This window comes from Cupressus sempervirens, chromosome 5 (assembly GCF_028749045.1).
Source record: "Cupressus sempervirens isolate cs-2001-9-10 chromosome 5, ASM2874904v1, whole genome shotgun sequence".
Classification (NCBI taxonomy): Eukaryota; Viridiplantae; Streptophyta; class Pinopsida; order Cupressales; family Cupressaceae; genus Cupressus; species Cupressus sempervirens.
In genome coordinates, this window is record NC_143122.1 from 253,338,975 (window position 1) to 253,411,063 (window position 72,089).

At 34.9% G+C, this 72,089-nt stretch overlaps 1 protein-coding gene and 1 pseudogene across 1 annotated transcript; both read right to left on the reverse strand.

Moving 5' to 3' along the window:
• Positions 1-5,639: 5,639 nt before the first annotated feature.
• On the reverse strand, positions 5,640-8,794 carry LOC149555486 (endoglucanase 16-like; annotated as a pseudogene).
• Positions 8,795-15,003: 6,209 nt separating this feature from the next.
• Positions 15,004-17,907, reverse strand: LOC149555487 (subtilisin-like protease SBT1.2). Its single transcript, XM_089833649.1, has one exon. The coding sequence runs from the start codon at positions 17,546-17,548 to the stop codon at positions 15,032-15,034; it is 2,517 nt and encodes an 838-aa protein (XP_089689775.1). The 5' UTR covers positions 17,549-17,907; the 3' UTR covers positions 15,004-15,031.
• Positions 17,908-72,089: the final 54,182 nt, after the last annotated feature.

A 72,089-nucleotide genomic window follows, 5' to 3' on the forward strand; every position in this document is an offset into this window, starting at 1 on the left:
TGACTCATCTAGAAGGTTGGAAAACACACATGCTTAGTTGGTGACACTTTCTAGCTGTTTCTAGAGACATTCTAAGTGCTTCCTGAGAGCTCCTTATATTCAGGCATTCCTAAAAGCTTAAACATAGCGTTGGGAGAGCATTTGGAGCATTGGAGGACTCGGGAACTCTGGAGAAGGGAGGAGCTTGCTCTGCGAATTTTTTGAGGAAGAGGGATTTAGCATCAGAATCTGGGTAGATTCTTGTGATTTTTGTTTATGCTATTTCCGCATCTTGCACTTCCTGTCTTCTTCGTGTCTTCCATATGTCGTCTGAGGATTTTTCTTTTTTTAAAATTATATGCATTCTCAATATGGGTAGTTAAAATTGATTATATGCATAGATCTGAGAAGAACACGGGGCTAGGGTTTAAATTGTAGCCAAATCTATTAGCAAACTTATTGAGTAAATTTGGAGAAGAAAATATTTCATGGTTTCATTTAAATTAAAAACCTTTAGAAAATTGCATTGTTATGAACATGCTAATTCAGATCTGCAAATATGTGTGTGTGTGTAACATATATATATATATATATATATATATATATATATATATATATATATATATATATATATATATATATATATATATATATATATATATATATATATATATATATATATATAATGCTTAATTATGTTATATATATATATATATATAATGCTTAATTTTTGCATATATATATATATGTATGTATGTATGTATGTATGTATGTATGTATGTATAAATATGCAGAAATTAAGCATTATATATATATATATATATATATATATATATATATATATGTGTGTGTGTGTGTATGTATGTATATATATACATATATTTTATTGGAGAATCATATGTCATATCGCTTTGCGATTTGCATTTTTTGCAAAACATTTTAATTAAAATCGAATGTTAATTGTATCGCGATTTACGTTTTTAAAGAAAACATTATAAAATTTTATAAAGAACGAATCGCATATTATAGGTGGGCAAGGAGGGCCGAGCCCGTACCCCCACCTCTATACCTACGGCAGTGGCCGGCGACACTACTGCCGCAGGCTCTGCGACCACTGTCACAGGCCTGTGTCAGCAGGCCTGCATGGCACCCCATTTCCTTTGATGTGTATTGTCATATGTATATGACATTGATATGATATTGTGGGTTAAAAAAATGTGACGCGGTTTGTAATTTGATTTTTATATGATATCAAATCGAAATTGTTATAATTCGATTTTATATTTCATTTTTTTATAAAATGTTAATAATTATTTATATATTTATATTTATATATGTGTGTGTGTGTGTGTGTGTGTGTGTGTGTGTGTGTGTGTGTGTGTGTGTGTGTGTGTGTGTGTGTGTGTGTGTGTGTAAATATGTTATTAATAAATTTGAATTATTATAGATAAATGATTTATATCAAAGGTTCATTTTTATAATGGTGAACTCTTTAATAATTTTCAACTATTAAGATTTAATTTTTTTAAATTATTAAATAAAGTATATGAAATTTAATTGGTAGTTCATGGGGGACATTTTTAAACAAATATTATAATTGGAAGATGGATTTTAGACCTATCAAGGAAAACTTTTATCCATCCAAAACAATATATGTGTTAGGAAAAACGTACAAAATGTTCTTCCATTCATTTTTCAAACTTGGAAACATAAACTGAGACCTCTACATTTAAATTCAAGTTTGTAAATTTAGCAAAACCAAAACATGTGTTTGCATTGTGTATTCTTTATGCTATTGTTTTGAGTTTTGGGTTGACTAGTGTTGACCAGTTATAGGACGTCTACTAGAGGCTTGGGGGTTATGTGATTGTGATGTCATGATGATGTTTTAATCTCAAACTTTATAAACCCAACCATGGTTATGTGATGGAATGCTCTATGTAATGGTTGTAATTAATGATTGTTATAGTTGAGATATGAGACACTTGACTTAACCATTTTTGGTTCATCGATCAGTTATCCTTGGTTTATTTTCTAGTCACCATGATGGGACTGAGATGTTATTTTATGATGTCATGTTGTGACATGTTTTGACTCAACCATTTTGGAGTCTTCGATCAGTATGATTGAGATATATTTTGGTTATTGAGAACCAATGGATACTTTTGATTATCAGTGATACTTCAATTGCCAATAGAGAGTTGTTGTGGTCATGATTTTCTATGGATGCTTACTCATGGAGATTTGATACTTTTATGCATATTTGATGATTTTATTATGGATTATCTTTTGTGATTTTGAGATTTATGATTCCATGAGCTTAGGGTAGGATATCTGCATGTAGTGTCGGGAAGTGGCTTGCAATGGAGATCGGGGCCCTAAGAGGCTGCCAGGGTAACTCATTGTAAGTTGGATTAATAAGTGAAAATATTCACACCTAATTACTAACTAAATGAACCTAAAAAGATAAGTGTTTTGTTCTCACCCATGCCTTGAGTGCTTGTATAGACTAGAATGGGAGTAGAGAGAACGCATGGTTGTGACCTTGCATTCCATAGTATGCCTTGTCAGTATGAGAGGATACTAGTGGCCGCATGAGATCAGTATGGACCCGTGGAGTTTAGCTAACTGCCCGAGTAACTTGTATGTGATATATGTGATGACACTTTCCCGCTTGCATAGTAGGTTCCTACATGTCTTTGTGTGCCTCTAGGAATTAAATGTCGATTTTGTGTTTGGAACCTTTGAGTTAGTATACTTTTAGGATTCCTGGACTTGTAGAGATTTATGCTATGTGTTTTGGATAGCCTGTTTGGGAATTGAGATTATCTCCTCAGCACAGTGGGAGTGGACCACTTAGGTACCACGTGGTCGAGTGGTAGTGTTTTTCCACTCTTATCATTTGAGATTTATTGAGACATCGTGACTGATGCGTCCTTCATGATGGTGGATATGTATCCTTTCATTGATGATTAGCATATGTTAGATGATGTTATCTTATGCTTTTATTTACATGTTAGATTACTTTCTACGTATGATATAGTATATCTTAGGAGTGACATTCCTACTATGTTAATACCAATGATCTCTTCGGTGATTTTGGAATGTTACGCATGGAGGGATGGCTAGGGCCCACGATGGTCTAATGATGCTATTAACAGTTGGGAGGAACCGTGCACTTAGTTTATTATGTTTGATCTTTTATGATGGATGTATATGTCTTCTATGATGATGTATCATGTATATCATGTGATTATCTTTACTTTGATGTATCATGGATTAGAATAGGATGATGTACCATATTTCACATATGTATATTCTTTTAAGCTTTTCATACCCTGTGACATGTACAGTGGATGATTGAGCATTTGGAAATGTAATGTATGAACATTGGACTTATCATTATTATCTCATGTGGTTGTTATATTAAATGGATTCAATAATGTTAGTTGACTTAGATGTAATTCAACATTAAGGGATCTTTAAAGAATGTAATCTGTTATGGACGTTATGTTTACTTTCAGATGGACATTGCTATTGCTTCCGTTATTGAATAAGTTATTTGTGGTATTTACTTTCATGTTTTGAAAAAAAAATGCTACCAAACTTAGTGAAATACTAGGTTAATTCTTTGGATCCCTTGGCGGGGCATTACATCAAACATGACAAAGAGAAAGATACAACATCATGCATACCATACATATGCAAGTATGGGGTAAGTACCATAATAATTATAAGTCAAACATCAAATGCTCAGATAAAATAATGCATCATTATGAATATGAAGTAATCATCATTAAAGCATCATCTCTCATTGCTATGAAAGAAATTACATTTATTAACTACAAATTATTAAAGCATCATTAATCCACCAGTAACCATAATCATTAAACAACACATGAAATATAGTCAACTAAGTAATCATCGTTGATAAATCTCTAGTCCAAGTTATGAAATAATATCATAATTTTATAAATCTAATGCCCTAGAAACTAACACATAAAGAGTTTGATAAATATAATGGAAAAATAAACTATGGGTGGGCATTACAATTAAAGTCCATAACTCCTTCAAGAAGTGGTATATATGAAAAATCAACATTTTTAAAGAGTGATGATTTTTTTGATTAACATAAATTTTTGAAGAAATATGATAATGATAAAATTCTTTAAGGCTAGAATGGTAACATCAATACCTAGCAACTTTAGTCATTTTCATTTAATTTCATTAAAAAATGTAGATCCTATTCAATAGTAAAGTGGTGATAAATTAGACATAGGTTGATTTTGATCAATATAATTTATTTTATATAAATTTAAATGAACTTTTTCTTGATTTTATACAAAGGTAACACACATACCTTTGTAGGACACTTTTTTAAAATTATTTTCTCTCATTTTCTATTTTTCTCAAAGCTTCAAACAGAGACTCAAAATGGCCAAACAACCTATATTTATTAAAATTACAAATAAAACATCACAATAAACACAATATATATTAAAAGTGTAGTCATTTGAAATATTATTCAAAGTAAAACAATCTGGTATAATTAGTTGTAAAAAATAGACCTACTTTGCCCTTGTTTGAGCCCTCGTAAGGGAAAATTTTGATAGACAATTTAAGAAATTTGTAAAAATTGGTATTTTGGGGGCTTTGAATGAAGCCCTTGGAGATGCTTCACTGAAGACCCCTTAATTTGAAGCCCCTAGTTGTAGAATGTGTGGCACCAAGGGAGCTTCAAAGGAAGGCCCCTGCACATTTTTTGACAACTTTTAGGCTTCTAATGAAGCAAGGGGCTTCATTTGAGGCCTCTTAAAAATGGAATTCACACTTTCCATCTGATTTCTTCTTGATGGAAAGTGAGAACCATTATTGTGGCCTCATCGTCATCCTTTTCCCTAATTCCCCTTGAAAATATCACATCAAGGCCTCAAACCAAATTTAAGCCCAAACATGCAAGAACATAATGGTAGAAGTAACATTTTAAATGTGACTAAGATGATGCAATGTTAACATTTTGATTATGAACTCTCTACATATATGCATCATGAATGCTCTTTGATGTAGACAAATGATTTTAAGATAGGGTGCATATTTAAATAGGCCATCATAACACACTTGATTAAAATAATTTATGTTTTAGTTGTATTACATTATGGATAGTAGAAAAGACAAAGTACAAACCAAAATTGAAATTTAAAATTTGTGTAAGTTTAGGTCCAAATTTGAGCTTCTTGATTTATCATTGTCAATTCCATATTAGAAATTTCAAATCATGATGATGAATAGTGGAGATTATGTATTGGGTCTAGACCCTCTCTATGTTTTATAATATGTTGACTTATACATTAATGAGTATATTAATTAAAATTTTATCAAAATAGATTTTTTAAAAACATAATTTTAATTATCTTAATTAGTTTATGCATGATAGCCCGATATACTTTATTATCTAAATCCTACCAAATAATGTATAATTATATATATTATTCATAGAGATTGAAAATAAAATAATAAATTTCGCATATCAAATAAAAGTTTTTAAAGTACAAATTTATTTCCAACAAATGACATGGTACGTTAAAATATTATTATTAATAATTTAATTATTATTTACATGTTTAGTAATCTAATATATTAGTTCATAACCATTTCTTCTTTCAAGTAATAGATTGAAGTTTTGCAAGAACTCCAATGAGAGGAGTATTTATGTATGTTGTAGGTTCAAGCATGGTATATTGAGACCTAAGATTAGTAAAGTTATCATTTCTATTTGGTCCTCCTACAACTGCTCCTGTCAAAAAATTTGGATTGGAGGTATTTTTGTTGACCCAGTCACTAAAACCATCCCTACACGAGATCTTTTGTGGGTGTTCATGAATAGAAACTATAGATGATCCTCTATGATGTGCATGTTGTGGATTTTTTTACTATATCCTACCATGTATGAAATATTCAAAGGATTCCTTCCTCGTAAATAATCAACCTACATTTAAATAGCATACTAACATTAGATATGATTTTTTTATATATAACTAAGCTATCCATATTTTATAAAATATTTTGACCATAAATTACCTATATCTTTACAAAATTCATAACATGTGCTTCTTTGAATTCAATGTTACCACAAGAAATTGTTTGGTTATGGGTGTGTAGTAAGTCACTATAAATTATTAGTAAAAGAGAGGCACTAGTGACATATTGGGTGTTTGAACCATCTCTAATGAACATCAACGCTCCTGTAACAAGTTGCAAGTTAATTGTAATATTATGTTAGTTTTAGGATATAATTAATGTATGATCAAAACTTGTATACTAATTTAGAAATAAGTCAAACTAACTTGGTGTTCTATGAATTGTTTAAATTGGACTTTGTGGAAGAAGTGAACAAATGAAACTTTCGACATGGCCTTTGTAGCCTAAGAATTGAGAATCACCTTGGAAATAAAGCTATTTTATTTAAATATTTAGTGAATTCCATTAATTAGAAAAAATATTTTACAAAATGGAGAGTACTTAAAATGGAAAATAATTATAATAAATGGGATAAATTTTATGCTTATATATTTGCACCATCAAATACACTAGTAATCACTTACAGAGGTGAGAAGTACTTGAGCTCCAGCATATTTTTTATCCCAACTAAATTTAGTAACATATGCATTTAAAGAATTATGTGTTGTATATAGTTATTGCATTGTTTAGATCTGGGAGCTTTGTAAAGCCAAGAAGCAGCACAAAGAAGCTCATCCTGTTAAATTAAACAACTTTATTAACAATGAAAATAATATTTTTTTACAAATGAAATAAAGCAATACAATTTTAAGTTTTTACTTACCATATACCCAGAGTAAGAACAATAGAAAGGGCACTCTCCCTGATAGGAGCCTTGATATTGGTTGGCAAAAGAGAAAAGCTAAAATCAAAATGGTAAAGTTTTAGTAGATTATATCAAAGCAATTTACTATGTAAATTTATTGCATTAAATCAAAAAAAACACCAATTATCATATCAAAAAGTAAAGAATGGAAAAATTATGGCAGACAAAAGGAATATCCTTAGAATGTTTCATGAGAAAATTTAGAAGTCTCCTAGTTTTCCCTATCGACTTGTTTGGTTTGAACTCTTTCACTGTTAGTAAATGGATGTATGCTTTATCTACAACATCTCAAGATTACATACCGATTTTGAACGTTGGAGAAGAAGATGTGAATAATGAGGGTCTGTTCCTCTGAAAACAACAGATGAGGCAGCCAATGCTGCAGCAGTTTCAGCGGCAATTTCTGTCCCAGGGATGTCTTTATCAATCTTGTAAAGAGTACGAGGAGTTTCCATGTCTTCTGGACGCTCCCAACAACTATGGTCTGCCTGGGGATCTCCAACCTATCGTTTTACTTTGCATCAACCACACTAGTAGTTAAGATAAATAATATCTGTTATAACTGAACTGACTTGAATGATGTAAAAAAATTATGTTCATAACATTTAATATAAGAGTTAAACAATATATAGATATCTAATTTGATTTGTAGATTTCAGCTTATTTATTTCTTTAATGTGTGGTGTTTACCTGTACCCATAATTGATTTGGAGTTGTACTGGCTTTGAGAAAATAGTCAGTGCCCCACTTAATAGCATCTCTTACATTTTCAATCTCGCCTGCAGCTTTCAACTTTTTAGCATAATTCAAAACACCCCAAGCCAATGTTGTGATAGTGAATGCCATGGGAAGCCCATATTTTACATTATCTCCTGCATCATAGTAGCCTCCAACTAGATCAACCTGCATGCACATTATAGAAAATAATTCTGTAGTTACGAAGTTATGAAGTTCAATCTTTTTCAACTTTATGATATTAAGGATGTGTCACATCGGATCATTGATAACACTATGATATTTAGGGGACAGGCTAATTTTCATCCAAAATGCATTAAAGACAAAACAAAGTCAAATTTCTTTTTTTGTCCAGATTCACGAATATGTAGTGATTTATTTCCAAATTTTTTGTTGCTTTTGACTACAAACTATGAAGATCATGAAGATCAAACACTAAAATTTTCAAAAAAATTCATGATGTTTTAGATCTTTTGAAAATTGGTCAACTGTACAATTTGGATGGAGGATAGCCATGTCCGATATTTACTTCGATGCAGCTAAGCTGTAGACAAAATGTACCATGACCAAAATTCAAAAAATAAAAAACACAAAGAGATTTTTCTGAAATTTTTAACATATGTTCTTCGTGATATCAAATTATCCAAAACAACAACAAAATTTAGAAAAAAATCACTTCATTTTATGAATCTAGAAAAATAAAAAGTTCGACTTTTTTTTTTGTCTTGGGTACAATTTGTCTCGAGCTTAACCAATGACGCCTATTCACTCCACACGCACTACAACTTATACATGGTAGTTTATAAGAACCATCTGCTTTTTCTCAATTGTAAACACTACACACTAATGAATGACTACTAATCTAAAAGTATTAGAGAATAAAAATTAACTTTTTTTTAAAGATTATTTAATGGTGGCCCTCCATTTCTAAAGCCTTAAAAAATTGCATGCATCTTCTATCAGTATTATAAATTGCAATAATGGACTTACCCCATTCAAGTGTCCATCTGTGAGGCCAGAATCTCCTCTCCACTTTACTTTTTGAGATTGTGGGAGTTTACCTGATCGTTGGGCCTCTAGAAAGAGAATAGACTTCGTTAAAGCCTCTTTGTAATCAAATTCACCATTATGCATCTTGCTCTGGCCATGAACCAGCAATAAAGCCAGTGATAGAAACGCCACTAAGTTCTTACACATGTTTGTATTCTTCGCTACCATATAAAAATGTTTTTTTAATAAGTATATTAAAAACTATAGGTTAATATTATTATTATTCTTTTATCATGGGAGGTTCATAGAGCTTATTAAGATTTTAAAGATTTTTAAATTTGTCTTTTAAATTCAAAAGTATTTCAATTTGAATAGTTTATTGTTTTATAGGATTGTCTTTATGGTATTCAGTGTGAATATAGGTTGCTATTCTAAAACTTTGTGCTTTGTCACTCATTCTCAAGGATATTCACTCTTCACATATTCAAATGTTTAGTGATAAAGCTCTTAGCCTTGGTTCTCTTCCTTGTGAATTATAGACCCTGTCACATGTTAGCTAAATGATCCTCACCTTTCAAATATATATAGAATCACTTTGAAACAAGTGTTGACACAAGGTGTACATCATCTTATTGAAATGCCGATTTCAATATTATATTAGAAGTGATGTTCCTTAATTAGTCTTAGTTTTTCTTATGCTTGTGAGCATGGAGCAAACAAAATTTAGCAGACTTTAATGCATTTTTTCACGGTGTCAAATCAATCTCATAACTTATCGAATGAGTTTATCACTACTAATGTATTCTATTTCTTAATTTTGATTATGAGTTATTTATTGATGATATTGAATAGTCCTACAGACCATATGTTTTTTTCTTCTTTCATTTATGTTTTTTTCTATGGAGGATTTGATTAGATCTAATTTCCTAAAAAGTTGCAAGTTTGAGTAAAAGTGGCATCCCTTTTCAATTTCAATAGCTAAGTAATGTGAATTTACAAATTATTTATTTAATTAAGTTCAAGAATGTGATGGAACAAGACATAATAATGTAAATATAACAATTTTATCGATTATGTTTTCTTGAGAAAATATAAATATAAATTTGGTTAAGGGGGGAATTCACATTCTCATTTCTAAATTTAGTTTTTTCTTTAAAATTTCAATTTTGATATGTGGCAACAATTTTTTCTTTAGGGAGGGGAAATTTTATCACTTATAATATACCTCTTTGTTTGGGTACTAAGTTTAATAGATGTAATAAACAATTGTTGTAACATTTTTATCATAAAATGTGTAGATGTATAAATTATTTATATTAGAGATGTCAAATCAATTGCAATGCAATAGAAATTAGAATATTGTAATTTATAAGATATGAACAACATAAAGATTCAAGAAACATTGTTAAATAGGTCTATATTCAGTCTCTTTGTGTTTTCTTCACCCTTAAATATCTTCCTTATGGAGGGTTTGTATGTTCATATAGATTTATTCTTGTGGGTGAACATATTCTTCATCCATGCATTCTTATATCTTTTAAAACTTCAAGATAGAGTAGTATGTTGTTTGTTTCTATTAGAATAATACTTCAATGACTATTAGTTTATTCCATTTCTAGTTATCAAGATACAAACATCATCACTTGATTTATTTGTTTATTTTCTTCAATATTTTAATCAAAATAATCTTGTCTCTCACATTTAATTTCACAAATAATCTCCAATATAAGTGACATATATCTCTTATCTATTGACTTCAAATTTCATGTGTTATTTTTCACTTAATTCTAACTACCATGCAATCAATCAAGGGTTCCTCATTCATGGACATTCTACCTTTTCTAAATTAGTCATATACTATTATAACTTCTTAAAATATTAAAATTTAGAACTCCATTGCATTTGTCCAAGTTATGTGTTAAATTAAAAGTTGTGGCCAAGTGTTAATAGTACTATTATATGGCTAAGATATTACATATCTAAATGAATAGATTAAAATATGTCATAAAAAATACCATGCATAGGTTTTTAATACAAAATGAAAAAACTAGTGAAAAATAGTTAAATATTGAAACATTAGTATATTCAAAATATAGAAAACAAAGATGTGGTTAGAAAGGTAGAATACATTATGACTATATTACATTTTTTATATCAACATTAAAAAAAAAGTATCTCTAATGGAGAGAATGTTCGATATTTTTGTCTACATAAAACACATTTGAAGTTGATATGAAGTTCAACCCTAGTTCAACTAGTAGTTTTCAAATCAACTTAAAATTTAGGTGTCTTATTGGCCTTGTTTTTCACGAAATATTTTCTTCTATGTAGGAAATGACATGTTCTTGATCAAAGGGTAAAAAGAGTTTTGAATGAACACAAAAATCATATTAGAAAATATTGTCAAAAGAAAAGATCCAACCAATAGGCAACCATCTTTTTTGTACACTTAAATTCATAAAATGTTGACTCTATATATGTGTTATATGCCAAAAAGAAAATTTCTCCTCCGAAACAAACAAACAAAAAGGTAGGTTAGGCATCTAATTTCTTTAGGGTAGCTGGCTAGTGATACATGTTAGCAAATGTTGAGTCATTTCAAGGAAGAGTGTTGACAATACAACTTAAAGTGATGGTGCAGGTACAATTCAAAAGCATATAAATCCCTCTGATTTTCACGAGCAAGGGTGGGTAGTAAAGCATGGAATCAAAAATTAACAAAATTGTCATTGTACTAATAATTGATTATGGGTTTTGACCAATTGAAAATAAAACATATAGAGGTCTCAATTATCTAATGAACAATATGAAAACCATTTAGATCTTTGATCATTTGTATTTTAGAAATAACATAAAAATTAATGTGTAGAGTGGAGAGCCAAAGCACACAATACAATGGTGGTACAACACACAAAATCCCTATAAATGTATAGATCCATGCTATATATGGAAATCCACATAACTCAAAATTAAAGCTCCTATGTAAATAAGATAATTTGTATTCTCTAATTTCATCATTTGAGTAGACAATTGTAAGGTTTTGACACTTTTTAGACTTACATGTGAACTTTATTATTATGTACTATAATGGACTAGTTATAACCTATTTTCTAAAGCCTTTAGAAATTGAAGTAGAAAAATACAAATCTAATGCTTGCCATCGTGTTAACAGTATTAAACTTATATTTAAACTCTATATTTGTATTTTTCTCACTCATTTTCATACTTATAAACTAACACATGAATTACTCATTTTCATACTTATAAACTAACATGAATTAATAATTAAGTCGAGATATTTTTAAAAAAAATTGACGTTCATTTTAATGTCATCAGTTGAAAAAATGAAATTGATAATAACAAAAATGTCTGGGGGTACTGTCGGACTATTGATGTTGCCACCAAGGCAACCGCCGGTAGCCGATCATCATCTTCACCTTCTTTGCTGCCAGCCAAACAAAAACTGGGCTCCTGTTCTTTGGTAAAATCATTCTTATTTTATCAGGAGAAGTTTTCGAAGCTGCTAGAAGCTACGAATTCAGGGACTCACTGGAACTTGCCAGAATTTTTGTAAGGTATATGTGATTATTTATGTTTACACGCATTTGCAGAGCAGATTAATATTTGCAGTTCTTCTTATTGTCTTTTGGAAAGAAATTTACTAGCAATTTACTAGCGTTTTTGCATTGAAGATCCACGGTTCGAATCTATAAATTTATGTTGATGTGGAGGTCTTTTTGGATGAACCTGTTGTTGTGGTTTTTCTATTGATTTTTTTGCAGGCTTGAAGCCGGTTAAGTAATTATTTGTAGCTTTTAGCTACTATGTACTACGTTCGAATCTCGTTTTCCGGTCGTCGGAGAAGGCAAATTTCAAGAAAAAAACACAATTCGGATTTTTCCTTAAAATGTTTAGTACTTGTGTTCTGTTTTCTTAATTATTTAATGAGATACGAAACCGTCACTGCCATATATTCGTTTAGGGTCCATTTGGCTGTGAGAATAGGAATAGCTATTCTGGAATACGTATTCAGTAATAGCTATTCTGGAATAGAAAATGGGGCTACGTATTCCTGTTCTCTGTTTGGTTCAGCCAATATTTGATGGGAATTCACAAAACCCAAAATTTATGTCTTCTAAAATAAATAAAAGTGGAATAGAAATACATATTCCAATAACACGTATTTTGGTGAAATTGCAAAACTTCATTTTTGGGCCAAAATTGGAATATGTATTCCTATTTTGCTTCGTATTTCAATTCCAATTTGGTGCATCCAAATGAAAAATTCAAAATTTTAAGAATTTACGTATGCTTATTCTGCTTGTATTCCCGTTGCCAACGAGCCCTTAAAGGTTTCTTCATCAAATCAATCTATTTTATTCCCTAAGTACTCTCTTTTGTCTCCACCTCATCTCTCTCTCCCACTATGTTGTCTCTTTCTACCTCATTTGTTCCCCCTCTTTTGTCTTTCTCTTTTTTCTCTTACCATTTCGTCCCCCAATCACTATTTATCTCAACATCATGTCTTTCATCCTCTCCCTCTTCTCTCCCTCTCTCTTTCTCCCTAATTACACTCTTTAACTCTCTCCCCTTGCTCCTCTCACAATGTCATCCCCCTAAACCTATTCACCCTCTATATATACCGCATGTTTCTCACCCTCTCTCACTCACATAGTTCTTTACCTCTCACAATTTATCTATTTATGTCAACCTCATGTCTCCTACCCTATATCCTCTTTTCTCACTCTCTCACACATATGTTCCCTCCTCTCTCTCTCTCTCTCTCACACACACACACACACACACACACACACACACACATCCCCTCGTGTTATTATTGTCTACTGTCTACTCTATCTACTTCATGTTTCTTTATTTCTCACCCTCTCTCACAATGTTTAATTCATGTCTCACCCACATCCCCCCTCTCTCTCCTTATCACATCTAAATCTATTTTTTGGACTCTAGTTACCTCATGTTTCCCCACCCCCTTTTCCATCTTCCCCCTCCCCCTAATTGTGATATCTCTCTCTCTCTCTCTCTCTCACACACACACAAATTCCTCACCATCATCATTCCTATCCATTTGATGCCCTAATTATTCTCTTTCTCTCTATCTCATCTATCTCCCCTTTGACGTTGTCTCTTTCTACCTTATACCTTCCCACGTTTCTCCCTTTTTCCTATTTCCACCCCTACTTACCACATCCTATCCTTTATTACAATTTATCTCTATATCATCTCTCTCCCTCCCTGCCTCCTTAATCTCTTTAAGTCTCTCCTCTCCCTCCTCTCACAATCTCTTCCTCCTATTTACCCTCTATATCTACCCCATATCTCTCACTCATGTATCTTTATCTCTCACAATCTCTCTTGCACATGTCTATCACCATATTTCCTCTTATCTCACTCTCATGTCCCCTTCTCATATCTCTTTATCTAGATCACATTCTTTCTATGTCTACCTCGGGTCTCTCATGCGGCCGCCCCTGCTCACCCCCCCCCCCCCCCCCCCCCCCTAACACACATCCTCTATTGTGTCCCCTCTTAATATTACTATCTTCTCTCTTTGTTTTGTGCATCTTTATCTCTTGCTCTCTCACATAGTGTTTACTTCATGCCTCACCTTCCATATATACCACATAACTCAAAATTAAAGCTCCTATGTAAATAAGATCATTTGTGTTCTCTAATTTCATCATTTGAATAGACAATTGTAAGGTTTTGACACGTTTTTAGACTTACATATGAGCTTTATTATTATGCACTATAATGCACTAGTTATAACATATTTTCTAAAGCCCTTAGAAATTGAAGTAGAAACATACAAACGTAATGCTTGCTATGATATCGTGTTAACAGTATTAAACTTATATTTAAAATCTATATTTATATTTTCCTCACTCATTTTCATACTTATAAACTAACATGAATTAATAATAATACATTAATGAATTTAATCCCTCTTTGAAAAAGAAAACATTTTTAAAGATAAAATCATATGAAGGAAGCAATCAACACGTTTACGAATCCTTTATTTGGGATTTGATATTGTAAAACAGCAAAATATATTCCTCGTCGCGGCGAATCTCCATTTGATCGCTTGAAATTGACTGTAGTAATAATTGCTGCTACAGATCCCCAACAGACCTCGCCGTCAGCCAACACTCATTTGCATGTCTGCTGTTCAGGCAAAAAGCAGCATTTTATTAATCGTACTCCGAGTTTTTATATAAATGACGAGTCTAAATGAATTAATCGAGAAGGTAAGGTTCTACAAATCGAAATTCATAGAAGGAAATCAATGTAGGAATTAATTGAACGTATACGATGACATTTGATCTCTTACATTGCTTGTTCTCATGAGCTTCATACAAATTCTTTGATCTGACTTGATTTCATTCCAGAATCTTTGTGGCAAGCGAAATATTATGTATACATTGACTATGTAGACCAAATGACAGTTACTGGGCTTCTGACAGTGTATGACACAGAACTGTTATGAGAACTCCCTGTATGAGTCCATGTAAGAGAGCCCTGAGAGAAGGAATAGAAAGAAGAAACAGTACTTTCCCTTCTACTTATGTCCACAAATCTCACACTATAACTTTTCTTCTGATTAAGTCTACTGAATCTCAGTTCGGTCGGCTTCACTATAACACGAACTCCTTTTGGCGGCGTCACATGAAGAGAATATCTGGATTTAGCGAGACCAACGTTTGTCACGGTTCTCTTCAACTTCACCCATCTCTGACCGGCGGAGGTCACATTGAAGACCACCGACAGAGAAGGGTAATTGAGGCCGGTGTAGTCTTTGGTGAGGTTCGAACACCTGACGTTTTTGTCGGTGATGGTCTGGACCTGAGCTCGGGTGTACCCTAGGGCACACAGGTGGCGGATGTAGTCGTCGGTTTCGGTGTCGTAGATGAGCCCTGGGTCTGCCGCTTGCTCAGGGCTCACGTGGCCGGCACCGGTGGCGAAGACGTCTGCAGGTTGTCGACTCTGGGCGTTGTCGAGGATGGGCCCGCCTCGATTATTGACCACATCAGCGGTGGTCATGAGAGCAGACTTGATTGCCGCGGGGCTCCAATCTGGGTGCACGCTTTTGATCAAGGCCGCAATCCCAGACACATGTGGGCAAGCCATCGAGGTCCCAGAGATGACATTAAACATGACCCGACGCTTATCCTCGGCCAACCCGGACGGCGCGAGGTTGAGTGGCCACGCGGCAAGAATATTCACACCAGGCGCAATCAAGTCCGGCTTAAGAACCCCAGGGTTAACCGAACTCGGACCTCGCGACGAGAACGAGGCCACTGCTGGAGCCCATGACCGACCATACACAGTCCCACGAAACCGAACCGCAACAGCGGCCCCAGCAACCGTCCTTATGTACTCCTTCATGCTCTCCGCCTCCGCATAACCGACTTGCGTCGCAGGCAAAACATGCACATCTGCTGCAGTCTCCTCCCCGTTGATCTCCGAGTCAGCCAAAATCATCCCAACCCCACCTGCTTGCCTCACAACCTCCCCCTTCTCTGCGCGAGCACTCGTCCCACGATCGCAAACCACAAACTTCCCCTGCACAACCGTCGGGTCCAATGATCCGACCCCACAAAAGCTCGAGTTCCCTAAACTCCCGAGCCCGTTCCTCTGGACTCCGGCCGTCGCCGCATACACGAGAGGAACAAACCGAGGCCGCATCTTCATCCCCGGAAAAAGCGACTCACCATAGAACCTCCTCCCATCACCCAACCTCACAACCGCCGGGAAATCCCTATCCAAAGTCCCGGCCCCGACCGTCATAATCCACGGGGCCTCATTGGAAACGGAAAACTCGTAAGGCCCACTATTCCCCGCTGCACAGCTCACAAAAACCCCCCTTTCAGCAGCCCTGAAAGCCCCAACAGCCACACTATCCTCATAAAACGGAACAGAAAAACCCCCAATAGACAGCGAAATAACATCAACGCCATCCTCAATAGCACTCTCAATCCCAGCCAAAATATCCGAACTATAACACCCACCGTCCCAGCAAACCTTATACATCGCCAAATGTGCCGCCGGCGCCATCCCGCTTGCCTTTCCGACTGCATTCCCAAACAATCCGGCGTCTAAAACCATATTTCCGGCAGCTGTAGAAGCTGTATGTGTTCCATGTCCCTGAGAGTCCCGCGGGGATTCGTACTCGGGACGTGTCCCAAACACGGCGTTCGCCTGGTGGCCGGAATTGAAAAACCGGGCGCCAATCAGCTTCCGATTACAGTGCGTCTGGTTGAAATCTGCCCCAATTTGACATTCCCCCTTCCATTTTGCAGGCACCGGCGGCATTTTCCGGTCGCTGAAGCTCGGACTTTCCGGCCAGATTCCTGTGTCCAGAACGCCGATTATGGTCCCCCGCCCGAATTTTGCAGCCCGCCATAGTTTTGATCGAGGGGAATCGCTGAGGCCGAGAAATTTGTGGGAATATGTCGTTTGCAGCTTGTGGAGCCGATCTGGGTAAAGGGCAATGAATCCTTTAAGGTTCTGCAGCTCGGAAATTTCTGATCTTGTGAGCTTTGCTGAGAAGCCATTAATGGCGGTCTTGTAGGAGTAGATTATCCGGCTCGTTTTGGGTGGGTTGGGGGTTTTTGTGATCTGGGTGAGGATGGATTTGTGCCAGTGCTTTGTAGTGGAGAATTCTCCGGCCGCCATTTTTGCCGGATCGAAGTGGATTATGTATGGCATCAGCTGTTCTTCTTCTTCGGTGGCCATTGCTGTGCATATGAGGAACAGTGAGATCATTAGGTGAAAGATTGGGTTTTGGGAAATTTTCGGGGCCATTTTTGCAGTTGGATGTGTTTCTGGGATTGGAATGTTATATTGGGGAGAATTTGCGCCATTGGAATTTGAAATTTGTGAGGGAGCATTTATCGTTGGGTGAGTAAGCTCGTGAGTGTAAATAGTGAGACTGGCGGACATTCTCTGGTGTGTTCTGCCATTTATTTGTGGCACGAGGATGTTTTTCTTGTACAGAGGTGATTTTGTGTGTTTCGAGCTTTTCCCCGTGCCTGCGTTTCGAGCTTTGAAATGGCATTTAATGGGGCGGGATTTCTGTGTTGTTTTACAGAGGGCGGGATTTCTGTGTTGCGCGCTCCTTTGCACGGGCTGGGTAGCTCTTGCTTATGTTGGGTATTGTGACAGTAAATGACAACACGTCTTTCTGCAGTTCATAGTATCGAAATGTAGCTCTTTCAAAATTAAATTTTTGTGTCAGGGAGATGATCTAGTAGTCTCCATGTTCCTATTTCTATAATACATCCCTGGCTCATTAAAAGTTTTAAAAAGTGATAGCCCATGTATTAATAGTCATCATTTTTTAACTTTCTTAATTTGCTGATTGTTCCATTTATAAAGAAAGTACTAATGAGTTTGGGCAAACGTTTTAAAATGACACTTTTAGACCACCTCGCACTCTACGAGTTCTACAAAGAGCTTCATAAATGCAAAATAGTCGAAAGGTTAGCTTTAAGCTCTTCACTCACTTACGGAGGTTCACCAAAAAAATCAACAAATTTTGACATACGGATTAAGAGTTCAAAGTGCCCAAAGTTAGTTTCCCCTAGTTTTTCAAATGTTTGGAAAACATTTGTAAAAATAAATACTAGAAATTGTTACATCTCAATTGTGATATAGCGCTTAGCATATCTATTTTAATAAAAACTAACTTACAACTTAATCCATAAATGGATACATTTTTATTGTGGCATTATTTGAAGTTTATCTTATTAAATCTATCAGATTTACAGAATGCATAATATTGATTGTTTCAGTATTTTTTGATTGATCAATTTTCCATTGAAGAAGTTTAGGATCTATAATTCAATTGTTGACCATCATAATTTAGAGCTCTCAAAATCTTATATGAAAATTTCAAATCATTCTAAACTTTTAATAGCAACTTATTCACCATGTTCCTTGTTTCTAACTAAGGTTTAATGTCTATATCGCTAAATATGATATCACGTGAATATGTTTTTTCACCAAGATGTTCAAAAAGATCGAAAAAAGTGAGACTCGTTTTTGTGCAATAAGAAAAGATAGCCAATAGTGAATCGGAGTTCAATAGTGGGGTATGTGCAAGATCATGGTCAAGAAAACTATGCCCTTAAGTGGCAATGAAAAATCAGCTACTTGGGTTTATGTCAACTTGACGTGCAATTTTAAACATATTATGAACTTCCAATCAAAAATTTGTGAGAAAAAAATCTATAGGAAATTGGATTTAGTTTCTGAACTACTAGGCCTTATCTAAAGAAAAATAAATTTGGTTGGTCAAAATTTTGAATTTTAATACAATAGTACACAAATTTCACGACAAAAATAAGAAGTAGGCGTATGTCTGACCACCTTAATCAAAATCAAATGACAATATATTTTAATCAAATTTTAGATATGAGAAATAGACTCATGCCCGAATGTGACACACATTTATGGGTATTTTTAATCCAAATAAATAATTAATTATTAATTTTCTAGTATAGTATTTTCAGAATTAAAAAACTCTAGTGTTTCACCACCTTAACTAATTCAAAACTTTACAAAATTTATTTTTTCTTTTATTTTCCTTATAGTAGAAGAAGTATATAATGTGATACATTTTTTGGATTTCAAAAATGTTATACCATTTGAAAGTTATATTTGTTTTTCAGTCAGTGTGTCAATCAACACTTTATGTGTAACTCCATTAGAAAATGAATAATGATTACTTATTGAACTCGTAATTTGACAAACAATACATTTATGGATAAGAACATTGTTAAGAAACCCTTTTCATTTCATCAAATTTGGGTGAAAAAAAAGTCATTAGACACATGTTTGAAGTAAAAAAACACACAAGAACATACAAAAACATGTTTTTGGGGCATTTTTAAAGTTCACCATGTAGGGCTAGTATCCAAAGAATTAGTAGGCCTTATAAAGGTATTAATATTTTGGTTTGGTATTACGATGGGTGGGAAAATAATTAGAATAGATTTTGAAATGCTTTGTGGTGCTTTGTGGTATTTTAGAAATATATATTTTTTAGATCGCCATTTTTTGGCACACCATGATCTTGCACATACCTAGTGCTTCATTCAATTTTAATCTTTGAATATACCAGTAGTGGATCATTTATGTATCAATGGTTGGTCATTTTTTCTTGGCTTCCTTTTGTTTTTTTTGATCCATGGTTGGTTCATTTGTGCACCACTATTGTTGATTAATGAGCCATTATTGGATATTTGTAAACCACCAGTAGAGATTTGTGGAGCATTACTAGACATTTGTGAACCACTATTGGTGATTAAATGAACAACTATTAGACCAATGGAGGTCAAGAATCGGTGAATGTACTTTTTTTTGGAGCACTATTTGACCCTTTTGTGCATAACATCTCCTATAGAGTGCATCGTTATTAGTGAGAAATTGAAACCTTGGCTTTAAGCAATTAAGTCTCATATAATAACAAGAACAAAAAATAGAAAAAAATGACATCGTTTGGTACTTAAATTGAGTGTGTAAAGTTAGTTGTAACCACTATTGGGTATCTTCCCCTATCATGTTTTCTTGGTCTACCAATGTGACATTACACAATTGTTTTGTTTTCAGGTCTAGGAATACATTTCCTCATTCATGAGTAGTTATCACAACCACTAACAATATTAAAGTCACAACTATTGATGCAATATTGTAAGAAAAAAGGTGTTAAACCAACATGTGTGATAACAATTATTGATATGCTGTTATAGGCATTACACCAATAAGTGTTATCGTAAGTTAAACCCTCTTTGGTAAGACTCAAAGATTGTGGGGTATCAATTTCATCAAACTTGTGCATCACAAGTGCTATCATAGGTTGAAACCTCTTCAATAACACTCGAAGATTGAGGGGTATAGATTCCAACAAATCTGTGCATCACACAATACCATCTATATCTAGGTTATGATGTTAAAATCGTGTACTCAAGAAAACATGATCTCTGGTGGGCTCGTTGAGAAACATTTAATTTCATGAATAGATCATAAACCTTCCCGACATTTTTTAATATTTTATAATTTTTGCAAATGTTTTTCTTCATCAAGTTTAACCAAAAAATTAGTATCATTTTCCTTGATCCATCAATAGAATAATAATAATGAGATATAATAGATAAATGTTGCAAATGAAATGAATAATACACAACACACTTTTGATTTAGGTTTTTGTCACAGCCTTATCTATAGTCATGTTTATTATATTCTTGTTTATACAAAGTTCAAGGCATTGTCATTTGGTCTTTTGTATTTGTATTCAAATTCAAAACTTAACTTTCCCTTCTTTTTGTACTAAATAAAATGAGCCAACCTAACCTAAAATTGTGTGACGTGTTTCAATGTCTTCATATTCAAACAAAATCAATATATCATCAATTCATATGTTGCATAGAGAAATTAAATTGTTATTTTTTCTTAGAGGTTCAAAACCTATTAGGCTAAGAGACGAGGATTGAGGGATATCAATTCCTCCATACTCTATACCGTTTGAAAGTTATATTTATTTTTCAGTCAATGTGTCAATCAACACTTTATGCATAACTCCATTAGAAAATGAATAATGATTACTTATTGAACTCGTAATTTGACAAATGTTACATTTATGGATAAGAACATTGTTAAGAAACCCTTTTCATTTCATCAAATTTGGGTGGAAAAAAAGTCATTAGACACACGTTTGAAGTAAAAAAAACACACAAGAACATGTCAAAAAAATGTTTTTGGGGCATTTTTTAAGTTCACCATGTAGGGTTGGTATCCAAAGAAATAGTAGGCCTTATAAAGGTATTAATATTTTGGTTTGGTATTAGGATGGGTGGGAAAATAATTAGAATAGATTTTGAAATGCTTTGTGGTATTTTAGAACTATATATTTTTTACATCGCCATTTTTTGGCACACCATGGTCCTGCACATACCTGGTGCTTCATTTAATTTTAATCTTTGAATAGGGTAAGTGCACCAAGTTGTGGTGCCAAAAGGGGGGTATGAGTGGACACCTTTTTTCTGAAATCAACAATTTTTAAACTTCAACAAGAATTTGAAGATAGTTACAATCAAAATTTTAAGATATGACAAAAACAAAAGTAGTAGTCCTTTGAATCTAGTTTCTAAACTACTAATTTTTTTTCAAAATGGTTTAGTTTGAGGTCCTCAAAAAAGGGGGCCACAAAAAGTGGTACTATTTATTCCAAAAAACATAACATAGTACAAAGTGTGGCCCCCCTAAAATTTTAACTTTTTTTTTGAAATTCTTTAATTGCTCTAGTCAAAAGTTACTTAACACTATTTCGTTTATCCCAATTTTTTTGGGTAATTTTATAATGTGTATTTTATTTTTTATGAATTTTTAACTAGACACATCCCAAAAACATGAAATATATGTGTGCTCCCCCTAAAAATGATTGAAAACTAATCTAAAATCAAAACTTCTTTTTTTCAAAGTGTGTAAAATAGAGTCTAGTTTCTAAAAAACTAAGTTGTTGCAAAATTCAATGAACGAGCTAAAATCTATAGCCCAATTAGTACATGGTGGTTTTTTACAAAAAAGGGACGTACATTCAAAATAAATTATAGATGAAAGGCTTGAAATAGTTCAAATTAAAAATAAATTATATGGTTACATAGCTAACACAGAGACCTAAAATGTCATGTAACTTGATCTTATCGATGCCCAACCACAAGGAATCTTGAAGGAGAGCACACAAGAAAAATCAATCATTTTTTGCTGTTTGCAGCAAAACACATCTCAGACCTGTTTATAGACTCTAAACCTTTGGGCTGGATCTCCAAGGAAAAACCAAGCCTTAGGCTTGGTATAATGCAAAGCTTTGAATAGTGTGTATGCCCTATAGCACATGCATGCTATAGAACACATGCGCTATTTAAAGCTTTTTGAATTTGGGTCTCAATAGCGTGTGCATACTATAGTGCGCATGCACTATTGTGACCTAAATAGTGCATAGAGAAGGAAGAAGAGACACAAAGCAAGAGCAAGAGAGAGGGGGGGGCTAGCTATGTGTGAGAGAGAGAGAGAGATAGAGAGAAAGTAGGGGATGGGAGAGAGAGGAAGTGTGAGAGAGAGTAGGGGTGGTAGAGAGAGAGTACAGGATGGGAGAGAGAGATTGAGAGTAGGGGATAGGGAGAGAGAGAGAGAGAGAGAGAGAGAGAGAGAGAGTACAGTATGGCAGAGAGATATTGAGAGTAGGGGATGGGGGAGAGAAAGAGAGTAGGTGGTGGGAGACAGAGTGGGAGAGGGAGAGCGAGAGAGAGGAGGATGGTAGTGGATGCGTGTGAAAGAGAGAGAGTAGAGAATGGGAGGGGGGAGCATAGCTAGAGAGAGAGAGTAGGGGATGGGAGAGAGAGAGAGAGAGAGAGAGAGAGAGTAGGCAGTGGGAGAGGGAGAGAGAGGGGGAATGGAAATGTGTGTAAGAGAGACAGAGAGAGTAGGGGATGGGAGAGAGTGTGAAAATGTGTGTGTGTGTGTGTGTGTGTGTGAGAGAGAGAGAGAGAGTAGGTAGTGGGAGAGGGAGTGAGAGAGGGAGAGCGAGTGAGAGATAGAGTAGGGGATGGGAGAGGAGAGAGAGGGGGGATGGGTGTGTGTGTGAAAGAGAGAGAATAGGGAATGGGAGAGGGGAGAGAGAGATAGAGAGAGAGAGAGTAGGGGATGGGAGAGAAAGAGAGTAGGCAATGGAAGAGGGAGTGGGAGACGGAGAGGGAGGGGGGATGGGAGTGTGTGTAAGAAAGAGAGTAGGGGATGGGAGAGAGTGTGACAGTGTGAGAAAGAGTAGGGGTGGTAGAGAGAGTGAAAGTAGGGGATGGGAGAGAGAGAGTAGAGAGGGAGAGAGTGAGAGAGAGAGAGAGAGAGACAATAGGTGGGGAGAGGGAGTGGGGGGGAGAGAGAGGGGGAATGGGAGTGTGTGTGAGAGATCTAGAGAGTAGGGGATGGGAGAGGAGAGAGGGGGGGATGGGAGTGTGTATCTATGAAAGAGAGAGTTTAGGGGATGGGAGAGAGGAGAGAGAGAGTAGGCAATGGGGGAGAGAGAGTGGTTAGTGGGAGAGGGAGTGGGAGAGAGAGAGGGGGGGGGGGGGGGGATGGGAATGTGTGTAAGAGAGACAAAGTAGGGGATGGGAGAGAGTGTGAGAGAGAGTAGAGGATTGGAGAGAGTGAGAGTAGGGGATGGGAGAGAGAAAGTAGAGAGGGAGAGAGAGTACTTGAGAGAGAGAGAGATAGTAGGTAGTGTGAGAGGGAGAGAGAGAGAGAGGGGGGATGGAAGTGTGTTTGTGAAAGAGAGAGAGAGTAGGGGATGGGAGAGGGGAGAGAGAGAGTAGGGGATAGGGGAGAGAGAGAGAGAGAGTAGGCTGTGGGAGAGGGAGAGGGAGAGGGAGAGAGAGACAAAGAGAGAGAGAGAGAGAGAGAGAGAGAGAGGGAGGGAGAATGGGAATGTGTATAAGAGAGAGAGTAGGGGATGGGAGAGTGTGTGAGAGAGAGTAGGTGGTGGCAGAGAGAGCTCGTATGAGATGGGAGAGAGTGTGTGAGAGTAGGGGATGGGAGAGAGTGTGAGAGAGATTAGGGGATGGTGGAAAGAGAGTGAGAGTAAGGGATGGGAGAGAGAGAGAGAGAGAGTAGGGGATGGGGGAGAGAGAACTTGAGAGAGAAATAGTAGGTGGTGGGAGAGGGAGTGGGAGAGGGAGAGAGATGGGGGGATGGGAGTGTGTGTGACAAATCTAGAGAGTAGGGGATGGGAGAGGAGAGAGAGAGAGAGAGAGAGAGAGAGAGAGAGAGAGAGAGAGAGAGAGAGAGTAGGGAATGGGAGAGAATGTGAGAGAGTGAGAAAGAGTAGGGGTGGTAGAGAGAGAGTGAGAGTAGGTAATGGGAGAGAGAGAGTAGAGAAGGAGAGAGTGAGAGAAAGACAATAGGCAGTGGGAGAGGGAGTGGGAGGGAGAGAGAGAGGGGGAATGGGAGTGTGTGTAAGAGAGAGAGTAGGGGATGGGAGAGAGAGAGAGAGTAGAGAGGGAGAGAGTGAGAGAGAGATACAATAGGTGGTGGGAGAGGGAGTGGGAGAGGGGGAGAGAGAGGGGGGATGGGAGTGTGTGTAAGAGATCTAGAGAGTAGGGGATGGGAGAGGAGAGAGAGGGGGGGATGGGAGTGTGTATCTATAAAAGAGAGAGTTTAGGGGATGGGAAAGGGGAGAGAGAGTAGGTGATGGGGGAGAGAGAGTAGGTAGTGGGAGAGGGAGAGAGAGGGGGGGGGAATGGGAATGTGTGTAAGAGAGACAGAGTAGGGGATGGGAGAGAGTGTGAGAGAGAGTAGAGGATGGGAGAGAGTGAGAGTAGGGGATGGGAGAGAGAAAGTAGAGAGGGAGAGAGAGTACTTGAGAGAGAGAGATAGTAGGAAGTGTGAGAGGGAGTGGGAGAGGGAGAGAGAGGGGGGGAATGGGAATGTGTGTAAGAGAGAAAGAGTAGGGGATGGGAGAGAGAGTGTGAGAGAGAGTAGGGGATGGGAGAGAGAGTGAGAGTAGGGGATGGGAGAGAGAAAGTAGAGAGGGAGAGAGAGTACTTGAGAGAGAGAGATAGTAGGCAGTGTGAGAGGGAGTGGGAGAGGGAGAGAGAGAGGAGGGATGGGAGTGTGTGTGACAAATCTAGTGAGTAGGGGATGGGAGAAGAGAGAGAGAGAGAGGGGGGATGGAAGTGTGTGTTTGTGAAAGAGAGAGAGTAGGGGATGGGGGAGAGAGAGAGAGAGAGTAGGCGCTGAGAGAGAGAGAGAGAGAATGGGAATGTGTATAAGAGAAAGAGTAGGGGATGGGAGAGAGTGTGAGAGAGAGTAGGTGGTGGCAGAGAGAGCTCGTATGGGATGGGAGAGAGAGTGTGAGACTAGGGGATGGGAGAGAGTGTGAGAGAGAGTAGGGGATGGGGGAGAGAGAACTTGAGAGTAAGGGATGTGAGAGAGAGAGTAGGGGATGGGGGAGAGAGTAGGTGCTGGGAGAGGGAGTGGGAGAGGGAGAGAGATGGGGGGATGGGAGTGTGTGTGACAAATCTAGAGAGTAGGGGATGGGAGAGAAGAGAGAGAGGGGGGATAAGAGTGTGTGTGTCTATGAAAGAGAGAGATTAGGGGATGGGAGAGGGGAGAGAGATAGTAGGGGATATGGGATAGAGAGTAAGTTGTGGGAGAGGGAGAGAGTGAGAGTAAAGGATGGGAGAGAGTGTGTGAGAGAGTAGGGGATGGGAGGTAGTGTGAGAAAGAGTAGGGAGAGGGAGAGAGAGAGGGGGATGGGAGAGAAGAGAGAGGGGGATGAGAGTGTGTGTGTCTATGAAAGAGAGAGAGTGTGAGAGTGTGAGAGGAAGTAGGGGGTGGCAGAGAGAGAGAGAGTACATGATAGGAGAGATAGAGTGAAAGGATGGGAGAGAGTGTGAGAGAGAGTTGGGGATAGGAGAGAGAGAGAGAGAGAGTAAGAGTAGGGGATGGGAGAGAGAGTAGAGAGGGGGAGAGAGAGAGAGAGAGAGAGAGAGAGAGAGAGAGAGAGAGAGAGAGATAGTAGGTGATGGGAGAGGGAGTGGGAGAGGGGGAGAGAGAGGGGGGATGGGAGTGTGTGTAAGAGATCTAGAGAGTAGGGTATGGGAGAGGAGAGAGAGGGGGGGATGGGAGTGTGTATCTATAAAAGAGAGAGTTTAGGGGATGGGAGAGGGGAGAGAGTAGCCCGAGAGAGAGAGAGAGAGAGAGAGAGAGTAGCGGATGGGAGAGAGAGACTAGGTGGTGGGAGAGGGAGTGGGAGAGAGAGAGAAGGGGGATGGAAGTGTGTGTAAGAGAGAGAGTAGGGGATGGGAGAGAGTGTGAGAGAGTGAGAGAGTAGAGGGGGTGGCATAGAGAGAGAATGGGATGGGAGGGAGAGAGAGAGTAGGGGATGGGAGAGAGTGTGAGAGAGAGTAGGGGGATGGGAGAGATAGTGAGAGTAAGAGAGAGGAGAGAGAGAGATTAGAGTGAGAGAGAGAGAGAGAGTAGGTAGTGGGAGAGGGAGTGGGAGAGGGAGAGAGAGGGGGGATGGGAGTGTGTGAGAGAGATCTAGAGAGTAGCAGATGGGAGAGGAGAGAGGGTGAGAGAAAGTAGGCAGTGGGAGAGGGAGAGAGAGAGAGGGAGAACAAGAGAGAGAGAGAGAGAGAGAGAGAGAGTAGGGGATGGGAGAGAGAGAGAGAGAGAGAGAGAGAGAGTAGGGGATGGGAGAGGAGAGAGAATAGGGGATGGGAGAGGGGAGAGAGAGAGTAGGGGATGGGAGAGGGGAGAAAGAGTATGGGGAGAGAGAGAGAGAGAGAGAGAGAGAGAGAGAGAGAGAGAGTAGGGGATGGGAGAGAGAGTAGTCTGAGAGAGAGAGAGGGAATGGGAGTGTGTGAGACAGAGAGAGTAGGGGACAGGAGAGGAGAGAGAATAGGGGATGGGAGAGGGGAGAGAGAGAGAGTAGGGGATGGGAGAAGGGAGAAAGAGTAGGGAGAGGGAGAGGGAGAGAGAGAGCGAGAGAGAGAGAGAGAGAGAGAGAGTAGGAGATGGGAGAGAGAATAGTCTAAGAGAGAGAGAGGGGGGGGGAATGGGAGTGTGTGAAATAGAGAGAGTAGGGGATAGGAGGGGAGAGAGAGTAGGGGATAGGAGAGGATAGAGAGTGAGAGAGTAGGGGATGGGAGAGAGAGAATGAGAGAGAGTAGGTGATGGGAGAGGGAGTAGGAGAGGGAGAGTGAGAGAGAGTAGATGATGGGAGAGGGAGTAAGAGAGAGAGAGAGTGAGAGTGAGAGAGAGTAGGGGATGGGAGAGGAGAGAGAGACTGAGAGAGAGTAGGGGATGGGAGAGGAGAGAGAGAGTAGGGGATGGGAGAGGGGAGAGAGACTGAGAGAGAGTAGGGGATGGGAAAGGGGAGAGAGAGATTAGGGGATGGGGGATGGTGGGATAGGGAGAGATGTGTTTTGACATAGTGCATACGCGCTTTATAGTACATACGTGCTATAATGTGTATGCACTATGTCAAATCACCCATAAATAGTCACAAAGCAAGTTTGGGTCCCATTTCATCCATTCTCTATTTTTTGTCTGTTGTGCATTCTATTGTTTCGACAAAAAACAAGGGTTTCAACATAGAAAACACTATTTAAAGACTTTTTGAAGCTAGCAAACACCAAATTCAATCATTGGATACGCTATTTGAAGGCTTTTTTAATATTCTTTGTATAGAAAAGGTTAGTGCAATCCTTTTTAAATATTGTTTGTTGATATATAAATACAAATTTGATTATAATTTGACATGTCGTTTAATATATAGTGAATTCATTGAAATTTGTATGTATGAATGAAATGTTATTTCAAAATGGTTAGAAATTTGACAAGTTGTTTGATATATATTGTGTATTCATTGAAATAATTGTAATTTTTATATGTATTTGAATGATTTTTAATTTACACATTGTAAGTAATTCAGATGTTTGAATAATTTGACATGTAGAAATCATCATCATGTCAAGGAAGAAACTAAAAACTCAAACAAATGAAGATAGGGAGATATATTTGACAATTAAAAGAGATAAAATGAAACTACTACATGAACAAAGAAAATTGCAAAGAAATAATAAAGAATTGACTTTCGAGGAAGATCAAGAACCACTGATACAAAGAAACACATATGAAGAATTGGAAAGACAAAGAGAATGAATGAGATAGTTACACTCAAGAAGACAATTGAATTGTGAAGCTACACCATCTTCCAATGTTGGAGTCATATCATCCTCTCATGTTGAAGAGACACTAGTTTTTAGATCCGACGATGTACACACTCCATCATGTTATGTTGAAGGCACAACATCAACATATCAAGTAGGTGATATTCCATCTTTTGCATCTTATTGCCAAGGCACATCATCTTTGGTTCAAGGTATGCAATACACTCAACCTTATGTTGATGTTCAAAATGTTGAGGGAATGGAAGAGATTATAACACCTTCTAGAATTCATTTTAGAAAACCAAAATATTTGATTGATATTGAAACTAACATTTTGAAATCAATGCCTGACAAGATTAGCAAACATACTTGTCAAAGAAAAGTTAATCGTATGTGGAGATTATTTTTTGAAGAATTAAATATTACAAGTCAATGCCAATTATTTGTTGAAATGATGAGGAATTTGAAATTTAGGCCTATCATGAAGATTCTTGGGCTAAGAAAAATGGACGATTCAAATGAATTTTTTTTTGTAAAGAATCTAATGAGTGCTTATGACAAATTGGGTTCTAAATCATGCACTAAAGATAGTAATATCACAAGACGAGTACTTACATCAACAATAGTAAGTACCCAAATGAAAAAAGCTCAACTTATGAGAAAGACAAGAAAAACATTAAAAATTGGTAGAGGTACTCTAAGGAGAGCCATGCTAAGGCGTAAGAGATTGGAAGATCCAACAAAAATGAGTTATGGACATTTAGTAGTAGACTACTACACAAGGATAAAGAAATTAGTGAAGCTTTGAAATTATTAATCAAAGATTTTAGGTAAAATAACACATGTGTTTTCCCTAATCAAAGAGATGTTGTAAGAAGGAGGATTGGTAGCCATAATCGCGACCCACATGTGAAACATTTTTTGAACTCAACTTAGACACAATTTTTTGTAAAATTTATTGGTATGTATCCTCAAATTCGAATAAGTTAGATTTTTTGAGATGGGTAAACATTTTTATGTCAAGATAAATCACACATGCACAACATGTTGTTGTAGGATACATATTGAATTTTCTAAACATTTTGATGTTTTTAGGCATAAATGTGTGTTTTTACATTCTAAGTTTGTTTTGCAAGATTGTGACATGAATGAACCACCAAGATCTTCAAGGGAATTCATATCCAACATTTTACATGAAATAGGAGAGGACCAACAATTTTACTAGACATCATGCTTGAATGGTACATGCTTATTTTGTGGTTCTTTGCAACTTTTATCAACTTGTGAATATATGGATAGTACACATGCAATTGGAAATGAAATAGTAGATTACGAAAAATTTAAGATAGTGACATATGCTCTAAAAGATGGAAAATAGGGTAAAAGATGTGATTTAGTCATTTAAAAGATCTAGTGTATGAGTTCATAAAGATTTTTTGTGAAAAGATTATTTACAAGTATGCAAGGCATACACATAGAGCTCGATGGCTGGATTTGAAATTCAAGTTGCACAATGATACATTTCCACTGGATACCATTGTTTCAGTTGTAGACTTCACAGAGAACTACACACTACAACCACAAAATGAGGTGCAAGCAAAGTATTATTCACCTACAAGTACAGAGGATGATAAGAAGATTTTGAGGGAGTACCATTTTTACATCAACCATGATCGATCACATTCTACGGAGTTTGTACAAGGTTGTTTTCAACTATTTTATGGAGATTTGGCTAATAGGGGCATAACATATCGTCAGCACATTATTTGGTCAGACAATTGTGCATCTCAATTCAAGAATGCATGGATGTTCTATTGGCTGAGTAGGATGCACAGGTTGTGTAGAATTCAATATATGTGGAATTTTACAGAGGCTAGTCATGAAAAGAGAGAGTGCGATGGTGTAGACACATGGATCAAAAGAGTCTTAGCTCGTCGAGAAAAAAAGTACAAAGATGGAGCAATATTGACAGATGTAAAATCCATCGTCTAGTGGTGTAACACTACAACGAGTCTAGGTAAGGAAGGTGAGTCAATGGTTCATAAATTTTTTTGGTTGATAGATAATACTAACATTGCACCATATGAGGATTGTTGCACACTAACAAGATCCAGTGAGTTGCACTCTTTTAGAAGCTCTGATGCAGGTTCATGGAGTATCCACACACAACAAATGGCATGTTATTGTCCATCATGTGCAGAAGAAAATTGGGATGAGTGTGAGTCGACTGAATGGGTGGACAAATGGGATATATGGGTTTTGGACCCAATTGACACCTATCATCCCCAATAAGCACTAGAAATGGTAGAGATGGATTCCTCTATTGACTTTGATCGCTTGTCTGATCTAGTGCAACCTGGTAATATATATATTTATATATCTTTGTAATTTCAATATGTAACTTTATAACTTTTACCTAAGTATTTTCTAAATTAATGAATGCATTTTGTACATTTGTCACTATAGGCCATGTTTTTACTATTATTGCACCTAAAGACAATGAAGAAGGGATAGATTATTATTTGTGTCATTGTGTGCAAGCCAAACAAAAATTGTATCACTCGGTTATAGATGTTGAAGGTTTAGAGTACCATGTCAGTGCAATGGTTGTAACCAGCACATGGCTTAGACGATATTCTATGAAGAACCCTAACTTGTGGTTATTCGAGGATTGGCAAACCAAGAGGAAGATTCTTCATTATTCAAACCTTGTTGTAGCATCAAAGGTTCACTTGATAAAATATGGTGGAAAACCACATAATAAGATTCTTTAGAAAGTTTGCGAGTCAGACCACGAGACAATACTTTAGACATTAAAATGTAGAGCAGATCCAATTGGCTCATTGGGTTGAATAGGGAGAGAGGGAGAGAGAGAAAGAGTTGGATCCAAATACAATGTTGCAACCTCTCCCCCAAGACTGTCCACATGACAAGGTGGGTATTGTTATGATATGTAAGTGATGAGATAAGTTTAAATCATAGATTTTATGTTTTGATTTGTTTAGAATTAGATACATTATTTGAATTTATATTAGATTCTTTAATAGGACCCATTTTCATATTAGTCATTTGAATAAGTGAAAGTTTAGAATTAGTTATTTACATCAAAATATAATGAAAGAACATGAAATTTTTTAGAATGTGAATGCTTTGTGATGTAAAGTCAGGATTGTGTGCATGTAACCAAAAACTTCAAACTGGAAAAAGCAAGGATACAATGGGAGAAGTTCCCAAGAATCATCAAGCCATTCAGTAAGCAACTTGATCATTGCTAGAAGCTCAAACAAATAATTCTTTACATTTGGAACATTGTTACCAATAATGATATTATGACTAACATGCTTTTATCTTTTATTTGTTTTGTCATCTCTAATTATTTTAGATAAACTCCAAAACAAATTTATATCCAAATCATAAACTTATAAAACCCTTCTTATAAATTTTTCAGATGTTGTCTATTTGGAAGTATTTGACCAAAGTGTATGATCTTTGGTTCACTCCTAGTCACAAGAACTAGTAACTAAGTATTCTTACACACATCATGCATAGGCATTATTAATAATGATCACAGGGTCTTTACTTACAACAACAATTTCATCATTCATTTTTTTGTTTCATTATTCCTATGAACTATTACTAAGGCAATACATCCATCATTTAAAAACAATGCAATGGACTTTAAATGACTATCAACACAACACAATGTCAACCTAGAGGATTTTCCAAGCTTATCTCAATTAGTAACCCCGAGGATGTGGAGTAGAAGAATTTTTAGCTACCATCACTTGGGAGTTGGAGTGGATGATGTCAACATGTAATAAGACTTGCATGTGTAATCAAGTCAATTAAATAAGACGTGCATGTGTAATCAGTACACACCATGAAATAGATCTATTCTTCATCAATGGAAACAAACATAGACATATCAACTTGTTTTCATTATCCCTTGAGATAACATTTATAATCAATTCATTTCCTATGGCATTGCTATGTTCATCATAGTACAACTTAAAGAACAATACTAGAAGATCTATTGATTCTTGGATGAGTCTAGATACAATAATTTTATGAAATAAATAATTTCTTCTCGTGGTAAGCCACTGAGTAGGTTCCATGGAAGGGGATCTTTTAATAAAAATTAAGAGGAATCTAGTGGTTTAAATGCTAAAAGTGAGTTTTTTAATAGAGGGACATTTAGGGGTAGAAGATCCAATGGCAGAGGAAGGTCTAGCGAAAGAGGGCCTAGTGTGTTAACTGGTAAGTGCTTTACTTGTAACCAAGTAGGACATCAGTCCTTTAGATGCCCTAAAAAGAAAAAACAAGGATATTACATTTATTTGGTTCTGTTCCTTCTTACAAATTTTATTTCCTTATGTGTTTCGGGTTCAAATTTGAAAACAAGACACTCTCATGTGTCCTTTCTTAAATTGTTGATGCAGTGTCGCAGAAAATAATTATTTTCAAATCAATTTCTTTCTAGAGCTGATCAATATGAAATATAGTTAGTATATTCTAAACCAAGTAAGAGAACCTAGAATTGATTTATCCATGATCATCATGAGATGACCAGCTCAAAAGTGTTTATTGAGCTCATTTTCCTAGCTACAAGATTAATACTTCCTTATCCTTATAAATATTGGATTTGAGTGTAGTTTCAATATTTGGTAGCTCATTACCAAGAGTAGTCATCTCATAGAAATAAAATTCTTCCAGCCTAAGCTTCACTTGAAACTTGTTTTATAGTTCTTAATTTCTAAATATATATGACTTTTTCATTGTAACATGTAGGCAAAGATCTCATAATTTTACTCATGTTCATCATCATCTCTTAATGGTGCAGGGGCACCAAGGTCATTCTATGAAGATACACAAACACACCATGAAGGTCAGAGGAGTGAGTAGGGCAAGGAGATGTCCAAACAATTCAAATGGACAAGAACTAAAAGTTATAATGATTTTCATGACCAAACAATGTAATCAAATGTGTTTATTTTGTGATGTCCTCAACGGACTGAAAGTCATACTTGTAATGTCCTTAAAGGACCAAGAGTTTGTTTGTATTGGACTAATGTTGTCCAAAACCTATGTTATGTTTACAAGAAGTTTAGAATGGGTAGGGGATAGGTCTATGTATTAGAATAAGGTTTGAATATCAAATTAAAGCCATTTTGTCATTTATAAAATTCAAATATTAAAACCAAACAGCTATAATTACTTTTTTGATTAAAATTAAAATATTTAAATACAATTTTTCATCATTTGGATTACTTCTTGGGGGGTCTTTTCGAATCTTCTAAGTTGAGAAGCATTTCAAATGGATTGAGTAAGACTGAGCAGAAATTTCTAATTCCTTTTGAATATTTTAAAACTTAATCAAAGCCACTATTTTGCACATCCACATAACAGTCACAAATTTTAATACTTTTACCTAACAGTTATACTAATCTCTTTGATGTAGATGATCCATTTCGTGGGATCAAGGGCCCTGAGACCATGAAATGGAAATGATTAACCTTGTATTATATAAATCTAACATTTTATATGCAGAGAAATGGATGGGAATGTGATCACAGTCTAAAATAGTGAAGAAATTAGCATGGAAATGGTGGTTAGGTACAACAGTGGGAGTTCTAGCCACATGAAAGGAGTATTATCTGATTTGGATCATCTTATATGACCAATGTAAAGGTGTATGATCAACCAATTTGATCTAGAAGTTTGGGGAAGGGTGATATTGGTGATACCCTAGATTTGAGGGTTTGAAAGAACGTAATTTGGGATTTTGGGGTTCCAATAGGTATAGGACAGATTGCTTTTGGAATTGTGGGTTTTATGCCATGAATTATGACTATTGAAAGTTACAAGGTCTGGGAGTCTATTATACTAGGAGTTTCTTTGTTAAATTAGCCATTCTCATGTTCAAAAACAAGGCATCAGTCAAAAATAGGGGTGTTGGTCCAAAATAACCATATGAAATTTTTTGATATGTTTTAGTAATTTGAAAAGGGTGTCCAAAAATGTAATTATCCTATCAAGTTATTTGGATAAAGTTTAAGTTATTTAGACTTTTGTGCTGCTGCATGGCTACTAATTTGTCAATTAGGTCTCTTAAGACACCTCAGAAGAATTAGGCATTGGGATTTGGGTCTATCCAAGTGGATGGTTAAATCTAATTGAATATTCATTATATAACTCATAAAAGTCTTATTTAGCCCTTGGTTAAGGCCTTTGCATATTTTGAGTTATTTTGAGTCATATGGAGTTTGTAGGTGTTTTTGGCAACTTGGATAACTTGCTTGGTTGAAGAAGTTTGGAAGTGGAGTTAGTCTTGTGGATCCAAAGGTGTGGAGTTCAGTGGGTTAAGCCTTTTGAATGATTATCCTTTGATAAAAGATTGAGTGGGTTGGGTCATTGTTTTAGTTACACTTGAGGAAGATATAAGGGCATTGTTTCAAAGCAAAGGGATAGTTAGTTGTTTCTACATCAAATCATTGGTTGACCAATGACCTCTGCATAACTTAAGGTGCCATATCTACTTATAATTAAACAAATTATATCATTCACTCTCTACATAAATGGTGAAATAGTTCACTTTCACTCACCCTTATATCTTCATACTTCCCTTAAAGACCCTACAACTCAGATTGCTTAACATACCCGTCACCTTTACAAATAGTTTCTAGCTTTTTCCATGCCTCATGGGTTATCATTAATCCATAGATGTGAGAATACTCTATATCATACAAGGCACTAATCAAATATTAACTTTCTATCATTTTTTTTCTTGAGTTGCTTCATTTGATTTGTAGTAGCATTTGATAAATCATTTGGTATATCATAAGGCTTCTCACTAATATCCCAATATTGATCTCCCATACATATCATATAAATAGTCATACCATTCTTCCAAACCATGTTGTTAGTTACATAAAACTTAGTACCATCATTTTGTGAACTTTCTATGTCAAATATCATGTTAAGTGATCAAACATCTTTAAAAGGACTTGGCTATAATACTAATTTTTAGGCCCCGGAAGAGACAAGCACATCTTAGGGAGGGGGTGATTTAGTTGTATGCCAAATATAATAATTACAACCACTTAAATAAATCAAATATCTAAAAGATAAATAATAATACAAGATTTGTAAAACATAATTTACATAATACATAACACATAACATCATATATTGTTGCAAGGGCACCAAGTGGGCACACGAAACTACAAGGTACATCAGGACCTATGAAGGAGACAATGAAGGTACCAAGGGCAATCTGATGCAAAGGATATGGTGGATCCAAGGCCCAAATAAAAAAATGAGATCAAGTCAACAAGCTTCTTCAATGCCTAATCTTAATGATCCTAAGATAGCTTCAATAGGTGAAATATCAAAGAACACTCAAACAAGACTCAAAGTGTGGTCCAATGGCTTCAATAGATTTAATTCAAAATTTTATAAAGGTTTACAAACTTTTATCCAAGGTTTCATACTCAAATCTCCAAAACTCACCAACTAGGCCTAATAGCTTGCCTTGTAGCCTTGCAACAGCACTGAAAAAGCCTTTTCTTCAACTTTCCCTAAAACACTAGGCAAATAAACCATATATTTGAGTACCCTTTATGGAGTAACTTAACATACCAAAAGGAAAGGGTAGGTTGTTTTGGAAAGTATATGACTGTCCTCACTATGTGACCCCAAAAAGGATAAAAAATGGGTGATTTTACAAAGAAACTATATCATAGAAATATCCCCAAGTTTATAAACCTTGGATAGTGTCATTAAATGGTTCAAACCTCTAAATCCAAGAGGAAATCAACCCAACACACGTAACATCAAAAACCCCAAAATACCTCTCTTGAACCCTTGATTTAAGGGTTTCTCCAATCTCCCTTCTCCAAACACTTCCAGACCTATTTGGTGGTTGATTCACCATTATTTTGAAAATATATGGTCAACCAAAACATAAAAATGCTTTTCCCTTAAGGCCAATCTCTCACTACTGCTCCCTAGCTATCATTTCCCTTAGGGAACACTTTGCTCCAACTCGTGATCACTCCACTTCTTCAACATGTCTGTAGAAAAGTTCATTAATAACTATGATACATAGTTAGTATTCATCCTTCCATGGTTCCTAGGCCTTTGGGTCCATGGAAAGGGTATTAATTACAAGTAAATCTTCAAAACAAAGTAGAAGACTTAGTAAAATCAGTCAATTTGTTGTAGGTGTAGGAACAATAATGTAAGATGACTCTCAAATCATTCCAAATGTATGATATATTATTCCAATTCCTTATTGAATCCTCTAAACACTTCAATCAAAACAATTTACATGGAAAATGTAAAGAAACTTCAAGGAAATCAATGCATTTTGCTATCAAAGTTTGGATTACACCAGTCAAAACATAAAGAACTGTGAGTTAAATTGAATCACAATGCATTCAACTAGTGAATGATTGCTTGTAGATTTCTCAATATTCCAACATGAAAGTAGAACCAAAATAAAAGTATTGAAACCCTTCAACAATGTATAAGAATAATAGATTTGTAGATTTAAACTTCTATTTTATTGATTCCCTCTTCCTGTTGTACACTTCCAGACATTATATCCATACAAAAGGAGTTGTCTACAATATAATAAATCAAAAATTCTCTAATTTTAGTGGTTTAATCTTATCTTAGAATTTTTACTATGCTAATTCTTCATTTGCAGGTCACCAAAGAAGAGGGCTAATAAAGTCAAAGCACTAGTGGTAAAGGGTGAGACGCCAAAATCATCTGTGAAATGGTATTATCAATTCACATCCTCAATGTTTATTAGTGATTTTTGTTCAAGTACCATTGTGTGTTAATCATCTTATGCCTAGGATTGTAGAGGATCACAATCATCAAAAAGTAAGAAGGAAAATAGGTCTTGATCTGATGATAATGGTGCAGTTACATATATAGTTCTCTCTAAGGATAATGTTGTTTAGCCGATGTATAAGTTGAGAGAACCCAAAGACTATTTAGGTCTACTAAAAAAAAATGTAACTTTTGATATTTTAGGATATAAAATGTTTATTGATGGATTTGACAAGAATTAAAAGTATATAGACAATCAATTTACTCTTCCATAAAATGTTTCCTATGTTAACAACTTTTACTGTATTTCTTGATTTTGTTCCTGCAATTTAATGTGATTGTAATATTGGTTTGTAACTAAAGGAGGAAAAAGAAAAAAGAGTAAACAAGTTGCATCTGCGAACACACCTACAAATGGAAGTGGAAGAAAATCTAAGGGAGCTAAGGAAGTGAAAACTATAACAGATCAGGACCAAATAGGGATATCATCAGATATCGGTGCAAGGAGTTCAAATGATGAACCTTTGCTATGTAAACTCCAAAATATTGTTTTCCATTTTAAACTAAACTTGAGTAAACATTTGACTTATTTTTCCTAAAAATGCAGAATGCATGGAGATCACGTGCACACACTGATTAGTAGACTTTGGGAGTGAGGCTTCACTTCAAAAATATATGAAGAACATGCATAAGTATTGGAAACTTCTCAAATTTCTTAACATACTTGTCACCTTTAAAAATAGTTTCTACAAAGACAATACAAGGCATTTCACAAGACATTGTAGTGATCCTTAATAGCACTACCTTCCTAAGTGGCTCATGATGGAGGTTATAATGTTTTAGAATGTTAGGACTAGTTTTAAGTTGATATTAGCTTATTTGTAAAGGCTTGAGACTCATTGGTGTTTCTATAAACCTTGAGTCCTTAAGACCTATAGGGCATTTAGTATCTAGGGAAATAGGTAGAAATACCTTAAATAAGGATAATTTAGGTCCTAGGGTCCTTAGGATGTTATTTTGAATAAGAAATGTTAAAGCAACAAAAAGTTCCATACAATATATATTTCCTTTGCACATCCTTTGCATACTTAACATACTCTCAATTATAGAAATGTTATCTCATTTATACATGTTACAAAGATTAAACATAAATAAGGTTGGCTAATGGCTATTACAATAAAATATATAAATATTATTTTTAATCAGTAATTTTACCCAAATCAAGTCATCCAAGACTTGGATAGGACCCAAATTAATAACCAAAATCATGCAATGGTATCACCAAAGTAGCACCAAGAATCACAACTTATTGCTTCATCAAATCAGTTAGACCCTAAATAAAGAAACACCAAAAAACCTCCAAATAAATAAAAATTTGGTCTCCTTAGTCAATGTGAACCATTAACATGATCTAAGAACAATGATGCAGAGCCCTCCACTATCACCTCAAATAGGCTACCTCAACTTGAGGATTCAACAATATAACTTGGAATCAACTCAAGGAATCAGTCCTACTCAAAGATCAACTGGAGTTCTTTGACTTGGTAGATCACTTCCTCAACCATGTTCATGAGTTCATCATCTCATTATCTCAATCCCATCTATTCAAACCCTCCTGGGTTAGTGCACCTAGTGTACCTAGTGTCTCCAACATACCAAATATCCAATCAAGCTTCTCACATTGACCCTAACCCCTCCAATTCACTCACAACTCTAAACAAGGTTCAAACACCTTACAATACCTCTAAAAAGACCTTTCCAAATCTTGGTTACCCTATCTATCCCTCGGATCATTCCCAACCATGACTGGTATGGGATTGGTTTCCCTTAATCAACAATTTCCCATCTTTTTGGATTCTTCAATGGCTTCATCTCAAATCCCTTCATATATTCACTATATTAAAAGGATCTATTATTCATTTGACTCACCAATCATGTGGAAGAACTTCTAAATAGATTGGTGTAGAGGCACCTAGAGAACATAAGGAGTTCAATAAACCTTTGGAGATCGAAAAGGCATTAGTGAACATGAAGACAACTAATGACATAAATTGGAGTATTTTGGAGCCTATAATGACCTATAAGGTTAATCTATGTAATAATTTTGCAATTAGTACAAAAAGGCCTAACAAGCCTTAGGGCTAAAATTGGAGTCTAGGATAGAATTAAGTGTTAAAAGTTTCAAATAGGATAAACTAGTATTTTTAATAGGTTAATAAGTCCATTTAAATGATTTGGTAAAGTTTCATCACGTAGCAATTTCAAAAATTCAAAAGTTACAAAGTTATAAATTTGAATTTTCAAATTATAACGGTCATGGACATTTAGGAGGGAATTAGTTTCTTTATTGTTTTAAGCCAAATTAAACCATCCAACCAATTTGGATCGGTTGGGGTAGTTGATAGGATTTTATTAAATGTTTCACAAATCCATTATATAGGTAGAGAATCCATGGTACGGACTGCTACAACAAATTGAATTAAAAAAATTGATTTCTTGCAAAGTTAAAGGGTTTTTTGGTATGATTCAAAGTTCTTATTGATTGGATTGCCTTGGACAATGGTTTGATTATTCATATTTCATCTCTTTGAATTATTTCATGTTCTAAAAACCCTACTATAGTCACTATTAATCATTTTGGTACTATTTAGTCTTTGGAAAATCTAATTTTAAGATAGTTTTGTGTAGATTTCACACTATGAATGTAGCACTTTGATTCTCATAGAATGGCATCTTATTGACATACATAATATCAATTTAACATGTATAGTATCTTACTAATCTTGGAAATGTAATTTTGATTAATTTATGTGGTGATCACCATAAATAAGACTAAGAAACTAAGTGAATTTGGAGGATAGGCTGAAGGTTAGAGAGTTTTGGACAAACAAGCACACTATTTTATGATGGAATGTGTATATAAATTTTTTATAAAAGGTGTTCCAACCTTTATTTGTTGCAAGAAACTTTGGGAAGTGTGACATTGAGGAAGCCCTAAATTTAAGGGTTTAAAGGGCACAATTTGGGGATTTGGTACCTAGAAACCTCTTGGAGTCAAATTTACTTCATATTAATTTGATTTGAACCTATTTATGACACTATGCAAAGGTTTGGAACCTAGGAGTTTGAATGGTTAGCACTTCCTTTGTAAATGCATGAGAATTAGGCCTTAAAAATCTAAGAAATAGTGAAAACAGTCATATACCTTCCAAAGAAACCTACCCTATCCTTTTGGTATGTTAAGGTACTCCATAAGGAGTACTCAAATATATAATTTATTTGCCTAGTGTTTTGGAAAAAGTTGAAGACAAATCCTTGTGAGTGTTGTTGCAGGGCTACAAGGCATGCTATTAGGCCTAGTTTGAGGAATATTGAAGTTTTGGTGTCTAAACCATTGATGAAATTCTCAAACCTGTTCAAGTACCTTGGATTGCATATTTTAGGGCTATCAAATCACATCATAAGACTTGTTGGTGGATAATTTACCATTTCACTTATTGAAGGCACTTTTGGTCACTAGATTCAATTGTGCATTTGATTGAGTTTGTATTTGGACCTTGGATCCACCATATTCCCTTGCCACATTTTCATCATAGACCCCATCTTCTCCCACAAACCTGAAGCATGAAAGGAAGCATGAAATTGTCAAATTTGTAATACATTGCCAAGAATGGGCAAACTTAGGCCAAAATGGCACAACTAAGGTTTAAGGAGTTAAAATTCATTGAAATTTGATGTCGTAGTCAAATGTAATGTATTTGGTTCATCAAAGTCATAGTATGGAGGAGTAATAGATCATTCAAGGTTAATATACAAAGTATGCTTAAATGTTGCACAAAAAGATGTGAATTGTAAAATATTGTCAATATAGCCACAAATGGCTAAAGGATGGGATTAGGGAGTAGAAGTAAGAAGTTAGTAAAGCTTTTATTTAAACCTTTTTAGAGTCTTGACATTAGTTAGAAATGTTGAGTTGTTAATTTGACAACTTTATTGTCAACTTGACAACATTTTCATATGTTAAGTTAGTACACTATTGTAGATAGTTAGAGACAATTAGGAAGTAGTTACTATCATTTTCTTGATGTTTAAAGTCTATTTGGGGAAGAGAAACATGAGAATGAAGAGGGAATCCTAAGGGATAAGCACTGATATGAATTTTCAATGGTTTGCAGCAATAAAAAATTAATTCCCTGCATTACATAGTGTTCATTGTCTTGTGATAGTCATTGCAACAAAAAGTTGTATTTTAGATTGAATGTAATTTGCATTATTTAATGTTGTAAGTGAATTTCTTGGGTTCATTAAGACATTTCCTTTGGTGTTATGTTATCTTCATTTCCTTTTATTGATTTAAAGCAAGGGACTGTTGTGCTATTGACTAGCATTCTAGGCGCAGTCAACATTTAGATTTGTAGCCAACAACATGGAGCGACCCTCCCACCCCTGTGGTGGCTATAACTTGGTGGGAGGGTGTTCATTAATGTAACAATACATTAAAATGGCATGTTCTATTGTAGGAAAATGAAGTAAGGGCCTTGGAGGATCACTATTTGTTGATGTTTGTTGTAAAAACTAGTGCTTGTTTTGATACCAGTCATGGCTGGGAATGATTGAATGATTAGAGGGGCTAGATAATGGTTGTAATGGTCTATTAGGATGCATTGTAAGGTGTTTGAACATTTGTTAGAGTTGTGAGTGCTTTGATAAGGTAATTTGATGCAGAGATGACACAATGGAAGCAAGAATCAAGCCCAACCCCTACACAACCTTCAATGTGCTCACAAGGATTGAACAAAAGATTTGGTCTACTTCCTCAAGTGCATACTCCTCCTAACAACCACTAAAAAGGGTTTCTAGACTCACCTTCCACAAGTAAGACTCAAAACAATATGCACCTAACTCAAGCAAATATGACAACCTCCTTTGAAATGGGCAAAATGAGTATTTTTTTGTTCTAGGCTTTTCCACCACTAGCAAGGGCTTGGGAGAACTTAGCCTTAATACAAATAAGGCAAACCAACCACTAGTTGTCCTCCCAACAACCCACAACTCAACTTGCAATTTTAGACCTAGTAGCCTATTAGGTCTCCTAAAACTAATTTTTACCAATAACTCTAAAACTCATCAAAGGACCTAGGGAATAAAATTCCAATTCAAGTACCATTTTCCAAGCTCTAACAAACTCCAAATTTTTAGAGACCAAATCCACTCTAGCATATCCCAACCAGCACCAAGTACTTAGGCCTAATTAGCCACTTTAGGCTTGGTTTTCAAGGCAAATGGTCAAGAATGGGTTCATGAAATCAAATCTCCACTTCCAAGCTATTCTTCAAGTTTAAACAAGGGCACTTTTTTTTGACACGAAGTCCTTAAACTCTTTCCATCATTCTATCCACTCTAATCTCTCCAAAACAAGGTCAAATACATGTAGATATTTGACCTAGGGCTTCCTTCCAAAATTCACCAACTTTTCCTCCTACTCCAAAACTGAAAAAATCAGCTAATATACAACCCTAACTTGCTCCATACTAGAGAAGAGAGAAATCTACTTGTGGAATCTCAAGTTAGGGGCATTTTATTGTCCAAACCCTCAAAACAAGGGTTTCACTGACTAGCAAGGAACAAAATTTGATAACTTTTGCCAAAAAAATGATAAATTATTCAAATCAAATCCAAAACCTTCTAAATAGGTAACTCCAACTTTTCAGTGCAGAATATTCATCCCCCAATCAATGGATTCTGTACAACACGTGAAAAATTAGAGAAAAGTGTTGGAACAATAGGAATTTTATATATTCTTGAAAGCAAATACAACTTAAACCTCTATATATCTCCCTCTTTGAATACTTAAAGCCTATATAGGCTATTTAAAATTGATTTAACCAACCCTTGGTCAGTTTTAGCCTTTGGAAGTTGTATTTTGAAAAGTTGTCAAGAAAATTGCAAAAGTTGCTAAGCAACTTTTTTGCAATTTTGCAATTTTTGTGCTAGGACAACTTTTATTGCAAATATGTTTGCAAATGGACTCTACAAACTCCTAGGGACCTTATTAATGTTCTAAATACCTAGAGATGCCTAGAAAACATAGAAATAACCAAAAATCCACTTATTGGACCAATTGATGCCCAAGGCTTATAGTTGCACCATGGGGTCTTGTGTCCATTACAAAGGTGGATGGTAATAGGGAGATCATTAGATCTATCCCTAGATCTTATTACATCAAGAAAATAAAGAAGATTAGGTGCTCTGTACCATAATTTTTCTAAGTCCCTTTATTTCTAGCCCAAGAAATGAGGGTTTGGTGGAAGTGTGCATAGATATGAATGGATGCTTAAATAAACTTGAAAATCCTTGTATTTAATACATTTCCTAAGTCTTTTTTTGGTTTTGGAGTCATGGAAGTAAAGGGATACAAAATTTCCTTCTGTGAGCAAGGGCTAATTAAGCCTAATTGAAGAGTAGGTTGTTAAGGAAGTCTTCACCGGTCTAAAAGTTAGAAAATAAGACTAATATGAATTTAATATCTTTGAAAAGGGTATTCAAAAGTGTGAAAACATTCATAGGTTTTTTGAGAATCTTGGGAATGAAATGCTGATTTTAGTGTTGGCAAGCTACTAAATAGGCCTAGAAGGCCATAGTTGAAGAATGGTGAAAGATGGGTCGATAGGACTGAATGGGGAGTTGGAACATGACAATTGTATTGTGTTAAGATGGTCTAAGGTGTTAGGATCAAGGGTTGAGGTTAGAATTGAGTTTTGGTGTGTTGGAGGCACTAGGTACACTAGGTGGTCTAGTATGGAGTTGGTGAACTGAGAGATTAGAATAAGGAAGTGGGAAGGTGAACTTGATTGGTATGATTGTGGACATGATTTAAAAAGTTAGAGAACTCCATTTGACCTTTGAGTAGGATTAATTCCTTGAGTTGATTCCAAGTTTCTTGTTGAATCCTCGAGTTGAGTTAGCCTACTTATGGTGATAATGGAGGGCTCTACATCATAGGTCCTAGTGTACCTTGTAGTTTCATGTGTCCACTTGGTGCCCCTGCATCAAATAGCAACAAGAAGTATGAATACCATTTAGATCCTTCATATCATCACTAACTCAAATCCCAAATCATTTTCAACACTAATCAACAAGAACACTAAAATATTGAACTCAGTCATAACAAAAGATAGATTATTATACTCAAACTCATGAAAAACACTAGCTCATTGGTCAAGTTGATCACATTAGGCTCCTTCCTCATTTCTTCCATTTGTGATGATGTAAAAAGAGAAAAAATGCATAAAATGTTGTCCTCTTGCATTTTTCTCCACATTTTTTCATAACATCAAGAAAATAAATTAAATATTAGGATACCCATTTTTCTCCTTTATAACATATCAAAAGATTAGGTATGGTTGTTTTGGACCAAGTCTCTGTGGGTACACTATGGGCCATTTTTTAGGCATAAAAATGAGCAATATAGGTGATTTTTCAAGGAAAAAAAGATTTTTATGTTTCTTAGAAGGTTATAAAGGTCTTTAGGTTCATTAAGTTAAGTTTTAGGCATCTAGGAGTTAAGATGTCAAAAATTGCAAAAAATTGTAAAAGTTGTCAAAGCAAAATTGCAAAAATGTTGACAACTTTGCAGGAGTTTGAAAATTGGTGAAGGGTTGAGCATTTGGAAATAAGTTATTTTACTATTTCTGAACCTTTTCCAAGTTGTAGTATTGGAATGAAATGAAAAATGTAAAATTTGCACTTTTTGTGCAAAGTTACATTGTTGAAAGTTGTAAAAGTTGTTCAAATTTACAACTTAGTGGAAAAAGGGTCTTGGGATTGAACTATTTTTTCCATTAGCTCCAAGTGGGTGGGTAAACCCTATCCCCAACCTTTTCCTATTCCATTCAATGCTTGAACGTTCTCGGGCATGTTGAACCAAGACGTCCCTAAGGGTCACTAAATGCCATAGTGTAGCAATCTTTGACGGGGCATATCACAGAGCTCGTCTGAGGTATGAATGTGATTCTAGTTCCTATAGCACCATGTTGTAGAGACCTACAATAAACTCTCTTGATTTTTGGAGATCATACTCCCATTTTATTTTGTGACGCCATCTCAGGTGATGCTGAAACTTGTAGTGTTGGTGAGTACAAAGTTGCCAACTACCAAATCTCTCTCACCTTTTGTCGTGGGATTGAATTGTCTATTCCATTAGCTCTAGGTGGCTGGGTAAACCCTATCCCCAACCTTGTCCTATCCCGTTCAACACTCAAATGTTCTTGGGCATGCCAAACCGAAACGTCCATAAGGGTCACTAAATGCCATAGGGCAGCAATCTTTGATGGGGCATATCTTAGAGCTCGTGTGAGGTATGGATGTGATTCAAGTTCCTATAGGACCATGTTGCAAATACTTACAATAACCTCTCTCACTTTTTGGAGATCATACTCTGTTTTGATTTTGTGATGCTATATTGGGTGATGCTGAAACTTGTAGTGTTGATTGGTACAAAGTTGCCAACTACCAAATCTCTCTCACCTTTCATCGTGGGATCAAACTGTCTATTCCATTAGCTTCAGGTGGGCAGGTAAACCCTATCCCCAACCTTATCCTATCTTGTTCAATGCTTGAACATTCTTAGGCATGCCGAACCGAAACATCCCTAAGGGTCACTAAATGCCATAGGGCAACAACCTTTGATGGGGCATATCTTGGAGCTCATGTGAGGTATCGATGCGATTCTAGTTCCTATAGGACCATGTTGTGGAGACCTACAATAATGTCTCTCACTTTTTGGAGATTGTCTCCATTTTTATTTTGCGACGCCATCTTGGGTGATGTTGAAACTTGTAGTGTTGGCCAGTACAAAGTTGTCAACTACCAAATCTCTCTCACCTTTAGTCATGGGATTGAACTATCTATTCCATTAGCTCTAGGTGGCCAGGTAAACTGTATCCCCAACCTTGTTCCATCCCGTTCAGTGCTTGAACATTCTCAAGCACACCAAACCAAAATGTCCCTAAGGGTCACTAAATGCCATAGGGAAGCAATCTTTAACAGGGCATATCTTGATCTGATTCTAGTTCCTATAGGACCATGTTGTGGAGACCTACAATAAACTCTCTCACTTTTTGGAGATCATAGTCTATTTTGATTTTGTAATGCCATCTCGGCTGATGTAGAAACTTGTAGTGTTGGCCAGTACAAAGTTGACAACTACCAAAACTCTCTCACCTTTCATCGTGAGATCGAATTGTTTGTTCTGTTAGCTCTAGGTGGGTGGGTAAACCCTATCCCCAACCTCATCCCATCATGTTTAGTGCTCAAATGTTCTTGGTCATGTCAAACTAAAATGTCCCTAAGGGTAACTAAATGCCATAGGGCAGCGATCTTTGACAGGGCATATCTTTGAGTTCGTGCAAGGTATGGATGCAATTCTAGTTCTTATAGGATAGTGTTGCAGAGACTTGCAATAACCTCTCTTTCTTTTTGGAGATCTTACTTCATTTTGATTTTGCAATGCCATCTCTGGTGATGTTGAAACTTGTAGTGTTGGCTAGTACAAAGTTTCCAACTGCCAAATTTCTCTCACCTTTCATCGTAGGATCAAATTTTCTATTCTGTTAGCTCCGGGTGGCTAGGTAAACACTAGCCCCAACCTCTTCCCATTCTATTGAGCGCTCAAAAATTCTCAAGTATACTAAACCAAAATGTCCCTAACAAAGATAATAACACATTAAGGGGCTTACAAGAGGTCATAAGTTTCTATTTATCTCCCCCACATTGAAAATATCATGGAGAAAACATGGTGTGATGTGTAGAAGGATAATATTATAAAGGGCTCATAACTTTTCCTCCTCATCATAACTCATGATCTTAAGGGTTTATTAGAGGTAGGCTTAATATGACACATATTCTATTGTGCCATAGGTTTATAAGATTGTGTCAAAACTATCAAAGGAATGATAGACATCACTATTTTGCATCATTATGAGGGTTAATGAAGGAATAATCAATGCATCACTATAGAGACAATGGTAATGATAATCAATGCATAAGGTAAAGGTATTACAAAGGAATGAGATCAAAGGAAAATATTCAAGACAACAATAGTGAGTGTGATGTACAACTCTGTAAACCTTTATAGTAGTGTAACTATCAACATCTCTAGAAAAACTCTTAAATCTTTATCAAAACGCTAATTTCCATGAAAACAATGACATGGTATTAAACTTAATATTCGTGTTCATTTCTAGGGCTTTGTGGTAGGGTTAAAGAAAGTGGAATGATTTCCTATGTAGATGGAATAAGTAAAAGAATGTCAAGTGGCAAAGTATGATCATGAAAATCTTTAAAATCATTCTAACTTTTCTTTCAACTAAGCACAACAATAATGCTTGGTCCAAACAAGTGAAAAAGTAAATGTGAGAAGCCTATTTAGTAGTTATGTGCGAATGGAATAGAGGTGTCCAATTGAGATCAATGATTGATTAAAGTATAATGAAAACCCTCTTTAAAGATAGTTTACTATAATATTGCATAGATTATACTCATATGGTAAAAAGCATGGAGAATGGTGCAGGGGCACTGAGGATAAAAATCAATTCATGAAGTCAGTCCAATTACACAAGAAGACTATGAAGACTTGGGAGTTGCCTAATGAAGATCGATGTTCCAAGAAAGATTATTGGGTTCTAAATGATGTAAATCCAATAAATTATAATGTGTTGGCTTCTATAATGGTTTGATGCCATGAAGTGGCATTTGAATTTAGGAATGAATTTATATCCTTTAAAGGATTAAATAAATGTAATTTGGACCATTAGTGTTCAATAGATGTTTTAGGATAGGTTCAAGTTATAAGAGTGATGTTATTACTTGTCTCCTAGGTTATGGAAAACCTTTGGAGTTCTTAAAATCCAATTTAACAAGGTTTTAAGCATTTTTAAAAGTTTAAAATTTTAAATATTCAAAGTTAGACATAGTGAGACAACAATCTTAATAAATCTAGTAATCATGTGTAATAGAATAGAAGACATTTATTACTATTTATAGTAGGAGTAATAAATTAAAATGTTTCAAGGATATTTTAACAAAACACCTAGTTCTGTACATGCAAGATGACTCATAATCAAATAGGAAAATGAGTTGTAAAGTTGTGAATTAGTTCATAAAGAGATAACCACGAAGGAACAATCATAGTTCTAAAGCTATGAAGAGGAGCTCCAAATTCCACTTAGGTGGTGGTAGGTTGGTAGTTTGAGGAAACTTATTAAATCTACTCCTATTTTTTCAATGTTGAACTCTATTAGAATAAATTTACAAGTTTCACCTAGCATGAATTGAGAATTCAATAAAGACTTTCAAATATTTTTGCATACATGTCAGTGTACTAGTGATATATGGTGATTTTGAGGCTACACTATAGGTGTACAAAAAACACCAAGATTCGCATATAATATACAAGGTTGCACAAGGATAGGGGTACTTGGGGTACTTAGGGTACGGGTACAGGTATGGGTATAGGTATAGGTATTTTTTATAATAGGGGATGGGGGTTACTTGACTATGTCAAACTTTATTTTTAATTATACTTTTATATTTATAGGAAACTTGAATTTATAAGTCAAGACAATGATTTTTCAAATCAAGAATAGTGATAAAGTTTGCAAATGTAATGTATTGTTTTCAGTTTCAGAATTGTTATATGTTTGTAATAATAATTTATGATAAATGTTTAGATGCATAACATAGAAGGAAGGATTTAAACATGAACAAGAAGATCATAAATCAATATGATAGTGATATATTGCAAATGATATATTTTTGGCTTTAACACTGATAAAGTTTATTGCTAATCAATATTGTATCAAAAATTCAAACTGATTAGGTATTGAATTAAGCTTGATAAACAAATAACAGAGAAGGAAAACTTTAAACATGAACAAGATCATAAATCATATGATGATGACATATTGGAAATGATAAACTTATGCTTAAACAATGATAAAGTTTATTATTAATAATATTCTATCAAAGTTTCAAACTAATTAGGTATTGAATTTAATGTCATACATGAACATATATAATTTAATGTCATACATGAACATATTTAATTTAGTGTCATACATGAATAAAAATATAATATAAAATGATAACCAATAATGTCATGTATATTAACAAACACATAATATATTATGATAACCAATAATTTCATACATGAACAAACATATCATATATTCAATAATAATTTCATAAGTCTAATAATGTCATGCATCAAATAAATGTCATACATCAAATATAAAATGTCATAAATACATCAAATGTATATCGAATATGTCCACTGACATAAAATCCAACATATATGTCAGTTGATGCCTATACATGTATGTCTATCAACTATATCTTCTCCTTCCCACAAGGGGAAGTAAAAAAATCTCTAGAGGCCTTTGGTCGTCATGTGGAGGGAGATGGTGGTGATGATGGGGTCTTCCTCACATGCTCGCTTGTCCTCTTGTTGAGGCTCTTCTAGTCTAACTCTAGCTGATACAAACAAAGTAGATATGAATCAATAGTTATTATACATTGAAATCAAATATATGTACACACAAAATTAATTATTTTCTTACCACCATCATATAGTCGCTCAACAAGTCCACCTCGAAGGCTCGTGGATGATCAAGTGTGACAAGACCCTACAGCAATTGAATCAATATAATCACTTATAAATAACATTAGAAATTTCGATACTAACTATTATAAACAACAACTAAGACCAAGAAAATTCTTTGATACCTCAGTCAATGGCTGTGAACTAGCCATAGCTGTAGCCACTCTATGATCGACAGACTACTAGAGATGAGGAGGAGTCTCCAATGTCAAGAGCTGCAAGTCATACAATACACGTTAAATGTAACATGAAACATGAAACAAATATAATCAAATGAATTAAATTAACATGAAACAAATGTACCTCTACAAAGCTCGTGTTGCGTCTAGGCTTAGAGTCTGTAGTGAATGTCGATTGTCCTATAGAGAACTGATGCACATGCATAATTTTTTTTGTCAATCCTTCATATGATTACTTAATAAATATATGTATTCATTTAAATGATTAAATTGATACATACCTCTGGACTCATCGAGGAGATGAAAAATGGGGCCAGGGGATCGCTACTAGGGCTACCAATCCTTTGACCCTAAATTTTGAACAATTTCAATACATGTTAATTAATTAGTCATTCACTATACATATGAAATGTGATAAAATTAGTTTATTGTTATTGTAATTTACCTATGTGTCAATGCCAAATGTCTCATTTAGGAACTCATCAATCACTAGCACATCATTTGCACCATCTTCAACATGACTGCCAAATGTGCATAAGGATCCACATGATGTGCACATGTGACTGTGACGTGGAGAAGGCTCCTCCTTAACTAATGGACTCATGCAATGAATGAGGGTCTACATCAAAGCTCTAATAGTCCCTAGAGTGTTGGCCTCTACATGTTCCTTCAGAACTAAAGGAATAGTCACATGCTTACCCTGTGGCTTGACCATAGGTGCCCTAACTACATTAGGGTCATGACATGCCCCTGGCCTCTCAAATGATGACCCCCCACCTCTACCATGAGAGTCTAATATATCAAATAATTGGGGATCTCCCAAAGGACAAACTCACATTACAATTTCCTTAAGAAATACATTGGAACCTCGTGATTATTGCAAGGAGGGGCATAAAAAAAATCCACCATCTATCCCAAAAATTATTTCTAATAGCATCATGTATGTACCAATGGATGGGGAACTATTTAGTACTCTCTCTAATAGTATCTTGTTCACCAGGTTTTCTAAATAATACACACATTCTACCTTTTGGTATATCCTTTTTTTTTAACATCTTGATATGATAATTTATTTGCATAATATCTTTTTTGTACATCCCTCTTAACTTGCCAAACATCTAACTAACCACTAACAAAAGCAATGCAGGTCTTAATGGATTCGAGGGACGATGACAATTAAGCTCTCATTGGATTGGTTTGTCCACATTCTTTCAACTGACCAATCAGTCCTTCTAATTTAGTTTTGCCTCTTTCTATTTCATTTATTATGTTTTCTTGTGTGCTAGGAGGAGGTCTTGCAATTGGTTCAGGGTGCAAAATTTGTTGTTCTTGTTGTGGAGGGTTTTGGTGTTGATCTTCTTGAGGGTTTTGGTTTGGATCTTCTTGGGGATTTGCCAGTTCATTATTGACATTTCCTGATAAGAAATCAATTGAAATCTAAATAAATAAACAAATTTAAAGAAAAATTGAAAAAAACCTACAAAATAATTTTAAAAATATATAAAACAATGCAAAAAGAAAGTTAGATAACATACGACGTGCTCGTGATCTCGAACTTCAATGGCAAGGAGGCATATTGGCAAGGTGGGTGGCAAAAAAATTGTATTTTTGCAATCCACATACGCGTTGTAGCGAGGAGAAGTAGAAAAAAAGAGTTAAAATAAATGGGCTATGGGTATGCAGACCATTTATAAAAATTAGGTTTTTTTAAAGCATGTATGCACTTATGGCTGGGGTTACCCAAGCCATAGTGCATGTGCGCTATTGAAAATTAGAAAAAATAAAAATGGTGTCACCTTTTTGGCACCACAACTTGGTGCACTTACCCAATATACTAGTAGTGGATCATTTATGTATCAATGGTTGGTCATTTTTTCTTGGCCTTTTTTTGTCTTTTTTGATCCATGATTGGTTCATTTGTGCACCACCATTATTGATTTATGAGCCATTATTGGAGATTTGTAAACCACCAGTAGAGATTTGTGGAGCATTACTAGACATTTGCAAACCACTATTGGTGATTAAATGAATAACTATTGGACCAATGGGGATCAAGAATTGGTGAATGTACTTTTTTTTGGAGCACTATTTGACACTTTTTTGCATAACGTCTCCTATAGAGTGAATTGTTATTAGTGAGAAATTGAAACCTTAGCTTTAAGAAATTAAGTCTCATATAATAACAAGAAAAAAAAATAGAAAAAAATGACATCATTTGGTACTTAAATTGAGTGTGTAAAGTTAGTTGTAACCACTATCGGGTATCTTCCCCTATCATGTTTTCTTGGTCTACCAATGTGACATTACACAATTGTTTTGTTTTCAGGTCTAGGAATACATTTCCTCAATCATGAGTAGTTATCACAATGACTAACAATAGTAAAGTCACAAGTACTAATGCAATATAATAATAATAAAAGGTGTTAAACCAACATGTGTGATAACAATTATTGATATGTTGTTATAGGCATTACACCAATAAGTGTTATCGTAGGTTAAACCCTCTTTGGTAAGATTCAAAGATTGTCAAGTATCAATTCCAATAAACTTGTGCATCGCAAGTGCTATCATAGGTTGAAACCTCTTCAATAACACCCGAAGATTGAGGGGTATATATTTCGAAAAATTTGTGCATCACACAATCCCATATGTATCTAGGTTATGATGTTAAAGTTGTGTACTCAAGAGAACATGATCTCTAGTGGGCTCGTTGAGAAACATTTAATTTCATGAATAGATCATACACCTTTTTAACATTTTTTAATATTTTATAATTTTTGCAAATGTTTTTCTTCATCAAGTTTAACAAAAAAGTAGTATCATTTTCCTTGATCCATCAATAGAATAATAATAATGAGATATAATAGATTAATGTTACAAATGAAATGATTAAGATACACAACACACTTTTGTGTTAGGTTTTTGTCATAGCCTTATCTATATTCATGTTTATTATATTCTTGTTTATACAAAGTTCAAGGCATTGTCAGTTGGTCTTTTAAATTTGTATTCAAATTCAAAATTTAACTTTCCCTTCTTTTTGGTACTAAATAAAATGAGCCAACTTAACCTAAAATTGTGTGACATGTTTCAATGTCTTCATATTCAAACAAATTCAATATATCATCAACTCATATATTGCATAGAGAATTTAAATTATTATTTTTTCTTGGAGGTTCAAAACCGATTAGGCTAAGGGACGAGGATTAAGGGGTATCGATTCCTCCAAACTCTATCTGGGGTGCGATTTTGGCCTCATCCCTTATGATGTTGGAGCCTTTGCACTTGATAAGACTTGATCCATAGTGGTCTCATTTAGAATCATTAAACTTCACTAGTAGACCAAAGAATCATTGATCCAAAAAAATAGTAGGAAAATCATGAGAGATGGATTTGTGTGAACCATTACTCATGAAATGTGGGTCAATGAGTTTGACTCATAAAATTGCACAGTTGAATCCTAATATAAATATCACAATTTGACTTTTTGTAGAGAATATCTCCAACATATCAATTTATAAGCTTAAGGTTCTTTCTAATGAATGATTCATGTTGTGTAACACTTGCTGAACATTTTTCTAAATAGGGTTGAAAGAAGAGTGGGTTTAACCATGGAGGAAATTTTCTAGTGAAGTGTGCTCAAGCTAGAGTAGTACATGGATGGGTAACCTCTTGGGAATTCTTAGTGCTTCACCTTTTTGAGCATCACCTAGATGCAATGTTAAGTGTTGCATTAATTTCATGAGAGATGGTTTCATGTGGATCACCACTCATGAAACATCATCCAAGGAATTTGACTAAAAACTACATAGTGGAGTCCTAAAATAAATATCACAAAGAAATCCCTAAGAAGTCTCAATGCTTCACTTCTGTGAGCATCACCTAAATTCAATGAGTGTTAAGTGTTGTATTCATTTTCATGAGAGATGGATTCATATAAACCACTACTCATAAAACATCAATCAATGATTCTGACAAAAAAAAAACTATACTATTGTTCATCCTGATAACAATATCAAAGAAATACAAACTTTGGTTTTCTCAAAGAACTTAGAAACGGGTTTGCATATAAATAATGTGCAACCTATTTTCAAATCTTAAAATCAAATTCACAATGTAACCTCATATATAAAAATGTAATCCTACTAATTAAATAAATTCTCCAAAGATATCTTTCAACAACATTGTCCTTATAGATTTATCAAATATCAAGTATAAAAAATCAATAACTCTCATAAATTTATTTTCTAACAATTCAAACCAATGTATTTTAATTCAAGTGCACAACTACTAAGACCAAGCCTATAACATTCAAGATTGAGCCTTGAAGTTTTATTTCCCTATTTTAATTGTGACACGATAACTATACCAATAACATGAGATTTTAAATAAGCATGTATTAATTCCTTTTAGTATAAATGAAATTATTGCATCATCAATTTTAAACAAAATATTCATGTTTTATTATGTTTAACTTCTGAATATGTATGAAACTTAATTATTATTTAATTATTATATGATCTCCTTAATTATCTTAAAGAAATTTCTTTTATATTTAAGCTAATAAGCTTATTCTTGGAAGTCCATTCTTGCTAGAATGTTTTGATTTTTTTGGATGGTCAAACACCATAAAAATAGGAAGATGGCATTGTCTAATGCTCCAAAATAGGAAAATAATGTCAAAAAAGGTTATGCTAGAAATGTCTTTGTGATGTGAACCATTATCTCAATCACATGATGTGGCATTAACTTCACCCTATCATTTGAATTTTTTCCATTTCATGAGAATTTTGTTAGATTTTCTTGAAAATTGATTCAATTTTTCCAACATTCTTCATGATTTAGGTGAGAGATGGGTGAGCTTTGCAAATCAGCAGAAAGTTGAGAATAGAAGAGGTGGACAAGAATGCCAAACATTTGGTGTATGGAACAACAATCAAGAAAATGTGTTCAACATTTCTGGCTGCTAGAAAATGCAAAGATGGAAGTTGTGAGTGTTAGGATGGACAATAACATCTTGACTATAATAGTTCCCAAGGCCCTTGAGAAGAGTTGCCCCAAAGTCTTGACCATTGATGTTTCTTGATGATATCACACCTTTTTTGTTAATAGTTTTATAGAATTAAGATATATAGTATGATATAAGTAATAAATTATGTTCCTAAAATGGATATGATGTTTTTTATTAAGGAAAATAGGTTTTGAAGGGTGCCTAAAACCCTGTACATAGTTTTAGATATTCAATAATCACAAAGACAAAATTACAACAAACCAAAGAGGAGTTGGTCACCCCCCAAATAGGGTTAACCATGGTGATAGAGAAGCCTATCACCAACCAAAATAAGAAAACCAACTAGGAAGCAAAGATCTGAATAGAAGGATCTACCTCCAAAAAACTAGGCACAACAAGGGAGCTCACAATATGACCTTTGATTTAGAGTCTCCCTTGCTTGATTGAAGATTCATTTCTAAAGGAGGAGCAAAGGGCTTTGTTTTTTCTCTTTTTATCACAATCCAACCATCCTCCACCTTAGCTACCTCACTAATCCAATCCTTAGAAGAAACTGAAGCATGGAAGCCAAGGGGAGTAGGAGCAGTAACAAAATCCCTAGGAGAGTCTATATAAGGATGACCTCCCACAGGATCATGAAGATCACTGAGATAGGGACAAAGGTAGGAGAGGGACCAGGGGCCAAACATTGGCCTTCCTCAGCAACCACTAGCACCGAAACATCAGCGAGGGGAGAGGACCTAAAATCCTCAGCAACCACAAGCTCTGGGATGTCAACAGCATGGGGCAAGCCAGAATCATCCACTGCCTTTGAGGAACCTTCTAAGGACACATCCAAGGACTTAAACACCATGTAGTGCTTAGGGGATGCCCTAGACCACCAAGAAGGTGGAAGCCTTGGTTTAGTCTTCCCAACAGAACAACAAGCAACAATGTGACCTATCTTATGACATTTTCTATAGTGGAAGGGAATACCTTCATAATCCAACGTTTGGGTCTAGGAGCCCCACGATGAGTCCAAAAAAATCTCTTCTGGAAGGCCCTTTGAGACATCCATCTCAACAAGAATTTGTGCACAAATAGATATGATGTTGTTAGTAGTATTGTAAGGATTAGAATTTTTATGTGAGTGGTTTTAGTGAAATGGACATATTATTATTACCTATGTTTGTGAGATTCTTCATTTGATTATATTATATAAGGTGTTTACTCTCTCTCTCTCTCTCTCTCTCTCTCTCTCTCTCTATATATATATATATATATATATATATATATATATATATATATATATAAAAGATCAACCCTACAACTCCCAAGAATCACCTGCACATAAATACCTATTACAGAAAAAGATAAGAAAAAGCTATGGAGACTGGAATTCCCATATCAATATATGAGACAATTTTTATGAGTAAAAAGAGAAATTATTATTATCAAAAGTGAAACAATAAATTACAAAGAGAAGGGTCCTTATAAAAGGAGATCAAAACCCTAACATCAATCTAACCTAGGTTGTATTATAATAATCAATAAAAGAATTAATTATTATATGCCCAAAGTTTAGCTTAAATAAACTAGAGATGATAAGTGAATTAATAATTGATTAAGTCAATATGATTTAATTAATAAGAAAAAACTTAATTACTCTAACATCTCCCCTTAAGATAAATTTAGGGAGTAGCTAAAAACATAGAAACTATGGCTGAAAGTAAATTTGGGTCTCGGCATGGTACCCAAGCAAAATCAAATCTTTGAAAAGAGGAGAAATAGAGAAAATCACATGGGAAAAACCCTTCTCCAAAAGGAGATGGATGTAATGTTGGAAGAACTAGTGAAGGACTGAAGAAGCCTCCAAACTAGAGAATGTCCTAGAAGCTAGGAACAAAAGACAATCATGAAGAGCACCACTAAAGCATATAGAAGCTGCAAAGCTCTGTCAAAAGTAACTGCTAATCTGAAGAACCTCCATTGAAATAGAACCTAAATAGGTAGAGAAAATTGTAATCTGCATCAAATTAGGAGGCACACAAATGCAAACAATTAAACTCGAAGATACATATGACATGAAACACTAAAGCCAAAATAGTTGATCAATCAAACATGGAAGGTTGTAACTAAAGCAGGAAGGAAAATAGAAGTTTTTATATAGTAAATGATCCATCTCATAGAAATGCATAAGCACCCATCCACTGCATCTGCCTAGTATAGAGGAACAAATATTTAATACATAGCTCACTCCATCAAACCAAGGAAGCATGATAAACAATAGAAGAATCTCCCCTAATGCAAACAAGGGTAAGATGATAGGCAATTGGAAAAGTGGGCCAAAAGAACTCCATGTCAAGGAACCAAAATCAAGATAGACAAAAGAGTATATATGTATGCACTGAGGTGATCAATCTCAAACATGTCATGTGACTAATGTCACAGAAGGGAAAATCACTGGACAAAGGATGATGGAAAATGAAGGAAAAAAATCAACACCCATGGCACTTTAATCAGAGTAGTGCATGTATAATAAAGCACAAGATGTGGTGAATCTTAAGAATACAATAATCCACATGAGTTTCCTCTGATGACACTACTCAAATCAGAAGGCAAAACAACTAAAACAAAAATACAAATGCAATATGACACTTTTAACTTTATCTCAATGCATTTGTAAGAATTGATGAAGGTCCGCTCTGATACCACTTGATGAAGGACGGCTTTGCAATACATAACTCACCTCCAACAACAACCGGATCATCCACGACCAAGTGCTCTACAACATACAAGTCACCACCAACATCAACTAGATCATCCACAACCGGGTGCTCTGTAGTCTCCATGTCAGACTCAACCATTTGATCATGAAAACCAATCTCCATTCCAACATCAACAAAGTTAGGAATATCTTCAGCAACAACCTCTAGTTGCTCTGCAAGTTCTACATCAGGCTTCACAAACTGATTAGCAAAACCACCCTCTTCCACCTCAACCTTCTACATTATCCACAACTTTCTACAATATTCATAACTTTCTAAAATTCTACCCACACACCTTGATAAATGAAATGACAACCATTTATTTTTTTATTTTTTCTATTATGCCACCTATGCACCTTGAAAATAGAAATCCTCTTTTCCTTTCTTTTCTCCTTTTTCCCCTTTTTTATTTTTTTATTATTTCTCCTCTAATTTTTGTCACTTTCTCTCTCCTCCACAAATTTTATTTTATTTTTTTATAAATTTTTTTTTTTGAATTTTTTTAAATTTATTTTTTACAATAATTTTCCATGCAAGATGCTCCTGCATCAAGAATGCATACAAATGATGTCCAAATAGACTAGAAGATACATAAGGCTGATACAACATATAATACAACCCATGATGAATCACCTTAAGCAACGAAATAGATCCCCAGACCTGAAACAACAAAGATATCCACTAGAATGTAAACATGAAAAAATTGAATAGAATGTTCCTAGAGCAGAATTTGGAAAAACAACCAATATAATTGGAAAAAGCTTTGAAATACCTTTCCAGCAATATAAAGAATTCCAAAATTGTAGATTGGATGCTCCAAATATGTCTCCTAGAGTGCATAAAAGAACCCTTGACTTTGACAACAGAAAAACTAACTTTTCGGTAATATCTCATTTGTGAAAAATAGACTCTGTGTGCCTAAGATATGAGAAAAAAACCAAAGGTAGGTCCAAACATAGCCTGAAGGGAAAACAAGAATGCCAATGCAATATTGATGTTAGCATGTGACAAACATAAATTTAACAGTCAAACAACCATTGAGGAAAAAAGAAAAATGACCCCTATCTTTTGATTACCAGAAACAAGCTAAAAAATTAAGGTCTAGTGACTAAAAAAATATTTGTGGCCAAAAATGAAATTCCATGTGTCAGCAAGTGATTGTTTGACAAAAAAAACCTCCAATGTCATAAACCACCTGAGATCCTCCAAAAAATGCGAGTAGATTTAGTCTGAATTACTGCAAAAAATGGTCCAAAAAACTTGTGGCATTAAAAGTGGCTACATGGAACAAAGGGAATACAAAATCTCTAACTTGGCACATAGTCCACAAATGAGGTATGCTAACTAAGAAGGCGCATTCACTCTAAAACAAGATGAATCCAAATCTATGTGTGTCGATAATTATGGGCCCATCAAAAGTGATGTCAATAAAAAATGTGGCCTACCAAGCGTTTGTGGTCAAAAATCACAATAGTTTTTCAATCAAAGACAAGTGCATTTTAAGGCACACATCTCCCAAACAAATTGTGAGTATGCAAATTCCCACATCAATCATGAATAAAATTTCACACATAGAAAAGTTGATGTAGATGCATGTACGAGAATCTATCCATGGGGGTCATGATGGTCCATGATGTTGACTGATTCTAATAGAGTAGGGCTTTCACCCAAAAACAAATGCAAATCACCAAAACATGCTTAAAACTGCATGTCTTTAAAAATAGAAACCACTAGTCAAAGTGGGTACAAGACCATTTGTAGAACATAAAAATATAAAGTAAATTCTATTTTTCAACTCCAAGAAAGTGCCGATGTGGGGGCCAAAGAACAGATCAACTCCACAAATCACCACTTGCTTTGCACTCCCTGCAATCAAATCTGCCCCCTCATAACATCAAGCCAATGGACAAGGAAAAGTTCCCAATAACCATTCGCTGATCTTGGCATAGCATGCCAAAAAAAATGGGGGTCTCCAATACATCACAAAGGTGGAAAAATATACAAGATAGGCCAAATAGAAACCACAGGAAGCCAAAACGTAGGCTCCACCATGAAAATCGGACTCGGCCATCAAGGCAATCTTAGAGTTGTCATGCACTAATAAATGAGAAGATTTTCATGTTGTTGTGAACTATGCACAAGTCTAGGGTACAGACAAGGCTCACATGCCTGCAATAAAAAATGCACGCGGCCCAAAAACATGGGGTACTTCTTCAAGCATAGAGAGGGTACGGGGGTACTGAACTCCGTTGCAAATGCTTTTTTGATTGATTTTTTGGGAAAAAATATATGTTTAGAAAAATGAACACCTGCAAGAATAACTTTTTATTAAAATAATATTTCCACCTTGATATTTGTGCCTAGGTCAAACAACCTAGGTATAAAATATTTTTGCCTCTGATTTCAACAATGTCTAAATTGGACATATTTTATATGGAAATGGGGGTTTTTGAGCACTTTGAGCTCAATGTTGATGTCCATTTGAGCTCAAAGTGCTCCAAAAAATAGGTCCCTCATAAATCCAATATGAAATCCTCTAAAAGCCATAGATTTGAAAACTGATGCCAAATCTCTCACAAATAGAACATGGGCATGAAAATTTGATGCATTGATACCATGTTGAAGTTGTTGAAAGATCAACCACATAGATCCTAAGAATCACCTGCATGCAAACACCTGTCATAGAAAGAGAGAAGCAAAAACTATGGAGGTTGGAATTACTAGATCAATAGATGATACATTCTTGATGAGCAAAAAGAGAAATTGCTATTATCAAAGGTGAATCAATAAATTACGAAGAGATCAATCCTTTTAAAAGGAGATAAAAACCCTAATAGGAATCTAACCTAGCTTGCATTATAATAATTAATAAAAGAAATAATTATTCTATGTCCAAAGTTTATCTTAAGTAAACTAGAAATAATAAGTGACTTAATAATTAAATCAATATGATTTAATTAATAAGAACAAACTTTATTACTCTAACAATATATATATATATATATATATATATAGGATTTTTAAGGTTGTGAATTCTTTCTATATTGGATTATTTTATCTATGGTCTTTATTTCAATTGTGATGTTGTGTGAAAGATTTACACAACACATCAAACATTGATATATGGTTTTTTTGGCACATATGTGCAAAAAATGATTTTTTAATGGTTTTGAAGGGCTAATTAGCCCACTTTTACACAGAAATGGCCACCCTTACACATCATGCACTAAGGCGAAAATTAAGATTGGAATTAACACTTTTAATCATGGAATGAAGCTTCGTGTGTGATGTTCAAGCCATCCATAAAGAAAGTAAGGAAACATCTTGAATCCCAACTTCCTAACGTTTTACAATATCTGAAATTGATACTAAACAACAAAATTTTGGAGGTTATTTGGTCATATGAATGTGTTAGATGGGATTTTCACCCTAAGAGAATCCTAACATTGGTAAAACTACACCATATAAGTCATGTTTGTTAAAATTATAAGATCTCTTGATGCTAAAGTTTATGTAAGATTGTTGTTCAAAATGTGTTACCAAATTGTAGAACCTAATATAGTTCCAATGCAACCATGTCATTTAGTCAATCCCAACTGTGTAATTTGAGCATTTTTTTCTACATGGAGAGGTATAGACTACCCAAAGCATTCATTCATAGGCTCATGTAATCTCATTATGCATCCAACACATAACCCACATTATACATCCATTGTAATGCATATCTGACATCTCATAAATAGCTACAACTCACCTTCATAGATTATAGGATATAGCATATACAATAGATTGAAAATATTTTTAAGGTAGAAACTATGGGATACCATCTTTCAATTGTGTAGCATCGTTATCCAAAGGGGATCAATGTCCCTTCTCTTTAATATTAGAGTTTGGTGCCAATGATTTTTTGCATCAATTGGCTACTCCACATAATTGAGTGGTCTATTGAAATGAAGAAATGCAACTTCAGCACACCTAATTCTAGTAAAGAGAGAAAGAACATGGATCCTCGACATTGGATGAAGATTCTTCAAGCCTGAAAGAGGGTATCCTACGCTATGTACTTGAAAAGAAATTCCATTATATGATATATCCTTTCAATGCATAATGCTCATTGATATATTAGACTATGAACATAAGTCATTTCTAGGTTCATGTAATTTCATAATGCATCTAACCTTTCAAACAACTCATCACTGAAATTTAATGACATTCTACATGATTGTTACCATTTCATGGGTCATTTTGCAATTTTTGACCATATGCCATCCATAGTCTCAATATCCCTAATGTAAACATATAATCATGAGTGAAAATAATTTTACCTTATTTTCCATCAATAATTTGGTAAGTAGAAAGGAGATTATTTTTCAAGGATGTTACACAAAGAATATCATTAAATATGCCCTTTCCCAAAGGAATAGAACATTTCCCACAAAAATCATGTGTTTGGTTACCCATAAATATACACATGGAGAATAACAAAGATCAATAGAAGAAAACATATCCATAGAAGATGTCATATGGTGTGATGCACCTAGATCAAGAAGTCATTTACCTTACTCAAGATGTATGGAAGAAATGAGTTGTTGTCCTTTATGTTTATCTTTAGATGATGGTATATATGTAGAAGCTACCAAATGTGTAAAAGGAGTAGACATTGATGATTAAAAATTGATATTGTTCTTTTGAATAAGGTGAGTAATGCTCATCATTTTTATGTAATGCAAGGCATGGAGAGTCCCTAGAGGAGATGTCCAAACCTCCATCCTAGAGTCATGCATCAGTATCAACATGCTACAACAATGATCTAGTTCAAATAGAAAACTTTTTTTATCAACTAGATCATGAGATTTTCATATATGTTAGGTTGTAAGGCCTTATCGATTATGAACACTATATTAAGAACAAGACTCAAACTCAAAATTAATCACCCATATCTTGGGCTATCATCATGTAGGATTATCCTATCCCTTTTCTACATGCCTCACTACCCCTTGCTTGATCTATCATGATCTCAAGCACTTAATTTATGCACAAGCTAACATAGGTTGGCATTTGGACTTGTGCATACCACAAGAATAGATGGCCTTAAGTTACAAAATTAATTCATAAAAAAAATAAACTTTATAATGGATCAAGACACCATATTAGCCACATAATAATCCACCCCGAGATTCCAACAAAATGATTTAATTGGTCCAAAGCTTTGAGCACAAGCCACAATTAAAAAAATAGATGAATTATTTCCAACGAACCAATGGATAGAAAGGGTAATGAATAGTGAATCCAAATTTATGAACAACATGAATTGGTGAATAGAAACCAACTGGTGACAACAACAACCAACTTTTGAAAAGTTAGAATGAATAAGCCAAACAACACAGCCAATCACCTAGAAAAAATCCAAAAGAGACGTGATCCACAACATATCTTTCACATGAACACCAAGGAATAAAACCTTTTCATAGATCTGGCTAAGGATCTCTACAAATTGACCTCACTCAAGATCTCTAAAGCCCTTAAGAATAAGGAACTCCGAATAGCCAATAGGAAATTATTCCAAAATTGTACAAATCTATCAACAACCTTAGATGCTCCCGGATCAGACATCTAGATTAGATAGAAAAGTATGTCTCACACTTTGAAGCCATAAGAAGATCAAGACACAACCTCATCTTTGTTAGAATGATTTAGAATAATTGAGAGGAGGTGAATTATTTATCCAAGGTCGTGATGTACCAATTGAACTTTTAATCACTACAAATACTTCATATCGCAACAATCAATAGCTCAGTCTCTATAGTAAACAATCAACAACATAGACTTGCAGTCCATTGTCCTAATATTTATCAAACTTGCAAAATGTAAAATATTAACAGTAAAATATCTTAAATGAAATCCACATAAGTATGACACTAGGATTTAATGTGGAAACCCAATTTAGGAACAACCACTAGTAACAATCACTAATTTTTTACTCTTCTAAAGTGAGCTCTGTTAGGAACCAACCTTTTTAAAGGTTACAAAACAAACTATTAGGTATGACCTTGTTATAAGATTTAATAACCCTATTAGGAGTGGCCTTGTTAGAGGACTTTAGAATATTCCATTAGAGTGCCACCTTGATTAATAGATTTATATATGACTGTTAGGTCAACCTTGATTAAAGGATTTCAATTTTGATACAATGGTTAGAAAGTAATAGAAGGTTTGATCTGAAAAATAGAACTCACTTTTCAAATGTAGATCACAGTTTGGTTCACGTGTTGATCAACTAACTGGCATCCATTGTCACTCATGTGTTTGATCTGCTTGACACTCCTTCAAGAAATCACACTTCAACTCTTCATAACTCTTCTCAACCTTTTGCTCAAGTTCGCCAATCAATAGCATCAATAACTTCTCCAACCTCTTCTAGATTAGCCCTTGTACCTCCTTAAATAGGTAATTTTGATCTTTTTTTACTTGAACATTACCGTAGATCTTAGGGTAAGGTTAGATTCATTAAATCCTTCTATCATTTTGTCTCATCTTATGTCTTCTAGAAACTTCTCCAAAATTTTCCCTGAATTCTTACATAGGAATGCTCAAACATGGTTTTCGATGAATTATATGCTCCAAGTCATCCATAATTATCTTCAACATACTTTACACATTCCAAGAAATCAATTATGTTAGTTGGAAATCATGATAATTATCCTCCTCACCCATCTTCAATTTCTTTCTAGACCTTGATGCTCTTCTAGTGAATACTGTAGTAGATGACTTGGTGGGTTGGGTAATGATAACCTTACCCTTCTTTCTTATAGGCTCTTCTTCTTCAAAATTTTTTTCTTCTACTTCATCTTCTTCCACATTATCTCCTTTTCCTTTAGTCAACAAGAGAGTAGAACTTGCTTGCCTCAGTTTTGCTATCCTCTTCTTTCCTTTATTTATTGCTTGAGAAAGCTTGATTTCAAGTTCTATTATAGCTTTGGCTTCATCATAAGTACCAAAATATGTGGCCTTGGGATCCATAGGTTCATTTAATTGTGCCTCAATGATATCTTTGGTGTCATCAATGTTAATCTCATAGCTTAGAGGCTTAACCTACACTACTCTAGGTTTGACTACTTGAATGTACACTTTGTCATAGTCCACCATGAAACAAACATCATCCTTGTAGTCTTCTACAAGTTTCTTAGATATCCTAAATCTATTATTCATATTTTTCTTGAATGAATAAAAATACTTGTCCATAATACTAACAAAGTTCTCACCCATCTCTACTATATATTCATTAATCTAATATAACACTGGTACATCTTTTCTCCATATCAATGAACCTTTAGAAGGGAAGAATTTTCATAGATAGATGAATAAAAAAGTTAAGAGTGATCCAAACTTACATAGATTGTTCTTTGAATTTCTAATGCTCTCCATATTCTTGTTGAACTGATTCAAAATTACCTCAACAAGGTTAAAAGACATGTTGTTCTTCACTACCTTGAGAGACAGATCAACTACCTCACATGAAACACTGTTGAGACGACTAGAGATTTAGATCTTATGAGTGATCACATGAATTCAAAATTTTAGCTCCATGTCAGTTACACTACTGATCTTCGTTCCTCTTCCATCCCACTTGACAAGAGTCCTATTTTCCAATTCTACTCAACTTAGGGTTTTTGGTAGTCCTAGCTTTTTTTTAACATCAGGAGCCCTATTATCCTATGAATCATTTTCTTTGTAATTTGAATAGGCTTCTCCAACCATAACTACCCATTGTGTGCATAAATGAGGATAAACTTGATCCATTTAATTTGATAGTCTTAGGGCATATGTGGAATGTGTGTTAAACCCTTCGTCTCCAAATGTTGATGCTTAGGTTTCAACACACCATTAGCACATAACTTTTTCAAGGTCTTATCCATCTCTAGGGTTCCAATTTCTTGTATTGAACAGTGAAAATGTGAATGAATATTGTTAATGAGTAATACCTTGGGTGGAATATGAGATTGAGCTCCAATCAGGGCAAGTGCTTCTACAATTGTCAGACTCAAATTGAAGTCTAGTGCCTTCCATTCAATTCCACAAACCAAAATCTTTGATCCTTTCCCATTTTTACTACTAGAGGATGCCATACTCGATAGGGTTTATGAAAACAAAAAAATATTTAACAAAAAACACATAGATTGCTTGGAATCACAGAAATTGCCATTTGCAAATAACTCTTCAAAAATTCATAGTGATAAATGAATTTGATTTCCTTCCTTTTAACAAATTTTTACTTTTTAATTGCCATAAATGCTTGGTATGATTCCTCATTTGGTGATAGGTTGTCTTCCACTCAATTAAACCTTAATGCTTTGTAAAGTCATTCATAGCTCAATCTCCACACAATATTTTAGTGTATCCCAACCTTGCTCAATGGATCTTGTAACCTAACCTAGTTTGGTAAGGTCTTGATTTTCTACAATCACTCGGTGATCCCTTTTGGATCTTGGATGCTACTATGGATCTTTCCTTCTAGTTGGATGGAATTGATGTATGATGTCTATTTTAGAGTCTCGGTTCTAATCATTCCTATGGGAGATCAAGTTGAGATCCTTGAGTCACCTAATTTATTGGTTTAGATTCCTTTGAAATGTAATGATCAACTTACTGTGATAGATAGATTTTTTTTGCTCCTTGTACTATTTGCAACCTTTTCACTTCACACTTCTACTCTCTATATTCACATCATATATTCTTCAATATCATATTTGGATGCGATACAATACATTACATATATATCAATCTATATTGCATAAAAATGTAATAAAAGGAATAAACATTAAGAAACTAACATCTATTCCTACATGATTATGCAAACCCCACAAAATCATCAAGTGATTGATGATTTCACATTATGGGATGTGGTTGCTCACAAATCTAGTAGCATAACAATGAGGTAGATAGTGCTTCATGAAATGAGGAGAGGGCTCTTCTTTTATAGGCAAATGGATGCAATGAATGGTTGAGATTCAATGAAAGATGAAGGGCTAGGATCTCTCAGGATTGATGAGGTGTCCATGAGGTGGAGGCCAAGTAGAGTCCAAGTGGATTAGGGTTTTGACTATTCAAAGGGGGCAATATGCTCATGCATGTGTGAGCAACCTTTGATGGTGACATGATCAATGAGGTGTGAGAAGCATGGCTTCTCACACATGTGTGAGACAACTTGATTCGCATGCAAGAGGACAAGTGTGCAAGAGGTGTGAGAAGGCATGGCTTCTCGCACATGTGTGAGACACCTTGACTCTCATGCAAGAGGACAAGTGTGCAAGAGGCATGGAAGACATGAGGAATATGGGAAGTGTGAACATCTCTCACACATGTGTGAGCACACACTTAGGATTAAGAGGTGATTAGCTAGGATGATTAGGAAAAGAAAGCATGATTAAGGAAGTGGGTAGGTTTAGCAAGGTGGTTAGGTTAGAGGTAGTGAGGTTAGCTGAGGGTTAAAGGTAGGAGCCATGTGCTCAAATAGGATTAAATGTAATATTTAATTCCAAATAGGATTAGGAAAGGGATTAAATAAGTAAATGAAGTACTTAATTAAAGTGAATGGGATAGGATTTAAATAAACCTTAGTTTATTTAAATCAAGGAAAGGCTAGGATTTAGATAAACCTTAGTTTATTTAAATCAAGGAAAGGTGAACACAATTAAATAAATGTAAATTTATTTAATTAAATGTAGGGTAATTAAATAAATAATAAGTATTTATTTAATTGGCTAGGAAAAGGGGATTTGGACAAATTTAGGTGTCTACACAATCCAAGTTACAATTCATCAAAGTTGGCTGCAACATAAGTTTCCAATAAGATCACAAAGTCAACTTAACTGTTGGTACTCAGGTTCTAAAGAAAAACTCGATGAATTTGTGATACTTGGCAACCATTTTCAATAGTCGGCATTGTCATTCTCAAGCTAGATGTAGAAGCTCAGTTCATACTAATTATTTCAAAGTAGTCTAAACTTGATCAACACTAGTGACTTAGTGAACACTATGAAACTCGACATATGAATCACTTGGTTAACACTACATGGCTAAGTCAACATTGATACTTTAAACTCAGTATAAACTGAATCACTTGGTTGACAGGCATTGATTCGATCAACACTAGATTCACATTATTGAAATTGTGAGCTTGGTAGACATTGGAGACCACAGTTGACACTATGCAACTTTTTTAACACTATGAAGCTTGATTAGCACTATCATTGATCAACTCGATAAATACTGCTCCGCATGAACTGAATACTAATTCTGGAACTCAGTAGCAACTATAGAACTTGGTAGAACTATATTACTCACTAGTAACTATAAACTGAAGGATAAGCTCGATAGAATCTTAACCAATTGACCAAGTGTGAGTCACTAATAAAAAAACTTTTACCATAATGCCAAAGTTACCAAAGAATATACCTTCTTCACTTTTAGCATCTAATTAAAAATTCCTGGAATCTTTGAGAATATGGTATTTTCTTCCAAATACCTTAGAATATTTTACATTGGGTGAGTATCCATACCATAATTCAAAAGGTGTTGAATGAGTACCTTTCTTGGCTTGCACATGGTTCAAGGTATAGACAACTTTACTTACAACCTCTCTCCAGTATTTCAATGCAACAAAACAATATTCTTCTCCATCATGAGTGGCCTATAAAATTCCATTACAAATATGTTCCTCCTTTTAGTAATTCTATTTTGTGGAGGGGTCCTAGGTGCAGATATCTATCTTTTGATTCCTTTGCCATTACAGAACATCTCAAACTCATTTGATGTAAATTCTCCCCCTCTGTCAAATCTTAAAAATTTTAGGATTTACCTATTTCCTTTTGAACTCTTGCTAAGTACCACTTAAATATTTGGAAAGCATCAGATTTCTATTTCAAAAACATAACTTCCATCATCATAAATAATGATCAACAAATAGCATGATGTACTTGTCACCCTTGTAGCTTTGCACATCAATTGGTCCACACAAGTCAGTATGAACAATCTCCAAAATTCCTTTAAAGGTGTGAGTGTTATTTTGAAAACTAGACTTTGTCATTTTGACTAATTGACATTTTTTACAAATTATATTTTCAAGTTTCTTCAATTTAAGCAAACCTCTCACTTTTTTAATGTTACTGATACTAATGAAGTTATCAAAGTTAATATGACATAACCGCTTGTTTCATAACCACACATCATCAAATTCTACAACAAGACAAGTAGCATCATTCATATCAAGATAAAATAGATTACCTCTACTTTGATCACCTTTCCCAACTAGTTTCCTATCAGTATCATATATCTTATCTACCTTGTTCTCAAACTCAACCTTGCAACCTGAACTATTCAGTTATGACACACTCAAAAAATTATAGTTAAGCCCTTCAACATAATAAGCATTGTCACACAATATCTTTTTTGTGATTTTGATAGATCCTTTTCCTTTTATTAGACAAGGTACATCATTACCAAACCTTTAACTATTTCCATCATAATAATTTAGTTTAATGAACTTAATTTTATCTCTAGTCATGTGATGTGAACACCCACTTTCAATGATCCATTTGTCATTCGTGTTCACTCAAGACACTAGTGCAATTGCCTCATCCTCATCAGAATTATCCTTCATTGCAAGTTTGTCTTTGTAATCTTTGTTGTCCTCATCTCTCTTACTTTTATATGTGTCTCTGCTTCTATAGTTCTTCTTTTTCTAGACATCTAGTAGCAATATGACCAACCTCATTGTAATTAAAATACATGATAGGTAACTTACCTTTGAATTTTTCTTTTCCTTTATGAAATCTCCTTGCTAATAGTGCTTAAAGTTGTTCTACATCCTCCTCATCTATGTCATTGTCACTAGAAACATATTTGACCTTTTTCTTCTTCTCTTTAGGTTCCTTTAATGATTTCTTAGCTTTGAAAGTAGATTCAACATTGTCAGATTTGATGTTATCAAAATTAGATAGCTCAAAAGAAGTAAGCCTACCTACCAAACCTTCAAGAGTCAGATTATAACTTGGTATACATTGAGTAGTTCTTGTATGGTAGAAACTCTAATAACATAGATGGGCAACAATGTTCTCAAAAATTTGTAAAATATAGTATCATCATCTATCTTACCAATAGCTTGTCTTATAGCATTAACAACATATTTTATTCTAGAGCAATATTGAGAAACATTGTCACATTCTTTCATCCTCATGTCATGGAACTTACCTCTAAGACTTTCAAATTTGGCTCTTAAAATATTTATGTCTCCTCCATAAATGGTGTGAAGAGAATCTCACATCTTCTTTGCACTATCACAACCCTTGACATCATCAAACTCATAATAACTTAGGGTAGAAGCAATCTCCAACATTTCCTGGTTGTGCTCTTTCTTATTTTTCAGATCTTCAGTGGTTAGGGCTCTAGCAGGATCAACATGCTCATTGGAGATGGTAGATTTTGCATGATCTTCAAGACCTCCTAGGTGTAGCTTCATTAGACTTTTCCATGTACAAAATTTTTCCTTGTTAAGCTTGGGTACCTCTTTTTTTTACATCTTGAGCTTTTGCTTCTAGTACCTTCAAACTAGTCCTCTAAATCAGATGGCTTTGATACCAATTGTTGGAATTCTTTAGAATAATTGAGGGGGGGGGAGGTGAATCAATTATCCAAGGTCTAGATGTACAAATAAAACTTTTCATAGCTTAGTGATCCCATATCCATAAAATATTCCTATGCATGCATCCATTAGATAATATAATACTTAAACTTTGTAGGTTAATGTCAAAACAACTTTACAGAAATGTAATCATGAAACATAATAGATTCAATAACACATTTGACACAATGACTTTACATGGAAACCCAATTTGGGAAAAACCTCTAGTAACATGCTACTAATTCTCACTCTTCTAAAGTGATGCCCTATGAAATGCCAACCCTGTTAAAGGTTACAATACACACTATTAAATGTGACCTGATTAGAGGATTTCAATCACCCTATTAGGAATGATACTTGTTAGAGGACTTTAGATCATTCACTGGGAATGTCATCTGGTTAAAGGATTTACAAATGACTATTAGGTCAACCTTAATCCAAAGGATTTACCTTAGACTAATACAATGATTAGAAAACAATGATTGAAACACATTCTCATACTTGTATCCATCTTTTCTCAATAGATTCCTCTCTTGACGAGCACTTGGACTCATAATTATGTTGTAAATGAGAATCATCATCTTTGTCATGTTTTTAAAGATAATTTTCTTCTTCTTTCATTTTCCTTTAGAAGCATTTAGAGTGGAGTCATTTGCAACCAATACTTGATGTGTTGAAGGCTTCAATTGAACTTGGACAAAAAATAGATAATTTTTCCTCATCTTAGTAATGCCAGAATTAGAAATGTCGAATCTAATGTAATTGAAATTGGAGAAAAAGTCTTGAGTATTTTCAAAATCACAAAGATTTAGACCTATGAATCCATTCTCCAATCAAAATTTCCTCATTCTATTAGATTTACCATATATTCTTTTCAATGTCATCTAAATATCATGAGGATGTGTGCAAGATGCAATGTCATATAGAAAATCATGAGAGATAGTCGATCTAAGAGAGCCTAGTGCTTTATCCCTTCGATCAAACTATTTTCTCTCTTTTGTAACACTTGTAGCTAGTTCTAGTTCTTGTGCAAGAATTATTCTAAGAAATCCAATGTTCAATAACTGATTAGAAATAGAATCTTTCCACTCATGTTAGTTATATAGAGTAAGCATTGGAATATTTGAAAAGCTCAACATAAAATCAAATAATGACTAAAAATAACTTATAAATATTTCAAATCACTGATTCAAATCACAAAAATGAAATCCAAGGATTAACCAAGTGTATATATAGCCTCAAAATGACCTATTTATGAAAGTGATACATCCACTCCAAATCACTAAAATGTGATTTCATATGTAGGAACTACACAAATATTTAAACACTTTCAAAGTAAAATTACCTAAAAATGTTATCATATGTGTCCAAACGAAGCTCTGGATTCTAGAATTAGACTAGAACAAACATAGAAATATAAAAATTATGATTAATATGATCACCAAAATTGAAAACTTATTTCACCACTAGAAAATTTAGGAAATTCTACCCCAAATTAGAAAAAATTTAAAAGATGAAGAAATATGAGCAAATTATAAGTTGTTGAAGTTAGACTCAAAAATAAGAAAAATTCAATGATGAAGGCTAGAAAATTCAAGTTTTGAACTCAATAATATGATTGACTAAAATTGAATCTTGT

What these genes read in the sequence shown, in the direction of transcription:
- LOC149555487 (XM_089833649.1), bottom strand. Translation starts at nt 17,548, where the DNA reads ATGTCCGCCAGTCTCACTATTTACACTCACGAGCTTACTCACCCAACG.